Genomic DNA, 62899 nt, shown 5'->3' with positions numbered 1-62899 from the left:
AGCTCTTCTGTTTTATTAAATATTTCTCCAAAATGTAACAGTTCTGAAGCATCTTTTTTTTCTTTCAACTTTGCTTTGTGCCATTCTTCTGTTATTCCTCTTAGAAATTGATAAATAAATTGACAACTGGATGCTACCATCCTCCTTGTCAAATGGGTGTGTCACTTCACCATGTCACAATATTGGACTGTATCAGATTGTGCAGGGACACACCCCAACACACACTTTTTAGTTTATTCATACATTTCTAGGGGGAATAACAGAAGAATGGCACAACGCAGAGTTATGAGAACCGAGGCAGCATCATTATTTCATGGGGAATACAAGTATTTACTAACACCAATGTGCCAAGAGAGCTGACAGGTCCTCTTTAAGTGTATTCTGTTTATTTGCCGTGAACAAAGCCATTGCTGTTGGTTGTACTATAATTTTAATGTTTGGTCCCTTAGTGTGATCAGATTTCTTACAAATGGTGTTGGCTGTGCAGTGCTCCACTGCAAATAGTAGGTTTTCTCCGCATTTCCTACATGTGGGCTGCTAAAAACCAAAACAGTGATTTTTTGTGTATTTCTGTAATTGCTGATTTGACAGGCCATATCTACCGACCACTAGGTGGAACTGTATCCTCTTCCCAAGGGAAGGAGCAGGCTAGAGCCAATCTAGTCCAGTGTGAGTCAGCAGAATAGTCTAGACGCTGATAGGAGCAGACCTAGCTGATCCATGCTCTGGACTGAATCAGCCAGAAGCAAATCAGAGCTGCTGAATAAGCAGAGAGAAAAAGAGGAGAGATATACTTTAGGAGCATGCCAGATGGAAAGTGAAGGTGTAGTGTAGAAGTTCTTTGAAGAATTGCTGTCTGACAAAGACCACTGAGTCTTGCCACATGTCTGGGAGAGTAAGTATTATGGTGCCTAGACACACTTGAGAAACAGATTGGCCATCTGCATCAGAAATATCCACATCCAACAGTGGATTTCGTGGAGGTGTTCTCTAAGTACGCAGCCTGTTCAAAAAAAGGTGCAGAGAGTTTGCCTGCCATTAGTGGGAACTGCTCTGAGGTTGTATTGCATAGAAAAACTCAAGTATTACAATCCATGCCTAGAGGGTTGTACAAAAGCCAGCTAGAAAAGTGCAGTGTAAGGAAAATTGCTGCAGGGAGACAACCATGCCTTATAGCTCAAATTCCAGCCATGAGAACTGTATAAACTGGAAATTGTACGTGTATAACCAGTGGTGTGCCTAGGGTGTTTGGCACCCGGGGAGGGTCCTTTCTTTGGCACCCACCACCAATACTTAAAAAAAATTGTACCCCCTTACAGTAGTATTGCCCTCATTGTACAACCTTCACAGTAGTTTTGTCCAGATATGTGCCACTCATGGTAGTTATGCCCATATTGTGCCGCTTCAATGTAGTCATGCCTTCACTGTACAACTTTCATAGTAGTTATGCCCACATTGTGCCCATTTCAAAGTAGTAATGCCCTATCTGAGCCCCCTTCACAGTTGTAATTCCCTCTTTGTGCTCCTTAAGAGTAGTTATGTCCTCACTGTGCCCCCATAACAGTAATAATGCCCTCTGTGCCCCTTCATAGTAATAATCCCCACTCAGTGCCCCATAACAATTATGCCCACCCACTTTACAAGAGTAATGCTCTCTGTGCCTCCTTCACAGTAGTAATGCTATCTGTGCTCCCTTCATATTAGTAATGCCCATTGTGCAACTTCATAGTAGTAATGCCCATTGTGCCCCCTAATAGTAGTAAAGCCCATTGTGTCCACTTCATAGTAATAATGCCCACTGTGCCTCCTTCACTGTAGTAATGTCCATTGTGCCCACTTCATAGTTATAATGCCCATTGCATCCCATTTAGAGTAGTAATGCCCTTTGTGCCCCCCTAATATTAGTAATGCCCTTTGTAGTAGTATTGCCCTCTGTGCCCCCTTTGTAGTAGTGTAGTGTCCCACTAGGTAGGGGTGGGCACTACACAAGGGTCAATTGGGTCACGTGTTACTCCTACTCCTAAGGGACAATAATATTATATTTGACCATATACTTTAATGTATTTTAGTGTGTTTTTACATGTATTGTTCCCCTGTGACATGCATAGTAGGCCTATTAGGGTGTAGTTAGGCATCCTAGACACTAGAGGGAGATAGGGAGCCCCTAGTATAAATGTTCAGGCCCAGACAGGGAGGGGTTAGTCTGTAGTCAGGAGTCTGTGGAGACAGAAGTGAGAGGGCATCTTAGCCAGAGATATGCTGAGGGCCTCCTCCTGACATGCAGCTAGATAGTCCAGGCTGCTAGTTGCTACCAGGAGGCTAGTGAAGAATTATAGCCTGCCTGTTGATAAAGTGAGCCACAGTTAGCTCAGAAGATTACCCCAGAAGAAGAGATGTACCTCCTGGGAGAAACCTGCAGACACCCTCCAACCAAGCAGTGCCAGTACAACCAGCTCAGATAAGTAAGCTGATGGGCAGAGGTACTATAAAGTGAGAGCAAGGGTCAATACAGGAGGAAGATTTATTACCAAGGATTAAAAGCCAACATTTAGGCATCCGGGCCTTGGGATACAGCCAGCCAGAATAGCTGTGGAGATAGTGCAGCCTGGTCTGTGAAGCATTAATTGTGTACCCTCCAAGTATCTTGCAAGTTAATTACCTGCCATTATTGAATGTAAGCCTGCTTGTGGAACATATGCTAAAAGGGACTGCAACATTATCAACTGTATGTACAAAGTTGGACTGTTTAAAGTAAAGCATCGTTTAGTTCACTATACTACCTGTGTACCTCACTTATTGCTACTGGAAACCGGTGTGCCACCGTTACAGGCACTGGCGTCACGATCCTTAAAGGGACCTTGCCCCAGGCACTCAAAACACCTGCAACATCCAGGGCACCTCATCCACTATCAGGCCTGGTCCCTACATACAGAGTGTGCCCCAGAGGAACTTTGTGTCAGCCTCTCCTTCACTACCGCATGCCTGCCCAGGGTTCTCCTCCAAACAGTGAGTAACCCTTGATTGCCCATAACCGTGACCTCACTTCGCTATACCCTGCAGGTCTGGCGTGCTGCAGTAGTAATGCCCTCTGTGCCCCCTTTGTAGTAATAATGCCCTCTGTGCCCCCTTTGTAGTAGTAATAATGCCCTCTGTGCCCCCTTTGTAGTAGTAATGCCCTCTGTGCCCCACCCATGTGGTAGAAATACCCTCTGTGCCGCCACCATGGTAGAAATGGTTTCTGTTAAATAAAAAAAAATACACAGTACCTACTCACCTTGTTCCGTTCCTGAAGCCCACAGTCCTCTCTCCCCTACAGACACAAATCGCTCTGCAGCACTGTGTGGGCGGAGCTTATGCAGAATTACGGGCTGCAGGCTCCACCCACATAGGCCGGTAGGGCGATCTGTGTCTGCAGGCTGAATGGTGGAGCAGGGAGAAGTCTTCCTGCTTCACCATTCAGTGCGGGAGAGACAGAGCGCAGGGAGCCGAGTGACAGGACAGCAGCTCCCTGTGCTCCTGTAATGAACGCTTCCATCTATATTGATAGAAGTGCTCATTGCTTCTAGGCTCTGGCACGCCCTGAGAGCCGGCACCCGGGGCAAAGCCCCCCCCTCATGGGCACGCCACTGTGTATAACATCTGCCAGTCCATTGCATGCTGAAACTGTGATTAATGTCCTTGAACTTGAATCTTTATAGCTACTAGATTCTGGAGAAGGGTAGTTCACCCAGGGAGTTATTCTGTTGGAATCAGAAAGGAATTTTTTTCCTAAAATGAGGAAAATTGTTTTTCACTTCATGAGTTTTTTTTTTTTGCCTTTTTCTGGATCATCTTTGCAGGATAACAGGCTGAACTGAATGGACAGATGTCTTTTTTCAGCTCATGTTACTACTGTATGTTCAATAGAGAACTGTTTGCTGTTAATACGGCCTGATTATTTACTGCACTGCTACACTGCACCGACATCTGCAGTAAGTGGGTTGCAGTGGCGCTGGAGGGTCTTCATAGCTTAGACAGCAAGGACTGGAGAAAACGAGAACTGTACTGAAACGTTGCTTTAGATGCAGTATGCACCCTCCAGCAGCACTGTATGAAGTGTGGAGATGCAAGGACGAATGTTTCAGTGTAGTATAGTGTGGTGCTCGCCATATATTAGTTGTTTCGAAAACACAATTATCAGCAATAGTTGGCTATATGGCATGTATCACAGTGAGTAAAGCCCATCATGTAAGTGGGTGCAGAGCCGCCACCTCCCCTGACGCCCCTCCTCTACTAGCTACACCATTGGATAAGAGTGTATGTTCATGTCAACAAACCTGTAACGGAACGCCTAGCACCCCGACCGGGTACCTCCATCGATAGATGCTCCTAGTGCTTCCAGAGGACTCCAAGCACTCCCCTTGACACCGTCAGCGCTGCAGACCCCACGAACCGCCGAAGCTTGGTGGAGGTCTCGCCGTCTCCTACCCACCCTGGACCTACGACAAGGCTCCAGGCTCCAGTGGGTGAACCTCTCCTAAATGCAGAGACAGGAACCAGGAACAAGCTCTTACAAGAGCTTATACTCAGGGGAGTATTATGATATAGCAATCCCCAAGAGTGTAGTTATCCCATCCTCCAAACATGAGCCAAAACTTCATGAAGGTATAAAAACAGGAACTCTCTTTATTTGAACACACAAGCATTGATTTATACACATCTTCCAACAAGGTTACCACCCACAGGGTTTTGTAAAAACAGCCAATCACATACATTTACAGTATTCAAACCTTTCCAGCAATTGTACACAAAATCCCCTTCCCTCTGTCTGTAACGCAATCAACAAAATACAATGAGCATTGTCTGAGATGCAATCAACAAAATACAATTACCAAACGTAATGGGCTAACTTAATCACTCACAGACAGAAAGCACACATTTTTCCCCAAAACACAGAAAACACCCCAAAACCCCACATATCCCCATAATGTATACATCCATGGATAGCTCTGATCTGGGTGAACAACATATCCAAAAATCACCCAGATCCGAGCAGGGGTTCCCGAATTCCATGGAAGTCACATTTGGCCGGCCACAAGCATGGCTTTCCTGCCCAAAACAGTTCCACAGATTTAGGCTGTGCGGCCGGTCTGTCTTCTCCTTCAAAGATAGTATGGGCCATAATCCTGGGGCAAGAGGCTAGTAGCCAGGCCCCTCCAAAACCCAGTGGCGAGGTTGGTTTCGCCACAAAACCCATATCCCAAGACCCATGTGAGCTGCTTGAAAACCCTATCCCCTCTAATTTATACTTCTCATAATCTGCAGGATAAAGCGTTAAGTGATCCATGAGCTGGTTTCCCCATCCTTTACTAAGCACTTAGGTGCTTGCTACAGCAGGAGCCTTGTAGGCGCTCATACTGTAAATGGGCCCAGGAGCGAACCTATAGGGGGTGCAAAGGTAGCAGTTACACATGGCCCTGGAGATTAGAGGCCCCTTTGCCACATAAGAAGTCAGGTATTTAAAAAAATAAAGCAAATAGTAGGTGAAGGGCACACCACACTACTGCTATGGGGGAGCTAAAATGTTTCTCCTGTTCTCGACATAGACTTACTGTATTTTCAATCAGCCATCACTAGGGGCCAGGGGAGCTTGGTAAAAAGAAATTATTTACAGCTTCCATTCAAAGCAGTGGTAACTGTATAAATTCCTATGCAATGAGCTCCCCCTAGTGGTGGCTGCAGGCAGACAGTTTGATGTGGGAAAAGAAGCAGGAGATTTATCCATGTATTTATGCCAGTTGCCTGGTATAAATAAATTCAGAAATATGCTGTTCAGAATGAGCAACATATTTATAAAGGGTAACTTTACTATTGCATTTTTATTTTTTTTATTTCATCCAAAAATGTAATTCACCAGAAATCTGGAGAATCACTACTATTTTCCAATTAACACTCATATCTTGATGTCTGCAAAACAGCAGGCTACGTGCGGGTTTTATGCTGGACACAGGGAGGTTTAGATTGGTCACTAGCAGTGGGGGGTATTGTGCCTTTACAGGGCTGTGAAAATGAACCGATGAGCATCAATACCCCAATTATCTCAGATAACAGATTTTTCACTCTAGTTTCTGGGCAGTGGGTGTCTCATGGTGTGGAGTGGTGGGAGGACACATGATGCATATCCGTGCCCTCAGCCTCTAATCAGGGGATGACAGCACTGTGAACACCATGTCAGGAGCCTTGAGGGCAGATACAACACATGAATGATGGTTCTGGACACCCTCTGGTTCAGGGAATGATGATAAGTATTGGGAATGGTCAGGTTTTACTTTCAAAACCTATTCTCCAGCTACTAATTGACACAGGGAAATGCTTAAAATGGTGCAAACCCATCCTATAAAATCACCACCTCCATCCTGTTATCTAATAGTCTGCTAGAATGCTGTTATATAAAGTGGCACAGCCCTAGACAAAGCTTTCAATTCGGTCATACATTTTAGACTAATTTCAAACTAGCAGTTACATTGTCCGGCAGTCTGTTCTAGCAGAGGAACATCCTGCCAGAGTTCATCACATCCGGCATAGCCAGAATGGGGCCTTGTGGGAGTCCGGCCTGTTTCCAGCATTGGTACCAGGATTCGGCTGGACCAAAAAAAACGTTTTTTGGCCAGCCAAATCCCCACACTAATGTCAGAAACAGGTCAGATCCCCGCTGGGTCCCAATATAGTCAATGGGCTCCAGCGGGAAAAGGTAGTATCCAGCTATGCAGAGATATCCTCTGCCCGAACAGCCGCTAGACAATGTGAGCACTAGTGTGAAACTAGCTGTAGATGCAGCGGGCGGCCTTTCCCCAGGGCCCTCTATATCGCGTCCCAGGTTTGGTAGGAATGGCCTAAATGTCTCTTTATGTGTGTCACGGTGCTCCTACTTGGATATGGCTGGACCCCAGGCTTTGGCTCCGAAGCAATAAATAGGGGAAATAATTGAGGGATTTGAAGAAATAACTTAAGTCCAGACCTTGAGATGAAGTTCAAGGGCGGCTTTACTTGAATAAACATTTCTCCAAACAGTTTCAGGCTTTGTCTTGGTTTCAGCAGGCTTTAGCATTAAACTGGCAGGCAAAGTCAACTCTGCTATATATTTCTCTCACTCTGCTGTACTGACAAGCTAACTTGGTGTCTTTGTTTCCTCTTTATGCTGCACTTCACTCTTGTAGTCGGACTTATGTTCAGCCAAAAAGTAGGTTAGAATCCTGGCAGCTCCAACATGGAGTCTCAACCAGAACAAACCAGAACTGCCCCATCTCCTTCTGGTAGCAAGTAGGACTGGCCCACTTCTGCCCAAAGGGGGGGAGGGGGAATGGAAAGGTAAGTTCCATTCTCTCTAAGGATAGCTCTGCCATTTTGCTGCGACCTGCTGGTGAACCAGGCACATTACATGTAATAAACTGTTACATAACAAGTTTATGAATGCACATTGTGGAGGACCTGGAAAGACATACATAAGATGACATTATATTAGCCCATTAGAGATAGTAGCAGGGTGCAGTAGTGGTAACACCACTCTGGGGTGTTACATAGACAGTTACCCTCCCCCATACACATGCATGCTCAGCTTGGCAGTGTGCAGGTGTTCTCGATCTACAGAGGTAGTAAGCTGCTGGCAGACACCAGACTGTGGACAAGCATGTTGAAATCCAACCGTCTGATCCTTTTTAAGTGTTGGCCTATCCTCAGGATACGCCATCCCTAGCTGATCGGCAGGAGTCAGGCACCCCATACCCCTGCTGATCATCTAGAGCTACAGAGTCCATTATAATGGACAGCGCTTGTCTCTACAGCAACGATCCTATTGACTCCAATGGGGGCAGTGCTGCAGTGATAAGCCCTGTCCACTACAGTGTTGATGGTGCAGTGTTGGTGCGGCGTGCTGGACCCCCATAGATCACCTAAAAAAGGCTGAACAACCCCTTTAAACACTAAATGTCACTTATGACTTGTTTACCTTTTCATTTTCACATTTGCTTTAGGAATAATTATATTATCTACATTGTGAGCTCTTGTGGACAGGAATCTCTGTCCTTTTTTGTCATTGTAGTTGTTGTTCGTTACTTCCCTAGTTGTAAAGCGCTGCAGAACATCTTGGCACTGTATAAATAAAGATTATCATTGCTGTTATTAACTGATGGGTGTATCGCTTTCATACCACACAGCATACTAAAAAGTTGACAATGCTGCCATCTACTGGCTAAATCTATACTTACATAATCAGCTACGAAAGCAAACCTTCGGCTCATTTACACGACCGTATGAATGGGTCCGCATCCATTCGGCAATTTTGTGAAAACAGGTGCGGACCCATTCATTTCAATGGGGCCGCGAAAGATGCGGACAGCACACCGTGTGCTGTCCGCTTCCGTTGCTCTGTTCCGTTGCCCTGCAAAAAACATGGAACATGTCCTATTCTGTCCATTTTGCAGACAAGAATAGGCATTTCTATAATAAGCTGCCCGTTCCATTCCACAAATTGCGGAACGCACACAGCTGGTATCTGTGTTTAGCGGATACGCAATATCGGACCGCAAAACACTGCACGGTCGTCTGAATGAGCCATAACTGATGGGAATAACTGATCAAATAACTGAAGTGTGAATTCAGCCTAAGGCCGAATGCACACGGCTGTGTTCCGCGGCCGTGAACGGTCCGTGGTATGCCGGCCTGGATTCCTGTTCAGAGCAGGAGCGCACGGCGTCATTGGTTGCTATGACGCCGTGCGCTTCATGCCGCCGCTGCTGTACAGTAATACACTCGTATTATCTATACCAGTGTATTACTGCAGTGCAGCGGCGGCATGAAGCGCACGGCGTCTTAGCAACCAATGACGCCGTGCGCTCCTGCTGTCAGCAGGAATCCAGCCCGGCATACCACGGACCGTTCATGGCCGCTGAACACAGCCGTGTGCATTCGGCCTAACTGTGTCACAACTGCACTGTGTACCAGCATCCAAAAAGCAGATCCCATAGCTATTTATTCCATTCTGAAATAAATATATATATATATTTAGCGCTATATAAGTGCATAAAATAAATAAACAAGTAAAATAAAATAAAATATAGCAATACTGTCTAATGTTGATATTGCTGCACTGGATTGTTATATGTAACTAAGTCAGGCTATAAACCACAGTATCTATAAACTACAATATCAGCAAACCCACAATAATTCTTTAAATATAAAGATGTCTTATTCTCTAACTACATTTTAAGACATACATGTATGTGTATTATGATCTAACTGCTGTAAGGAATTACTTAAAACCGTGCACAGCACAGAACTTTAGGGTGTGAGACCTACAGTATATGGTCACAAAGCATTTGTAGCGTATGGTGGTGACAGCACTGTATAGCGCTGTTATTTAGGCAGCTGCATGGAAGTGTTACATGACACTGTTTGGTCACCATAATGCATGGTGCTATTGATAAGGCAGTATATGGTATAATCATTTGTGCACTATACAGGGAGTGCAGAATTATTAGGCAAGTTGTATTTTTGAGGATTAATTTTATTATTGAACAACAACCATGTTCTCAATGAACCCAAAAAACTCATTAATATCAAAGCTGAATATTTTTGGAAGTAGTTTTTAGTTTGTTTTTAGTTTTAGCTATTTTAGGGGGATATCTGTGTGTGCAGGTGACTATTACTGTGCAGAATTATTAGGCAACTTAACAAAAAACAAATATAAACCCATTTCAATTATTTATTTTTACCAGTGAAACCAATATAACATCTCAACATTCACAAATATACATTTCTGACATTCAAAAACAAAACAAAAACAAATCAGTGACTAATATAGCCACCTTTCTTTGCAAGGACACTCAAAAGCCTGCCATCCTTGAATTCTGTCAGTGTTTTGATCTGTTCACCATCAACATTGCGTGCAGCATCAACCACAGCCTCCCAGACACTGTTCAGAGAGGTGTACTGTTTTCCCTCCTTGTAAATCTCACATTTGATGATGGACCACAGGTTCTCAATGGGGTTCAGATCAGGTGAACAAGGAGGCCATGTCATTAGATTTTCTTCTTTTATACCCTTTCTTGCCAGCCACGCTGTGGAGTACTTGGACGCGTGTGATGGAGCATTGTCCTGCATGAAAATCATGTTTTTCTTGAAGGATGCAGACTTCTTCCTGTACCACTGCTTGAAGAAGGTGTCTTCCAGAAACTGGCAGTAGGACTGGGAGTTGAGCTTGACTCCATCCTCAACCCGAAAAGGCCCCACAAGCTCATCTTTGATGATACCAGCCCAAACCAGTACTCCACCTCCACCTTGCTGGTGTCTGAGTCGGACTGGAGCTCTCTGCCCTTTACCAATCCAGCCACGGGTCCATCCATCTGGCCCATCAAGACTCACTCTCATTTCATCAGTCCATAAAACCTTAGAAAAATCAGTCTTGAGATATTTCTTGGCCCAGTCTTGACGTTTCAGCTTGTGTGTCTTGTTCAGTGGTGGTCGTCTTTCAGCCTTTCTTACCTTGGCCATGTCTCTGAGTATTGCACACCTTGTGCTTTTGGGCACTCCAGTGATGTTGCAGCTCTGAAATATGGCCAAACTGGTGGCAAGTGGCATCTTGGCAGCTGCACGCTTGACTTTTCTCAGTTCATTTCCACACGTTTTTCCACACGCTTCTTGCGACCCTGTTGACTATTTTGAATGAAACGCTTGATTGTTCGATGATCACGCTTCAGAAGCTTTGCAATTTTAAGAGTGCTGCATCCCTCTGCAAGATATCTCACTATTTTTGACTTTTCTGAGCCTGTCAAGTCCTTCTTTTGACCCATTTTGCCAAAGGAAATATGCACACCTAATATAGGGTGTTGATGTCATTAGACCACACCCCTTCTCATTACAGAGATGCACATCACCTAATATGCTTAATTGGTTGTAGGCTTTCGAGCCTATACAGCTTGGAGTAAGACAACATGCATAAAGAGGATGATGTGGTCAAAATACTCATTTGCCTAATAATTCTGCACGCAGTGTATGACTTTACACCATAGGGGCTTTCCTCAATAGAAAGAACTACATAGAAGACCCTCCTAAATAAGGCCACGCCAGAATATAGATGAGGATTGTAATTAGTGAGCTTTATTATGTAAGAATTAAACAAAAATTTTGAGATTGTAGGCAAGTAAGAGAATACAATATACTGTAGTTGACTCTATGTAGAATATTCTAGCCAGCCAGAACACCCACGTACCGAATAGATCCCTAGAGGGAAAAGGATCATAAGGCAATCCTGCTGTACCTCCATAAGCCGCAAGCCCCAGAGGAGCAGATAATGGGAGTGGATCTGGTTGCAACAGTTATTCAGATAAATCGCAGTGGCAGTCCGGACACTGCTGCTCCCTAGGGCTGGGCAGTGATAGAAAGGCGCACCCTTTCTTCCCAGGGGGCACATCCTGATGTTGAGTTTCCTGCCTGATGGTAGTTGGGGTGAGTTTGGCAGGAGATAAGGCAGGATATGTAGGTGTAGTGGCCGGCAAATGGTGCTGGAGTCAGGAGCCAGGTTAGCTGCAGCAAATGGGAGTTGTGGTACATCCTACGGTATCTAAACTTAATTCCAAACAATTCACAGTTCAAAACTTCTCTGATAGCAATGTATGGATGTAGGCAAAGATAGGGGTTTCTGTACTCCTTTCCTCTATCTTTCCAAAGTCTCTCTCTGCAGAATCTAAGGCTGGCAATAAGGTTCTTGCAATATTATCTGTAATTCCCATCTGAGGGAACAGGATTAAAGGGTTGTCTCACTTCAGCAAATGGCATTTATTTTGTAGAGAAAGTGAATACAGGGCACTTACTAATGTATTGTGATTGTCCATATTGCTTCCTTTGTTGGCCTGATTTGTTTTTCCATCACATTATACACTGCTCATATTCAGGGGTTACAACCACCCTACATTCCAGCAGTGGTGGTCGTGCTTGCATACTATAGGAAAATGTGCTGGCCTAGGCGCACCCCCGCGGTCCTGGCTACCAGAAAGGACAGTGCCTGCCCATAATCTCTGGATATGAGCAGTGTATAATGTGATGGAAAAATGAATGAAGTCAGCAAAGGAGGCAATATGGACAATCGCAATACATTAGTAAGTGCCTTGTATTTACTTTCTCAACATGATAAATGTCATTTGCTGAAGTGAGACAACCCCTTTTAACCTCCTCAGGTCCGCCGTACGCAGGATTGCGTCCTGGCGGCGGCCCTGTTATTCCTCCTGGACGCGCCGGCGCATCCTCTCGCGAGAAGCGATATTTCCTGTGAACGCGCGCACACAGGAGCGCGCGTTCACAGGAACTGGAGGTAAACGAGTGGATCTACAGCCTGCCAGCGGCGATCATTCGCTGGCAGGCTGTAGATGCGATTTTTTTAACCCCAAAAAGGTATATTAGACGCTGTTTTGATAACAGCGTCTGATATACCTGCTACCTGGTCCTCTGGTGGTCCCTTTTGCTTGGATCGACCACCAGAGGACATAAGCAGCTCTGTAAGTAGCACCAAACACCACTACACTACACCCCCCCTGTTACTTATTAACCCATTATTAACCCCTGATCACCCCATATAGACTCCCTGATCACCCCCCTGTCATTGATCACCCCCCTGTAAGGCTCCATTCAGACATCCGTATGTGTTTTGCGGATGCGCGGATCCATGGATCCACGGATCCGCAAAACACATACGGACGTCTGAATGGAGCCTTACAGGGGGGTGATCAATGACAGGGGGGTGATCACCCAATATATAGTCTCCCAGATCACCCCCATGTAAGGCTCCATTCAGACGTCCGTATGTGTTTTGCGGATCTCTCTAAAATGACAACTTTGTTTAAAAAAATTTGGAAAGTTGACTTTTAGAGAGATATTTATCTCACCCAGCATGGGTATATGTAAAAATACACCCCAAAACACATTTCCCTACTTCTTCTGAGTACGGCGATACCACATGTGTGACACTTTTTTGCAGCCTAGGTGGGCAAATGGGCCCAAATTCTAAAGAGCACCTTTAGGATTTCACAGGGCATTTTTTAGGCATTTGGATTCCAGACTTCTTCTCACGCTTTAGGTCCCCTAAAATGCCAGGGCAGTATAAATACCCCACAAGTGACCCCATTTTGGAAAGAAGACACCCCAAGGTATTTCGTGATGGGCATAGTGAGTTCATGGAAGTTTTTATTTTTTGTCACAAGTTAGTGGAATATGAGACTTTGTAAGAAAAAAAAAATCATAATTTTCTGCTAACTTGTGACAAAAAATTTATATAGAAATGTAGTTTTATTTGAAAAATTTTACAACTGAAAGTGAAAAATGTTTTTTTTTTCAAAAATTTCGGTCAATTTCGATTAATAACAAAAAAAGTAAAAATGTCAGCAGCAATGAAATACCACCAAATGAAAGCTCTATTAGTGTGAAGAAAAGAAGGTAAAATTCATTTGGGTGGTAAGTTGTATGACCGAGCAATAAACCGTGAAAGTAGTGTAGTGCAGAATTGTAAAAAGTGGTCTGGTCATTAAGGGTGTTTAAGCTAGGGGAGCTGAGGTGGTTAAGATACGGCTAGCCAGGACAGCGTCAAAGTGTGGAAGAGTGTATTAGCAGTGTCCCTCTCACTGCAGTAAAGTCTTTATCAGACTTAAACAACGAATACCTTACTGACTGACTCCAATGCTCGGCCATGCAGATTTTGGACTTTCTAGTTCTTCCTTTCTCTCTTATTCTGGAGTTCTGTAATGTAGAGATGGCTTCCTTGATGCAAAGCTCCAAGGAGTGGGCACATGTAGCTCCTCTCATTTCCTCAGTTGGCACACACTCTACTCTAAACTAGGGGTGAACCTAAGTCAATCAACTAGTGTACTACAGGAGCAGAGTCAGGATTGTTAACCCTGACTGATCCATACACAGCTATACTGGGTTTCAATACATCAGAACGTTATACAACAAGCAACAATTTGCAAGTACAGGTGTTCAGCACATAGGGTGCTATAATATTGGAATATGAATTGCATTTGTCTTTGCAGTTAATACCTTTTCTACAGCATTGCTCATGGCATGCCCAGAAACATTAACATTAATATCCTTGCTCTCTGTGACACAGACCACTGGATTACAACAGATTCCATAAACCCTATCACCCGCACGCTATCCAGATAACGACTTAAACGTGTCGCTACTCTCTTTCGGACTTGTCAAAGCCAATGGGATTTTATCTACAGACTTGAATTTTTCAGAAGCAGAGGAAAACCTCTAAACAAGATATGAGGTTATTACAGCTGATTATAGGATTTATTGTTGCATAAGGCCTCATGCACACGACCGTTGTTGTGTTCCGTTCCGCAAAATGGGGTTCCGTTGTTCCGTGATCCGTTTCCGTTTTTGTTTCCGTGTGTCTTCCTTTATTTTTGGAGGATCACCAAACATGAAGGAAACTAAAAAAAATCTAAGTCAAGTTTGCTTTGAAAATGATAGGAAAAAAACGGACACGGATGCGGATGACAATCTTGTGTGCCTCCGCGTTTTTTCACGGACCCATTGACTTGAATGGGTCCGCGAACCGTTATCTGCGAAAAAAACAGGACAGGTCATATTTTTTTGACAGACTGAAACCACGGATCACGGACGCGGATGACAAACGGTGCTTTGGCCGAGTTTTCAACTGACCCATTGAAAGTCAATGGGTCCGCAGAAAATCCCAGAAAACGGAACAACGGACACGGAACACAACAACGGTCGTGTGCATGAGGCCTAATGGTGAGCTTTCTCTCTGGCTGAAATACAGACGACTCCTCTATGTTGCTCTCGACTACCTGTCCAGTATCAGATTTACATTTTGGGACCCTGTAGGTACAGCAGGCTTTCTGGTTAGATTGTGATCAAGCAGTGTAAATGTAACAGATAAATGATGTACTCATGGATAAGGATAAATGCACCACAACCAAATACTCTTCTGTCAACACTTACAGCATAACGCTACAAGGGGGTGCTGATAAGTCCTTGGCTTTGACCACAAATAAGTGAGATAGAACTCAGAATTTTCGCTTATACTGCATAGTCCCCTCCGATATCAAAGCACTTCTGACTGCAGTGTTGCAACTTCTTCAACTCATCCAGATAGAATTCTTCAACCCAGGCGTCAGTTGCTGGTGATAGTCTGACAGGTGAATAAGGAAACCCCCAGTCTACTAGAATCATGTCTTGGATGGCTCTATGGTTTCTGGACCACCAGTGGTGACTACTACTGGAGGTCTCCCAGAATGGTCTTTATCGTTGGTGATTAAGTGGTCGGTTTTAAATTTGGCAACCCAATGAAGCATGAGATCATGCCAAAATTTGTTCACAAAGTATTACAAAGATTGATCTTTCAGATAATATAACTTTCATTGATGTGAAAAAAAAAAATTAAGATTGCAAAACCAAGGACTTATCAGCACCCCCTCGTACCTGTTGTGCATAAGAATTAAAAGGAGCCTACTACATCAACTAATACTACATGAACTATAAACCTTGCTTTCATGCAAGTACACCCATAGGCTTGGGCCTCTTCTGCCTAATGGCATTATCCAAGAATGTTCCAACCCTCAGCTTTCCAAAGTCTACTTCAAAATCTACTCACCAATAGTCATCTGGGTGGTGCTACAGTGGTGAATAGTCATGATGTCCTCACTGTTAGTATGCTCATTCCGCCTTGATTGAAGCTCCGCTGGCAGAGCTAGCCTTGACTTTACATGCCAAGTGGGACCTCAAGGCAAAAATAGGCATGCTAACAGTGAGAACACTGTGACTGGCACTTTTCCAAGGCTGCCCAGATGACCATTGGTTAAAGGCAGGCACTGTTTAATAACTTCTTCCTCTACATCATAGTATGACAGAGGATTGAAACATGGGCATGGTTAGAACACTATAAGCAAGCACTATAACAGCATCACATAAACTGTAGTAATAGGTTACCTTTTATGAGGGAATTATAGCTAGGATTCACTCTGGCTGCTACTTTTAAAGCAAACATGTCAAAGGTATTCTACTGTCCTGTATAAGAGCAGTACATGAAAGAGGGAGAGAAGTTGATCTCTGTAATATATAGGTTTTAATGGTTTGGAGCAGAATTTCTGAGTTAAAAGCAGAATAAATCCTGACTAGAGTTGAGCGGACACCTGGATGTTCGGCTTCGACGGGTTCGGGCGAACTTCGGAAAAAAGTTCGACTTCGGGACCCGAACTTGACCCGAACTTGACCCCGAACCCGAACCCCATTGAAGTCAATGGGGACTCGAACTTTTGAGCACTAAAATTGCTGTAAAAATGTCATGGAAAGGGCTAGAGGGCTGCAAATGTCGTCAAAATGTGGTTAATAGCATGGCAAGTGCTCTGCAAACAATTGTGGATAGGGAAATGACTTTAAATAACATAAAATACGTAAAAATAAAAAGTAATAATCCTGATCTAGGAGGACCAGGTCCATATGGAATAGGAGGTTGAGGAGGCGGTGGATGTGGTGGTGTAGGTGAGAGTGGCGGTGGAGGAGGAGGAGGTAGCCTACACTGCTTTTTGGTTTAAAATTTATTTAAATTTTTTAAAATTAGGGTACACCCCAAAACATTGGGAAATATAACCCTCCAGTCGTGCTAAACACACGTTCAGACAATACACCGGGCAGGCCAGCACCTCCAAGGCATAAGGGGCAAGCTCAGGCCATGTGCCCAATTTGGAGACCCAGAAGTTGCAGGGGCTGACCCCTGTCAGTCAGTTCGTGTAGGCGTGTGCATACTTACTGCCCCACCATGTCGCACGTCCCCATGATGTTCACGATCCAATTTGATATCTGCTCTATTAACTTTCGATGTTCTTTTATGCGCCTACCATGGTGATTACGGGTGGCGGGGAATCAGGGTTCCAGGCTGGAGAGGGAGCATGAGAAAAAGAGACCAATTTTAAGGGAGATAAATTTATTTTAAAAATTGGGATCGAGAAGAAATGTGGGAAAGTTATCGAGGCGGAAATGTGGGACAAATTACAGAAACCCAAATGTGGGCCAAAAGAGTCAAGCGGAATTGTGGGAAAAGCTATTGAGGCCCAAATGTTGGCCAAAAGAGTATAGCGAAAATGTGGGACAAAGTATTGAAGCTTAAATGTGGTACAACTTGTTTAAGTTTAAGCATTGAATCAAAGGAGGTCGCGCGCATCAATTAAAGAAGCATTTCAGAAATGTTATTCCCTGTTACCTATGCAGAGCAGGGGTTTATTCACGTCTAAAATTGTATAATGTCAACCCAAGAATGTAACAGAAAAATTACAGAAATTAATTAATCTGTCTTCTTGGTAGAGCAGGGGTCTATGACAGAAAACAATTGTTTATTGTCACCCGAAAATGAAAAAGAAAAATTATTTAAATTTATTAAGCTGTCAACTAGGTAGACACCCAAAAATTGGTGAATTTGACCCTAAAATATAACTGACAAATGTTATATTTTTTTTTTACCGGTCTAATAGTTATAGCAGTGGTACATCACACCAAGAAATTGCTGAATTTCACCAGAAAATGTTAATGACAATTTATTTATATTTTTTAAACAGCCTACTAGGTATAGCAGTAGTACTATACACCCAAAAAATTGGTTAATTTCACCAGAAAATGTTAATGACATTTTATTTTATTTTTTTAACCGGCCCTACTAGGTATAGCAGTGGTACTATACACCCAAAAATTGGTTAGTTTCACCAGAAAATGTTAATGACAAATTATTATTTTTTTGTTAACCGGCCTACTAGGTATAGCAGTGGTACTTCACACCCAAAAATTTGTGAATTTCACCATAAAATGTAACAGACAATTTTTTTTATTGTTTAACCTGTCTACTAGGTATAGCAGTTGTACTTCACACCCAAAACATTTTGAATTTCAACTGAAAATGTGACTGACAAATATATATTTTTTGTTAACCGTCCTACTAGGTATAGCAGTGGTACTATACACCCAAAATTGGTTAATTTCACCGAAAATGTTAATGACAATTTTATTTTATTTTTTTAATCGGCCTACTAGGTATAGCAGTGGTACTATACACCCAAAAATTTGTGAATTTCGCCCGAAAATGTTAATGACAATTTTTTTTTTTTTAACCGGCCTACTAGGTATAGCAGTGGTACTATACACCCAAAAATTGGTTAATTTCACCAGAAAATGTTAATGACAATTTATTTATTTTTTTAACCGGCCTACTAGGTATAGCAGTGGTACTATACGCCCAAAAATTGGTTAATTTTACCAGAAAATGTTAATGAGAATTTTGTTTTTGTTTTTTTAACCTGTCTACTAGGTATAGCAGTGGTACTATACACCCAAAAATGTGTTAATTTCACCAGAAAATGTTAATGACAAAGTAGTAAAATGATATAAAATAAAACACGTACAACAAAAAAAATTGATTTATGAGGTGGAGTTCCATATGGAGTAGGAGTTTGAGGAGGCGGTGAACGTAGCGGAGTAGGTGGAAGCGGCGGTGGAGAAGGACGAGATAGCCAACACAGGTTTTTGGTTTTAATTAAATTTTGTAAAATTAAGGTACACTCCAAAAGAGTGTGAAATATCCAAAATACAAACATGAGCAATTGCGCTGCAGCATAACAATGGCTGCTTAGTGCCGGTATACATGTCTATTCTGCACAAGGTACGGACAAGTCCTATGGGATCCATGCCTGGTTCATTTTAATGAACGTGAGTTTGTCCACATTGGCTACAAGTCATTCAGTACGTGTAGGCGTGTGCACACATACTGCTCCACCATGTTGGTGAAATGCTGCCTCTTGCTAAGACGTTCCATATCAGCTGGTGGTGCTGGTTGTTGTGGCATGCTGACAAAGCTTTTCCACATTTCGGCCATGCTAACCCTGCCTTCTGAGGTGCTGGCGGTGCCCCACCTGCGTTGGCGACCTCTTCCTCGTCCTCTGCCTTCGCCTTGTGCTTCCCACTGTGCCCCCGCTGTCAGGTAGGAATGCCACCAGCAGCGTGTCTACCAGCGTGCGCTTGTACTCGCGCATCTTACGATCACGCTCCAGTGACGGAATTAAGTATGGTACGTTGTCCTTGTAACGGGGATCCAGCAGCATGGCCACCCAGTAATCAGCACAAGTTACTGTAGAATGTGGGCAACTCGGCAGTCGTTGCGGAGACACTGCAGCATGTAATCGCTCATGTGTGCCAGGCTGCCCAGAGGCAACGAAAATCTGTCCTCTGTGGGAGGTGTATAGTTTGTGTCCTCTGTATCCTTCCATCCACGCACCAGTGATGGCCATGAGCTGGTCTGGGTGCCACCCTGCTGTGAACATGGTTCCTCCTCCTCCATCTCCTCATCCTCCACCTCGTCATCCTCCAGAACTGTGCCCTGGCTGGACAATTGTGTACCTTGGATTTGTGGGTGCAGGAACCACCCTCGGAGCAACTTGGGAATGACTGGCCGGAAACCCTACGAAATGATCCCTCTTCCTCCTCCTCCTCCTGTGCCACATCCTCTTCCATCATCGCCAGGAGCGTTTTTTAAAGGAGGCATAGAAGTGGGATAGTAACGCTGAGAACGGCGTTATTGGCACTGGCCATGTTGGTGGAGTACTCGAAACAGCGCAGGAAGGAACACAGGTCTCGCATGGAGGCCCAGTCATTGGTGGTGAAGTGGTGCTGTTCCGCCAAGCGACTCACCCGTGCGTGGTGCAGCTGAAACTCCACTATCGCCTGCTGCTGCTCGCACAGTCTGGCCAGCATGTGCAAGGTGGAGTTCCACCTTGTGGGCACGTCGCATATGAGGGGCGGTGAGGCGGGAGCCGACGAAGTAGTACGATGCTGCGCTGACAGGCGAGCAGCAGCAGGGTGAGAATGCCGAAAGTGCGCACAGACGGCCTGCACTTTATGCAGCAGCTATGACATATCGGGGTAATTTTTAAAGAATCTCTGCACCACCAAATTCAGCACATGCGCCAGGCAAGGGATGTCTATCAAAACCGGCTAGTCCCAGAGCTGCTACGAGATTTCGCCCATTATCGCACACCACCAGGCGGGCTGAGGCCTGACTGGCACAAACCACTCATCTGGTCTGTTATTCAAGGCCGTCCACAGCTCCTGCGTGGTGTGGGGTTTGTCCCCCAAACAGATAAGTTTTAAAACTGCCTGCTGTCGTTTACCCCTGGCTGTGCTGAAGTTGGTGGTGAAGGTGTTACGCTGACCGGATGAGGAGCTGACGAAGGCACGCCAAAACGCGCGTTGGGGTAGTGCCTTCCTGGGTAATTCAGCACACGGTCTGCTCTAGGTGAGCCTGGTCTTCTTGTTACTCCCCTCTGGCTACATGACCTAGGCGTCTTATCACACCTGGTCTTTATGGTTGGTCTGTTTTTACTTCTACCTTAATTGCTTTAAACACACCATTTTTCATTGCCATGTGGGAGTGCTCGCTTTGACCACTGTCTCACCTATTTATACTAGCGTCATTATTCTTCATAGGTTGGGCACTGTACCCAGTATTTTCCTATGATTTATAGATATACTGCATTTTGATCGTGTGCTTCCCCAGGGTGGCGTTTTTTCTTTTCTGTCCTCTGCTTTTATTTTATCCTGTTTATGGCATATATTCATGGGTTTCTTCATTTATGTTATTTTAACCATGCTCTAATAAAATATATTATCTTTTTGGTACTATGAGCTCCTTTTTCTGCTGTTGTACTCGGGAGATTGTGCCGAGTTACCCTTTTAGAGTGTTTCTTTGTGGTCGCATTGGGTGGGCACTGGTCTTCACCCTTCCCTGGGACACTCTGGGTCGCCTCTTTTGTTTTTCCGGATGAGGAGCTGGTAGAGAATGAGGAAGCAGAGTAGGAGGAGGAAGCAACAGGAGGCAAACTGAAGCGCCCTTGCAATCCTCGGTGGTGGAAGGACATGCGCCAAACTGCTATCCGCTCAGGCCCAGCAGCCACTGCATTTACCCAGTGTGCTGTTATGGAGATATAACGGGCCTGACCGTGCTTACTGGTCCACGTATCCGTAGTCAGATGGCATTGCGCAGTGCACACCTGATTTTGTCTCCTACTTAGTTGTGAAGAAAAGGGATGGCTCGCCTTGAAAAGTAGTGGCGGCTGGGCACAACGTACTGTGGGACAGCCACCCCATAAGACCTCTAAAACTATCCGACTCCACCAGACGGAATGACAGCATTTCAAAGGCCAGTAATTTAGAAATGCTGGCATTCAGGGCTAGGGATAGCGGGTGGGTAGGGGGCTACTTCTGCAGTACGCAGCCCTGCAGGGTGAGGCGAATGTGAGGTCACAGGGGTAGTAAATAACCGTAGTGTTGCTCTGGTAATCACAGTTTTTGTTTACCCTGGGCAGGCGTACAGCAGTGATGGAGAGGCTGGCACATGGATCCTCTGGGGCACTCTCTGTATATAGGGACCAGGCCAGGTGGTAGGTGAGGTGCCTGGGTGTTGCAGGTTTAATGTGCCGGTGGCAAGATCCCTTTAGTTCGTGATGCCAGTGCCGGTAACGGTGGCACACCGATTTGTTGCAGTAATAAGTGAGGAACACACGTTGCAGTGAACTTCCTTTTACTGAACAGGTTAACTATTTACAGTCTTTGGTCAGTTCCACATGTAAAAGATGGTGACAGGCAGGCTTTGCATTAAATGCAGGCAATGTTCTTTGCAAGATACTCAGAGGGTTAAACCACTTACAGATCAGGCTGCACTTTTCCTCAGATCCTGTCATGTCTTTATCCCATGGCCCGTATGCCCTATTGCTGGCCTTTATCCTTGGGTTGGAGAAAACTTCCTCTCGTATATGACTCCTTGCTTTAATTATATCCTTCTGCCCTTCAGCTCTCTGTTTTGGCTGGGACAAGCTTGGCTCTGCACTGTACTTTTCTAGGAACTTGGCTTCTCAGGAGGCAGACTCTTCTCCTGGTGGCAGCTAGAAGCCTGGGCTATCTAGCGGCATGTCAGAAGCTGCTCCTTAGCTACTCTCTGGCTAGGTGACTCTTGGCTTCTGAAACACTCTCTCTGACTGACTCTTTCCTGTCTGGGCCTAACTATTTATATAAGGGGTTCCCTAGCTCCCTTACTGTCTAGGAGGAAGAACTACACCCTTAATAGGCCTGGTACAGAGGAGATAACATAAATAACATGACAATTCACATTAAAATGCAATATAAAATACAATAACCATGTTCCACAGGAGGTGGAGAACAATGTGGCCCAATTGACCCTTGTGTAGTGCCCACCCTTATGTTGTGGGACACTACGTACCCCGTTGCTTTGACGTTGCCCGTCCTCGGCGCAACACAAGGGGCCCGCCCAGCTGGAAACTGTAACCTGAAAGACAAAAATGCAAAGCAGGCACACACATCTACATTTGCAGTGAAAATATCAGGCAGCTCCGCTGACAAGTGCGGTGAAAAGGGGCATTGTTCTCTTCACTCAGGATAGTATAGGGAACAGGGGCGCTGACCTGGTACAGCGTATCAGGAATAACCAGGATAGTCCATAATGATAAAATACAGTAGTCCCATAAATAGCATCTCAGAGGCCCACATGCATTGTGGTTTTCTCGGGCACAGTTCTATCTTGAATTAGATTGCACATTAAAAAGTCACAACACAGAACTCTACATTTCAGGAACAACTTTCTCCTGATAAGTCCTGGGTAGATAAAAGGCTGTGCTGTAAAATCCCTGATCAACCTGAAAAGGGGGTTAAAAAGGGTTAAAGGTGCAAAACAACAGCAAAAGCAGGAACAAATTGGACTTGGCACTTTGAAGCAGGCAGGTTGTCCTGGTAAACAATATGGCTTAGAGCACTTGGTATTCTCAGTTGGTTTTCAACTACCACTGGCCGTGGGTTAACTGGCAGCAGCTCTTTGGGCCAAAACATAGGACTCCTGTCCTGAAACAGTTAAGTTCCCTGTATAGGGTCCATCAGTAAGAAACATGGCCTAGCAGGCCTACTTACAGGTATGTATCTAGTTTCACACTGGTCATCAGTTGTGGTACATCTGGCTCTGCTCCGAATCTTGGCTGGAACGGGGATCATGCATGGCTGGGCCACAAAATAGTATTGGCCGGCAATTGCAGAATAAATGGGCCTGTCACTGGTATAGGCTCCGCAAGCCTGGGGGTTAACACTGCAGGAGGCTCCATGGGTCTGGGTGGCGCCGGCTTCAAGCGACGGACCCAACTCTTGAATAACAAAGTTTCTCAGGTGCCGCAACGACGGGCACAGCTACGGAGGTCGCCGAGCTGGTGGCGACTGGGACTTTTATTGCAGGCTCGGGGACATCGGAGTTCGTTGGGGATCACAATCGTCCGGTGGTATCAGTGCCACTCTGGACGCGACAAGTTGGCCGCAGGCCCATGAAGGTGGATCTCTAACCTGGCAAATCTGATCCTCCAGTCTCTCGGGCGATGCTCAGCTGCAGGTCTCCGGCAAAGTCGCAGCAAGGTTCAGGCACTGGGTCCGAACTTTTTCCTCGCCACAGGGCATCAAGGGCCATTGCGCCGAAGGCTTAACAAATCCTCCGCGCGAGCAGGGTACAGCTCGGGCTGCGACCCGCGATGGGCAGCAAGGTGGCCTCTCCGGTCCCGGAGTGTAGGCGGGTGGCTCCTCTCCCTCTCCGATCATCTCAGGCTCCGGGGTCTTGTTCGCAGGTAAGGCCATTCCGGCAGGAGACTCTCCTCTCTGCGACATGCCCAATCCTTCTCTGGTGGACGACAGAGCGGCTCTCAGTATCTCGCCCAAGACCTCCCACTGCTCCAGGAGGCCGCCCCCTAGGTACTCCAACATGGGGAGGCGGAGTCCATACTGGCAGACATGCAAATAAGCTGATAAGGCGGTGGCGCGGACATCCAGACTTTCCCGCTTTTTCAGCAGACGGCGCCAAATTCTTCCCGCCAATACAATACAGGGATGGCGCAGCAGTTATTTCAGTCAGCTTAGGCGGCCATCTTTAAGTATAACGCTGTCCATTCACTGACAGCAAGCGGTGACTTAAGAAGCGGCAAACAGTCCACAACAATACAATTTTCACACCGTGATTTTCACAATTCTTTGGCCCCACAATTTGCAAATAAACATATAGGGCTTTATCACTTTATAGGCAATAATGGCATACAGTTTAAATTCCACTATGGCGTAGGAATATTCCGTATCCTGTTCGTGACGCCAAAATATGTAAGTACGCAGCCCTGCAGGGTGAGGCGAATGTGAGGTCACAGGGGTAGTTAAATAACAGAGGGTTGCTCTTGGTACTCACAGTTTTTGTATACCTGGGCAGGCGTACAGCAGTGATGGAGAGGCTGGCAAATGGATCCTCTGGGGCACTCTCTGTATATAGGGACCAGGCCAGGTGGTAGGTGAGGTGCCCTGGTGTTGCAGGCTTAATGTGCCGGTGGCAAGATCCCTTTAAGTTTGTGACGCCAGTGCCGGTAACGGTGGGCACACCGATTTATTGCAGTAATAAGTGAGGAACACACGTTGCAGTGAACCAAAACTTCCTTTTACTGAACAGGTTAACTATTTACAGTCTTTGGTCAGTTCCACATGTAAAAGATGGTGACAGGCAGGCTTTACATCAAATGTCAGGCAATGTTCTTTGCAAGATACTCAGAGGGTTAAACACTTACAGATCAGGCTGCACTTTTCCTCAGATACTGTCTGTCTTTATCCCAAGGCCGTATGCCCTATTGCTGGCTTTATACTTGGTTGGAAGAAAACTTCCTCTCGTATATGACTAATTGCTTTAATTATATCCTCCTGCCCTTCAGCTCTCTGTTTTGGCTGGGACAAGCTTGGCTCTGCACTGTACTTTTCTAGGAACTTGGTTTCTCAGGAGGCCAGACTCTTCTCCTGGTGGCAAGCTAGAAGCCTGGGCTACGGTTATCTAGCTGCATGTCAGAAGCTGCTCCTTAGCTACTCTCTGGCTAAGGTGACTCTTGGCTTCTGAACACTCTCTCTGACTGACTCTTTCCTGTCTGGGCCTAACTATTTATATAAGGGGTTCCCTAGCTCCCTCTACTGTCTAGAAGGAAGAACTACACCCTTAATAGGCCTGGTACAGAGGAGATAACATAAATAACATGACAATTCACATTAAAATGCAATATAAAATACAATAACCATGTTCCACAGAGGTGGAGAACAATGTGGCCCAATTGACCCTTGTGTAGTGCCCACCCTTACGTTGTGGGACACTACATACCCCGTTGCTTTGACGTTGCCCGTCCTCTGCGCAACACAAGGGGCCCGCCCAGCTGGAAACTGTAACCTGAAAGACAAAAATGCGAAGCAGGCACACACATCTACATTTGCAGTGAAAATATCAGGCAGCTCCGCTGGCAAAGGAACAAGTGCGGTGAAAAGGGGCATCGTTCTCTTCACTCAGGATAGTATAGGGAACAGGGGCGCTGACCTGGTACAGCGTAATCAGGAATAACCAGGATAGTCCATAATGATACAATACAGTAGTCCCATAAAATAGCATCTCAGAGGCCCACATGCATTGTGGTTATCTCTGGGCACAGTTCTATCTTGAATTAAGATTGCACATAAAAAGTCACAACACAGAACTCTACATTTCAGGAAACACTTTCTCCTGATAAGTCCTGGTAGATAAAAGGTGTGCTGTAAAATCCCTGATCAACCTGAAAGGGGGTTAAAAGGGTAAAGGTGCAAACAACAGCAAAAGCAGGAACAAATTGGACTTGGCACTTTGAAGCAGGCAGGATGTCCTGGTAAACAATATGGCATTAGAGCACTTGGTATTCTCAGTGGTTTTTTCAACTACCACTGGGCCGTGGGTAACTGGAGCAGCTCTTTGGGCCAAAACATAGGACTCCTGTCCTGAAACAGTTAAGTTCCCTGTATATGGGTCCATCAGTAAGAAACATGGCCTAGCAGCCTAACTTACAGGTATGTATCTAGTTCACACTGGTCATCAGTTGTGGTACCATCCTGGCTCTGCTCCGAATCTTGGCCTGGAACGGGATCCTTGCATGGCTGGGCCCACAAAATAGTATTGGCCGGCAATTGCCGAATAAATGGGCCTGTCACTGGTATAGGCTCCGCAAGCCTGGGGGTTAACGCTGCAGGAGGCTCTAGGGGTCTGGGGTGGCGCCGGCTTCAAGCGACGGACCCAACTCCTTGCATAACAAAGTTTCTCAGGTGCCGCAACGACGGGCACAGCTACGGAGGTCGCCGAGCTGGTGGCGACGGGGACTTTTATTGCAGGCTCGGGGACATCGGAGTTCGTTGGGGGATCACAATCGTCCGGTGGTATCAGTGCCACTCTGGACGCGACAAGTTGGCGCAGGCCATGAAGGTGGATCTCTAACCTGGCAATCTGATCCTCCAGTCTCTCGGGCGATGCTCAGCTGCAGGTCTCCGGTCAAAGTTGTCAGCAGGTTCAGGCGCTGGGTCCGAACTTTTTCCTCGCCACAGGGCATCAAGGGCCATTGCGCCGAAGGCTTAACAAATCCCTCCGCGCGAGCCAGGGTACAGCTCGGGCTGCGACCGCGATGGGGGAGAGCAAGGTGGCCTCTCTGGTCCCGGAGTGTAGGCGGGTGGCTCCTCCTCCCTCTCCGATCATCTCAGGCTCCGGGGTATTGTTCGCAGGTAAGGCCATTCCGGCAGGAGACTCTCCTCTCTGCGACATGCCCAATCCTTCTCTGGTGACGACAGGGCGGCTCTCAGTATCTCGCCCAAGACCTCCCACTGCTCCAGGAGGCCGCCCCCTAGGTACTCCAACATGGGGGAGGCGGAGTCCATACTGGCAGACATGCAAATAAGCTGATAAGGCGGTGGCGCGGACATCCAGTCTTTCCCGCTTTTTCAGCAGACGGCGCCAAATTCTTCCCGCCAATACAATACAGGGATGGCGCAGCAGTTATTTCAGTCAGCTTAGGCGGCCATCTTTAAGTATAACGCTGTCATTCACTGACAGCAAGCGGTGACTTAAGAAGCGGCAAACAGTCCACAACAATACAATTTTCACACCGTGATTTTCACAATTCTTTGGCCCCACAATTTGCAAATAAACATATAGGGCTTTATCACTTTATAGGCAATAATGGCATACAGTTTAAATTCCACTATGGCGTAGGAATATTCCGTATCCTGTTCGTGACGCCAAAATATGAAGTACGCAGCCCTGCAGGGTGAGGCGAATGTGAGGTCACAGGGGTAGTTAAATAACAGAGGGTTGCTCTTGGTACTCACAGTTTTTGTATACCCTGGGCAGGCGTACAGCAGTGATGGAGAGGCTGGCAAATGGATCCTCTGGGGCACTCTCTGTATATAGGGACCAGGCCAGGTGGTAGGTGAGGTGCCCTGGGTGTTGCAGGCTTAATGTGCCGGTGGCAAGATCCCTTTAAGTTTGTGACGTCAGTGCCGGTAACGGTGGCACACCGATTTGTTGCAGTAATAAGTGAGGAACACACGTTGCAGTGAACCAAAACTTCCTTTTACTGAACAGGTTAACTATTTACAGTCTTTGGTCAGTTCCACATGTAAAAGATGGTGACAGGCAGGCTTTACATCAAATGTCAGGCAATGTTCTTTGCAAGATACTCAGAGGGTTAAACACTTACAGATCAGGCTGCACTTTTCCTCAGATCCTGTCTGTCTTTATCCCAAGGCCCGTATGCCCTATTGCTGGCTTTATCCTTGGTTGGAGAAAACTTCCTCTCGTATATAACTCCTTACTTTAATTATATCCTTCTGCCCTTCAGCTCTCTGTTTTGGCTGGACAAGCTTGGCTCTGCACTGTACTTTTTTAGGACTTGGTTTCTCAGGAGGCAGACTCTTCTCCTGGTGGCAAGCTAGAAGCCCTGGGCTATCTTGCTGCATGTCAGAAGTTGCTCATCAGCTACTCTCTGGCTAAGGTGACTCTTGGCTTCTGAACACTCTCTCTAACTGACTCTTTCCTGTCTGGGCCTAACTATTTATATAAGGGGTTCCCTAGCTCCCTCTACTGTCTAGGTGTCATGCCCTGCTCAGACTATGTGCGGAGGTTCTGCCAGATTAGCAGCACGTGTCTAGTCATTTGTTTGTTTTGGAGTTGTGCTAGCTCCGCCTCCCTTCAGGTGCACTGGGTGGGGTCGTGGGTTTAAATTACTCTCACTCTCAGTGTACCGTGCAGGTTATAGCTTCTGTCAGGCTGTGGAAGCAGCAAGGAGGAATTGGCTGTTCCTGCTCAGATAAGATAAGTGGGTTTCGGATTTTCTTTGGTTTGCTGTCTAGGCTGTTTGAGTGTCGTCTGTCCCCTCCAGGTTCTGAGGGAGCAGGCTGCCCCTTTTCCCCTTTCACCATCTCAGGGATTCTAGGGTATTTTCAGCCCAGGCACGAGGACACATTATTCCAACCTTCAGGGTCTGAATGTGCGCTTAGCAGAATAGGGAAAGCTGTTAGGGATTTGCTAGGAGGTGACCTTATCCCCAGCTTCTCGCCTAGTATCTTGTTTGTTTTTGTTATCTGTGTATCTTATATGCTGTCCGCCGTGGCAATAGGAGGAAGAACTACACCCTTAATAGGCCTGGTACAGAGGAGATAACATAAATAACATGACAATTCACATTAAATGCAATTAAAATACAATAACCATGTTCCGCAGGAGGTGGAGAACAACATGGCCTAATTGACCCTTATGTAGTGCCCACCCTTACGTAGTGGGACACTACACTTCCTTTTCCTCTCCAGCGTTTGGGATATGGAGAGCTGAATGCTTCCGTGGGACATTGTGGAGATGCTTGGTGACCCAGGTGTTGGTGTTGCTGCAGATCTCTGTTTGCGGGGTGCCAGGTGGCACTGTCACTCCACAGGTGGATAAAGAGGCCACGACTGCAGCAGAAGAGGAAGCAGGAGGAGCCAGAAACCTTTCTTGGTTTTTGAGGTGTCTACTCCACTGCAGCTCGTGCTTTGCACTTAAATGCCTGGTCATGCAGGTTTGTGCTCAGGTTGAGAACGTTTATGCTTCGCTTCAGGCTCTGATTGCACTGCGTGCAAACCACTCGTGTCTTGTCGTCAGCACATTGTCTGAAGAACTGCCACGCCAGGAACTCCTTGGAGCTGGCTTTGGTGTACTCGGTCCCTTGTTGCGGTGGGCAGTAGGAGGTGTGCTGTCTAGAGGACGGCCCGCTCCACTTTTGCACCCTGCTCCCTCTTCTGCTGTGCTGGTGGCTCTGTGCGACCACCGCCTCTTCCTCCGAACTACATAGGTCACTCGCATGACCTTGATTACATGTGGGGTCGAGGACCTCATCGTCCTCCACATCATCTTCCACCCAGTTTTCACCCCTGCCTTCCTTGTCGGTCTGCACACTTTCGAAAGCCCCCAGCAGTTGGCACCTGTGTTTCGTCTCATCCCGAGATGTGCTGCGATGGTCCTCCATGTACTCATCTTGAAAGATAGTGGTTGGGCATCGGTGCACTCAATCTCTTCCACTTCTGGGGCAGGGCTAGGTGGATGGCCCTGGGAAACCCTGCTAACAGAGTCATCAAAAAGCAGAAGAGACTGCTTCATGACTTGGGGTTCAGACTGCTTGGCTGATTTGCAAGGGGGTGAGGTGAAAGACTGATGGACATCGGCTGCAGGTGCCAACTGTGGTCTTTCAGCAGGAGACTGGGTGGGAGACAATGTGAAGGAACTGGATCCACTGTCAGCAACCCAATCTACTATCGCCTGTACTTGTTCAGGCCTCACCATTCGTAGAGCAGCATTAGGCCCCGACCAAATACCGCTGCAGGTTTTGTCGCCTACTCGCACCTGAGGAAGGGGTTTCACTTGTGCGTGTAGGTGGCACAGATCGACCACGTCCTCTCCCTGCAACAGGAGCTCCACCAGCAGCACCACGACCTGGGCCACGTCCCTTATTTGACGCTCTCCTCATATTTTTAGAATTAGGATCTTACCCTAAATGGGTGTTTAACCTCCCTCCCGACCGCCTAACGCAGGGATGCGTCCTGCGGGCGGTCGGTTTGTTCCTCCTAGACACATATACGCGTCATCTCGCGAGCCGCGAGATTTCCTGTGAACGCACGCACACAGGAGCGCGCGTTCACAGGATCGGAAGGTAAACGAGCTGATCTACAGCCTGCAAGCGGCGATCATTCACTGGCAGGCTGTAGATCCGATTTTTTTAACCCCTGAAAGGTATATCAGACGGTGTTTTGTTAACATAAATAACATAAAAAATATGACAATTCACATTAAAATGCAATATAAAATACAATAACCATGTTCCACAGGAGGTGGAGAACAACGTGGCCCAATTGACCCTTGTGTAGTGCCCACCCTTACGTAGTGGGACACTACACTTCCTTTTCCTCTCCAGCGTTTGGGATATGGAGAGCTGAACGCTTCCGTGGGACATTGTGGAGGTGCTTGGTGACCCAGGTGTTGGTGTTGCTGCAGATCCTCTGTTTGCGGGGTGCCAGGTGGCACTGTCACTCCACAGGTGGATGAAGAGGCCACGACTGCAGCAGAAGAGGAAGCAGGAGGAGCCAGAAACCTTTCTTGGTTTTTGAGGTGTCTACTCCACTGCAGCTCGTGCTTTGCACTTAAATGCCTGGTCATGCAGGTTGTGCTCAGGTTGAGAACGTTTATGCTTCACTTCAGGCTCTGATTGCAAAGCATGCAAACCACTCGTGTCTTGTCGTCAGCACATTGTCTGAAGAACTGCCACGCCAGGGAACTCCTTGGAGCTGGCTTTGGTGTGCTCGGTCCCTTGCTGCAGTGGGCAGTAGGAGGCGTACTGTCTAGAGGACGGACGCTCCACTTTTGCACCCTGGAACTCGACATGCCCCTCAAGGAATACCTTGGGGTGTCTTCTTTCCAAAATGGGTCACTTGTGGGGTATTTATACTGCCCTGGTATTTTAGGGGCCCTAAAGCGTGAGAAGTAGTTTGGAATCCAAATGCGTAAAAAATGCCCTGTGAAATCCTAAAAGTACTCATTGGAATTTTGGCCCCTTTGCGCACCTAGGCTGCAAAAAGTGTCACACATGTGGTATCGCCGTACTCAGGAGAAGTAGGGCAATGTGTTTTGGGGTGTATTTTTACATATACCCATACTGTGTGTGAGAAATATCTCTGTAAATGACAACTTTTACATTTTTCTTTTAGAAAGTTGTCAATTTACAGAGATATTTCTCTCACCCAGCATGGATATATGTAAAAATACACCCCAAAACACATTGCCCTACTTCTCCTGAGTACGGCGATGTATATGGCTGTATTTCGAATGGCTGCATTTCAAATAACTGAATCAAACCCCTGTATGTAGAGGGAGTATCTCACAGGGCCTGAACCAGTGTAGGCCTGAAGTAAATATTTCTTTGCACAAAATGGCTGCATTTCAAATGGCTGTATTCAAATCCCTGAATCAAACCCCTGTATGTAGATGGAGTATCTCACAGGGCCTGAACCAGTGTAGGCCTGAAGTAAATATATATTTGCACACAATGGCTGTATTTCAAATGGCTGTATTTCAAATCCCTGAATGAAACCCCTGTATGTAGAGGGAATATCTCATAGGGCCTGAACAGTGTAGGCCTGAAGTAAATATTTCTTTGCACAAAATGGCTGTATTTCAAATGCCTGATTCAAACCATGTTATGTTGAGGGGGTATCTCACACAGTCTGAACCAGTGTAGGCCTAAAGTAAATATATCTTTGCACAGAATGGCTGTATTTCAAATGCCTGATTCAAACCCCTGTATGTAGAGGGAGTATCTCACACGGTCTGAACCAGTGTAGACCTGAAGTAAATATATCTTTGCACAAAATGGCTGTATTTCAAATGGTTGTATTTCAAATCCCTGAATCAAGCCCCTGTATGTAGAGGGAAATTCTCACAGGGCCTGAACCAGTGTAGGCCTGAAGTAAATATATATTTGCACAAAATGGCTGTATTTCAAATGCCTGATTCAAACCCCTGTATGTAGAAGGGGTATCTCACACGGTCTGAACCAGTGCAGGCCTGAAGTAAATATATCTTTGCACAAAATGGCTGTATTTCAAATGGCTGTATTTCAAATCCCTGAATCAAACCCCTGTATGTAGAGGGAGTATCTCACAGGGCCTGAACCAGTGTAGGCCTGAAGTAAATATTTCTTTGCCCAAAATGGCTGTATTTCAAATGGCTGTATTTCAAATCCCTAAATCAAACCCCTGTATGTAGAGGGTGTATCTCACAGGGCCTGAACCAGTGTAGGCCTGAATTCAATATTGGTGCACCAAATGGCGGTATTTAAAATCTCTGATTGTAACCCAAATTTATTAAGGGTGTATCTCACAATGACATCTGCCATCAAAGGCTGCCAACTAAATTTTTTGTGCTCAAACGAGTGTTTGTTTAACAACTGAATTTGACAGCAGTATATAAGCCTGTAATTTCACACATGCTGATGCTGCAAGGCCTGAAAAATATTGTTTTTTGTCAAAAAGTGTGTTTTTTCAACCCCAGAAAGGATGGGTGTATTTCTAGCTTAAATTGCACACTGACTAATCAAGATGTTGTAGATTTGCAAAAAAGTGTTTTTTTGGTAACAGAATATGAAAGCTGTATATATTAAACTTGAATTTAACATTTGGAGATCTGGAAAATACAGTTTTTGAAAAAAATTGTGTGTTTTTCAAACCACAGAAAATGATGAGTGTATTTCTAGCTTAAATTGCCACACTGACTAATCCAGATGTTGTAGATTGCCAAAAAAGTGTTTTTTTTGGTAACAGAATATGAAGCTGTATATTTTAAACTTGAATTTAACACTTGCAGAACAGGAAAATACTGTTTTTTTTCAAACCACAGAAAATGATGGTGTATTTCTAGCATAAATTGCACACTGACTAATCCAGATGTCGTAGATTGCCCAAAAAGTCTTTTTTTGGTACCAGAATATGAAAGCTGTATATATTAAACTTGAATTTAACACTTGCAGATCTGGAAAATACTGTTTTTTGGGGAAGGGGGGGGGGGGGGGATTGTGTTTTTCAAACCCCAGAAAATGATGGGTGTATTTCTAGCTTAAATTGCACACTGACTAATCCAGATGTTGTAGATTGCCAAAAAAGTCTTTTTTTGGTATTAGAATATGAAAGCTGTATATATTAAACTTGAATTTAAAGAGGACCTTTCACAACTGTACAAAATAAAAACTAACTAGATCAGTGGGCAGAGCGGCGCCCAGGGGCCCCCCTGCACTTACTAGTATGTCTGGGCGCCGCTCCGTTCGCCCGGTATAGGCTCCGGTGTCTGCGCTCCCTCTGACTGATTTCTTGTATGAGGCGTGTCTTGCTGCAGCGCTGGCCAATCGCAGCGCACAGCTCATAGCCTGGCTATGAGCTGTGCGCTGCGATTGGCCAGCGCTGCAGCAAGGGAAACGCCTCATACAAGAAATCAGTCAGAGGGAGCGCAGACACCGGAGCCTATACCGGGCGAACGGAGCGGCGCCCAGGACATACTAGTAAGTGCAGGGGACCCCTGGGCGCCGCTCTGCCCACTGATCTAGTTATTTTTCATTTTGTACAGTAGTGAAAGGTCCTCTTTAACACTTGCAGATCTGGAAAATACTTTATTTTATTTTTTTTTAATGTGTTTTTCAAACCCCAGAAAATGATGGGTGTATTTCTAGCTTAAATTGCACCACTGACTAATCCAGATGTTGTAGATTGCCAAAAAAGTGGTTTTTTTTTTGTAACAGAATATGAAAGCTGTATCTATTAAACTTGAATTTAATACTTGCAGATCTGAAAAATACTGTTTTTTTTGGGGAAAAAAAAGTGTGTTTTTCAAACCACAGAAAATGATGGGTGTATTTCTAGCTTAAATTGCACACTGACTAATCCAGATGTTGTAGATGCCCAACAGAACAGAATATGAAAACTGTATATACACTCACCTAAAGAATTATTAGGAACACCTGTTCTATTTCTTATTAATGCAATTATCTAGTCAACCAATCACATGGCAGTTGCTTCAATGCATTTAGGGGTGTGGTCTGGTCAAGACAATCTCCTGAACTCCAAACTTAATGCCAGAATGGAAAGAAAGGTGATTTAAGCAATTTTGAGCGTGGCATGGTTGTTGGTGCCAGACGGGCCGGTCTGAGTATTTCACAATCTGCTCAGTTACTGGGATTTTCACGCACAACCATTTCTAGGGTTTACAAGAATGGTGTGAAAAGGGAAAAAAACATCCAGTATGCGGCAGTCCTGTGAGCAAAAATGCCTTGTGGATGCAAGAGGTCAGAGGAGAATGGGCCGACTGATTCAAGCTGATAGAAGAGCAACGTTGACTGAAATAACCACTCGTTACAACCGAGGTATGCAGCAAAGCATTTGTGAAAGCCACAACACGCACGACCTTGAGGCGGATGGGCTAGAACAGCAGAAGACCCACCGGGGTACCACTCATCTCCACTACAAATAGGAAAAAGAGGCTACAATTTGCACAAGCTCACCCAAAATTGGACTGTTGAAGACTGGAAAAATGTTTGCCTGGTCTGATGAGTCTCGATTCTGTTGAGACATTCAAATGGTAGAGTCCGAATTTGGCGTAAACAGAATGAGAACATGTATCCATCTCTGATGGCTACTTCCAGCAGGATAATGCACCATGTCACAAAGTTCAAATCATTTCAAATTGGTTTCTTGAACATGACAATGAGTTCACTGTACTAAAATGGCCCCCACAGTCACCAGATCTCAACCCAATAGAGCATCTTTGGGATGTGGTGGAACGGGAGCTTCATGCCCTGGATGTGCATCCCTCAAATCTCCATCAACTGCAAGATGCTATCCTATCAATATGGGCCAACATTTCTAAAGAATGCTATCAGCACCTTGTTTGAATCAATGCCACGTAGAATTAAGGCAGTTCTGAAGGCAAAAAGGGGGTCCAACACCGTATTAGTATGGTGTTCCTAATAATTCTTTAGGTGAGTGTATACACTTGTAACAGCAGAGTGACGTGCAGCGCTACGGGACTCAAGCTTAATATAGAGCCTGGGTCACATGCTGCTCTGGCCAATCACAGCCATGCCATTAGTAGGCATGGCTGTGATGGCTTCTAAGGTCAGACAGTTGAGAAGCATGGGAGCGTCAGACGTCTTACGCTAGGCTCGGCCCCTCCCCCTGTCCCGGCACACTGGCTGCTCGCCGCTCGATACCAGCTGGACTGCCGGATCGCTCTGAGATGGCGTCTCGTGAGCGCCGTCGCTTGTTCCGGACGTCCTGGACGCTGATCCCCGTCTGCCCCTATTGGAGAGGGGTTTGATCCTGGCCTGTTACATCCGAGGGGGGGGGGTGCCCTGGTTCCCAATCTGCTGCTGCCGCCGCCGTTTGAAGGTATACAGCTGCCGCTGTTGAAGGTCTGCCCGGGTGGTGAGCTTTTGTGACCGGAATGAAAAAAGTGCAGAGGAGGACTGATAGTGGGAGTGTAGTTGGTCTTGCCTCCTCCTGGCCTCCTCCTGTGACTTATGTTCTACTGTTTATCTATTTTCTCACCGCTGCTGCGACTGTGGGTATGATCCCTGAGACTGCTGCTGACTGATTGGCAGTCAGTCAACTGCTGTGGCCGCGACTACTGGCGTGTCGTTCGAGGCCGCCGCTGATTAATTGGCAGCCGCCGCTGGTACCCGCATTGAGATACCTGGCGGGGATTAGATGCGGTCGTTGAGGCTGGATCGCAGTGGAGTAAATTGAACGAGAAAAACGGAGAGTGTTGGGGGTCGGATCCCGGATTCTAAACCTTCAGAGAAGTCGCTTCCTTCTACAGGCTTAAGCTAAACTAACTCCGTCAAACTTCTCTGAATTAACTACGCTTTCCCATATGCCTGGATTTTTAGGCTTTGGACCTTAACTCTTTAAAGAAGCTGCTTCTTTTTTTCTTTTTTCTCTCTCTTCCCTCTCTTGTAGGCTCAAGTCTAATTTTACATCGTTGAACCTTTTTTTTTTTTTTTCCTCCTCTGAACTAACCAGTGTCTTAATATGGACCTAATTTATTGTTTTGTGTTTTGACCTTGTGTCTAATTTGAAAGGGGGTTATATTTGGTCTCATTATTGTGTTTTAGGGGTTTTTCACAGGAGGTTAGTAAGTGATTGTAATTGGTTTTTCTTTGACTCTTATAACAATGTGTTGTTGTAACTAACTGTTTGAAATAACAGGTAGAGGGAAAAGGGAGAGGAGGAGAGGGGGAGAGGGGAAGAAAGGGAAAGGAAAAGAAGAAAGACACCCTTGTTCAAGGGCTTATATATTGAGAGGGATAGGGAAGTTAAAAAAAACTCCAAAATGCCGTCAAAAAAAAGGGAGGAAGAGCGTGGCCCTACGGGAGTACCACCAGGCGATTAGTAACAGGGCTAGAAAGTGGCCTAAACAACAGGGTCTAAATAAGTATTTGGTCCCGAACTCACCTGGGTCTAGATCCCCACAAAAAAGAAAAAACTGCGGACGCCAGACTTCAAGGTCCGACGCATGAGATGACACCCGAAGGGGGAGAGGGGAACCCCGGTGACATATACAGAAACAGACGCAAGAAAGGTGCAGGACATACTTTGCGGATGGAAAATGTAATGGGCAACTTGGTAACACAGCTCGGGGCAGTGCAAACGGATGTTATGGTTATACGAGGTGAGATGGAGAGAAAGTAAGGCAGCGTTTGCATGAGACGGAGAAAAGGATTCCCACCCTAGAGCAATCTGTGCAGAAGTTAGAGAAGGAGGTGGTATTTTTAAAACAGATAAATGGTAAGATGGAACAAAAACTGGGTTGTTCAGGAGGATAGATCAAGAAGATCCAATATGAGATGTGTGGGGATCCCAGAGCGAGCAGAGGGAGATAACTGTACTGAATTTATGGAGAAATGGATAAGGGAAAATAGTAAAGAGGGTACTCTCTCCCCCTTATTCTCTATTGAAAGAGCACACAGGGTCCCCACAAAAAAATAGGGTCCCCAGGGGATTATCCTAGATCGATATTGGTGAAATGTTTACTAACCAAGGATCGCGATGGAATACTATCTGATGCTAGAACTTCAGAAAAATACCAGATACAGGGTGTAAGGATTACATTTTTTCCAGACTATTCATCCAGTACTAACGCACAAAGAAGAGAATTTATAACTGTTAAAAAAAAGATTAAGGGAGGCAGGTCTAAAGTATAGCTTGCTCTTTCTGGCAAAATTAAGGGAGGAATATAAAGGAAGGAGTGTTTTTTTCCAGAATCCGGAAGAAGCTAGCGAATGGACGGATGGGGAGGGCCTTTGAGGCTGGGGGAGGCGGAGGTGAAAGGAGTCTTTATGCTAAGTTATGGAGTCGCCCCAGACTGCTGGTAGCAGAAGGGGGGACTATTTAGATAGGGGGGGTATATACGGGATGCGGGAGGGGGGGACGTGTTTTTTTTTTTTTTTTTTCCTCTCCCTCCCCCTCTGCTAGATGGTTAGGATCCTTTCACTAAATGTGAGAGGGCTCCGAGAGAGGGTTAAAAGATACGCTATCTTGAGTGGATGAAGAGGTTTTTGCCAGCCATCATCTGTCTCCTGGAGACAGATTTGGATAAGGAATCATTAAGGTGGTTGGAGAGGAGATGGATGGTGGAGGGATATCACTCTGTATATACTACCTATTCTAGAGGGGTCTCAATTTTGATAGACAATAAGATTAAATTTGAAGGTGTGGCATGTGAGGCCGATAACTATGGCAGATACCTCTTTTTACATTGTTATGTAGAAGGGATTAAAACTGTAATTGCCAATATATATATTCCACCACCTTATAAACCAGATGTTTTTATCCAATTGTATAGATTTATGTTGAACAAACAGGAATGTTTATTGATTGCGGTAGGCGTTTATACGCGGTTATGGATTCCACTCAGGGATAGAACTTCTGGCAGAGGGGGAGGAGCACAAAATGTAGATTTATGTAAACTAGCCCGGGAATTTAATTGGGTAGATGTTTGGCGTGTGCAGAACCCGGACGAAACCATGTATTCCTGTTATTCAAAAACACACCAAACTTGGTCAAGAATAGATATGATTTTTTGGAAATAAAAGTTTAATGTCCCAAAACAGGATTAGGACAAAGTATATACCATGGCTTTGTCAGATTATAGTGCAATGGTAATTGAACTAGATTTGAATAAAAATAACATCTTGCTGTTGTTCAAGTTTAATTCTCATTGGTTATTATTGATCTCAGATAAAGAGAGTATAATTGAGGAGTAAAAATAATTTTTATGGTAAATAACGGTTCTGCTAATAGACTAATGGTCTGGGACATGGCTAAGGCATTTTTGAGAGGAGTGCTGTTTAAAAGGTAAATCACTGGAAAAAAGTACTAGAGAGAATGGGAATGCATTGGAAGAAAAACTACAAGAAGCAGGAATGTTAAATAATAAAGGGTGGTCCCTTGGGGTATAGTGCAAGGGCACCCCCCAAATAGACTACTCGTAAATAGACAGAAAAAATGTAAAAAAAGGGGTAGTGACGTTTTAAAACCTAACTTTTAATAGGATAGTTATAATCCCACCTGGGAAAAGGACCCCTACCTGACAAACAAAACATAGACACAAAAGAACAGGGGACCTGGTGTGACAGGTACACCCAATGGTCAAATAAACAGGCACGTCCGGGATGGAGCGGGACGTGAGTGCTTGACCAGTAAACGTAAGCAAGCAAGATTGCACTAATACTGAAGACGTGGCTTGTGCCGTGGTCTATAAACATGCCCAGGGAGGCAAGAAAGAAGGGTAGGTCTTACCGGTGGATGGGCAAGAGTGGTCCAGTGCCGGTCCAGTGCCCTTAGGGGAGATGTTCGCACGTGTGAATGTGTCCCTTAGTGCCGGATGATGGTCACTTAGTGCAGGAGGGCCACAGGGAAGAAACTGTCCCTGGTGTTGCCCTACTTGGCCTAAAGCTGCCCTAAGTGCTGCTAATACGGGGTCCAATCCCCGCAAGGGTGGCCCCGTCCGGAACCTAGCCCTAAAAACAGTGACCTAGATAGCCCTGTAAGGACAGGAAAAAAGGCCCTATGGGGCTCAATGGCCTGGGTCAGCTAATGAAAGAGAGGGAGGGGGATATAGGTGCTAATGTGGATAGATGTGTAATATCTCCTACACTAGTATAGATAAATACTCTGTGTCCCTACGCGTTTCGTTGGAGAGTAAAAAGGATGCTATATATGTCCTATGATAAAGGAACTATAGGTAGTTGCCTATGGCAAACCCCACAACTCGTCGGGGGACAGGGGTTAAAGGGTACAGTATACCTCCCCTACTCGCAACCTATCTGTATGATCAGGACAGATATGGGGGAGGGGAGGGAAAGGAATGCAAGAGTACAAGGTGTGGCGCAGACTTGACGGGACTAGATAGTCCTAGATAACCCAGAATCATATGAAATGGAAAAAACACATACACAGTGGTGCAATCAGTCTGGGGCGCGCAATACCTAAAAAATGGTTGCATACTATGGCCACTCAGTCTAATGGCATGTTGAATGGGGTTACTCACTGTTAGGCATGGGGGTCATGTGACTTCTCCTCATAGGATGCGGCACAGCAGTTACAGGTGCCGATCATCTGCCTGGCGTCCTGACAGCGCAAAAGGGCGCGCTGTGGGGTTTAAATGTGAGGTAGGAGGTCATGAACGCATGCGCAGTGGGCGCAGCCGCCGCTCACGTGCCTGGATAGGTGTCACGTGACGCGGACGGGCGCGTCCTTGGATGCGCATGCGCAGATAGTAGAGCTGGCAGCCGCATCACAGTGTGAACTCACCGCGTCACGCCTGCCCATATTAGTCATGTGATGGGGGCGTGACAGTGACGGATCGCTGCAGGAGCTGTCCAGCTGTAAGTATGGGAGTGGCTGCTATATATGATAGTCCAGCCCCTACGACAACATACGTACCGATGCTGGGGGAAGAAAGTAGCAATCCACCCAGCATGGGACCGAGGAGGGGACTTATTTGGCAGTCCATTGACGGGCATAGAAAGAAATAATAACAGCAATATAGGCCAAACAGCGCACGGCTATACATTAGGGTAAGAGACTAACTACAAAGAGTCGCTACCGATTGATAATCAATCAAACAAACAATCAAGCCATCAAACGGGGGGCATAGCTGAAATATATCTTCCACCTGCTAAAATACTGATGACGTATCGCATATCGCAGATCGGCCCCCAGGTGGAGTTGGTCAGTGCCATGAGAAATCAGCCCATGGTATATCTGGCATGTATGGGGTCAAAGATGGAGACCGCGATATGCGAATTAGGCATGGTGGAGATAATTAGGGGTAAAGCTCCAAACACATATGGTCCCAGTGGGAGGGGAGAGAAGGATGCAAGCAGTATGTATACATGGTCCACGCTGCAGGTAGCCAATCTTAAAAAGACTGTGTGCTAATACTGTATATAATATACAGTGAGCTGACCTGGGAGGGGATCACAGGAAGCAGCCATATTGTAATTGGTCGTTCAAGCCGAGGGGTTGGGTGGTCTTAAGTTTAAAAATCCACCAGGACTCCCTCTGGAGGATCTTTTTGTCCCAATCTCCCCCTCGTGGTGGCCTCCTGATGTGTTCTAGGCCTATGAATGTGATGACGGATTGGCGTCCGTCGTGGGCAGAATGAACGTGTCTTGCCACCGGGGTATCCCTGTTGTTGCGGATATCCCCCATGTGTTCTCCTATGCGTACCCGCAGCTCCCTGCGGGTTTTGCCCACATATCTCATGCCGCACTCACAGGTTAGAAGGTAGATAACCCCAGTGGTGCGGCAATTGATGAAATCGCGGATATGATGGACAAAGCCCTCCGGATCCGCTGGCAGGGACTTACACTGTATAATGAATTTACAGAAGGTGCAGCGGCCGCACCTAAAACAACCATGGACTGGACTAGGCAGCCACGTATTTTTCTTAGGGGGATTATAGTGGCTGTGAACGAAGCGGTCTCGCAGATTAGTCCCTCTCCTAAAGGTCACTGACGGGTGGGGGCTAACTGCGTCGACCAGGTCAGGGTCCATCAGAAGGGTGCTCCAGTTCCGTCCAAGAATCTCTTTAATTTTGGCTGCAGCAGTGTCAAATGTACCTATAACTCTTAGTACATTAGGACTCTCCACTTTCTGGTCCCCAGTCGGATGCAGCAGTCTAGTGCGCGTCGTCTGTTGCGCTCGCTGGTAGGCCTGTCTGAGGGTGTTGTCTGGGTATCCCCGTGCCAAGAAGCGTTCTCTCAGTTCGCCTGCCTGCCGTGTGAATTCCTGCTGGTCGGAACAGTTACGTTTGAGCCGCAAGTATTGGCCCACAGGAATACCCCGCTTCAAAGGGACGGGATGGCAGCTGTCCCAGCGAAGCAGGGAATTGGTGGAGCTCTCCTTGCGGTATATGGTGGTCTGTAGGCCCCCTTTAGTGTCTCTCGATATACATAGATCAAGGAAGGGGAGATTGTTCTGTACAATGGATGAAGTAAATCTCAGATTAATGCTGTTGTGATTTAACTCTTCCACCAGCCTACCGAAGTCGTCCTCTGAGCCGCTCCACAAGATGAAGATGTCATCTATGTAGCGGGCCCAGAGGACGATGAACTCCGTGTACCACCCAGGCACGTCACTGAAGACAGTGGTCTCTTCCCACCAGCCCAGGAGCAAGTTGGCATACGATGGCGCGCAGGAGCTGCCCATCGCGGTGCCCCTGAGCTGGTGGTAGATGCTTCCGTCAAAATGGAAGCAATTGCTCGTAAGCACAAAGTTCAAAAGATGGATAACCAGCTCATTGTGCGCCGCGAACTGTAAACCTCTAGCCTTCAGATAATGGGCAGTGGCTGCAAGACCCTTATCGTGGGGGATGGAGGAATACAGGGCCTCAACGTCGATGGAAGCCAAGAACCATCCAGGTTCGAGGTTGAGGTGCTCAAGTTTCGAGAGTAAGTCACCTGTATCCCTCACATACGAAGGGAGGGACTGCACGAAGGGCCCTAATATGCGATCCACATAGATCCCGCAGTTTTGCGGGAGACTACCTACCCCTGACACTATGGGCCGGCCTTTGAGGGGGAAGGTGCCCTTGTGGACCTTGGGTAGGCCATAAAACGTGGCCATTATGGGATGCGCTGGGTAGAGGAATTCGAATTCCTCACTGCTAATGAGTCTATCTGTTTTAGCTTTAGATAGAATCTCCCTTAGCTCCTGCTGAAGTCTGGGGGTCGGATCAGATGTTAATATCTCGTAGCCTTGTTTGTCTCTGAGAAGCGTGAGGCACATGTCTCGGTAGGCCGAGGTGTCCAGTATGACCACATTACCCCCTTTGTCGGAGGGCTTGATCACGATATTACTGTCCTTTGACAACTCTAAGATGGCTTGTCTTTCCTTCCAGTTACAGTTAGATCTCATATGATTAGGAGTAATCTTGGACAGCTCAGCGGTAGTCTGTCTGAGAAAAACGTCCACACAGGAAATGTCCCCCACCGGAGGCATTTTGGTGCTCCTGTTTTTTAGATTAGTGAAGGGACCAGTGCCATCTGGGCAGTCTGGAACGCTGTCCAGGTTGAACAGAAAATGCACATCACTCAGGATCTCCACCGGCACGCCCAGCTCACGGCTCTCCTTCTTGTCTTTGAGCTTGAAGTATTTGTGCCACTTCAACTTACGGGCGAACAGGTGGAGATCCTTTGTCCAGCGGAAAAGATCAAATTGCGTGGTAGGGACAAAAGACAAGCCTCGTCTGAGTACCTTATACTCTGTCTCTGTTAAGGGACGGGATGAGAGGTTAATGACTAGTTTGTCTTCAGTATGCCCTACTAGTTGGGTGGAGGGTTGATGTTGCGGTTTCGGAGTGGGTAGTGCATAGTTTGTTCTAAAAAAGAGGCAGATGATGAGGGCTGCGGAGCAGAGGGTTGTTGGTTGATAGGTGCGCATGGTACTTGGTCGTATGACTGGTAGGTGTTATAGCGACCGCCCCGACCTCCCCGACGTCTAGATCTACCACGCCCACGTCCTCTAGTTCTAGGGTATCTATCCCTCTCACTATCTGAGACGTCGGTGTCAGTGGAAGACACGTCCGTTCTTTGAGAATAGTCTGGGGTAGTGAGGAATAAATAGGCCTTGTTCTCCTTGAATTCCTGGGAATCCCTAGCGAACTGCCTGTGTTTTCGTTCCTTCAGATGGTATTGGTACCTTTCTATTGTGTTCTGCAACTGGTTCTCTTTGATGCTAAAATCGGCCTCTTGTTTAAATTTTTTGGTGGTCTCGTTTTGATCCGCTAAATTACCCTCTGCTCTTGTTAGTAATGCCCTTTCTTCATCTAGCAGTAGCTGCATAAACCGCAGGGAACTGGCGGTGGCCTCCTTCTCCCACTTCTTTAGTAACCCTGGATTTTTGATCCGGCTGGATAGATTAAGTGATATGCGAAGGCCTCGGGGAACTATCCCTTGTTTGATATAGTTTTCTAATGCCTGTACCTCCCACCATGAACTGATGTGTTCCTTGTATATTCGGGTAAGTTCTGTAAACGCCCCGTTCAGGGTGGGAGTGTACTTTTTTTGGGTAAAGGCCTGTTCTGAAAAAACAGTTTGGGCTTCAGTGAGCCACGAATCTCTATCTAAGCCCGTGGTCAGGAAACCTGCCATGTCCCCTAATGGGTACCAGAAAAATAATAAAGGGTGGTCCCTTGGGGTATAGTGCAAGGGCACCCCCCAAAATAGACTACTCGTAAATAGACAGAAAAAATGTAAAAAAAGGGGTAGTGACGTTTTAAAACCTAACTTTTAATAGGATAGTTATAAATCCCACCTGGGAAAAGGACCCCTACCTGACAAACAAAACATAGACACAAAAGAACAGGGGACCTGGTGTGACAGGTACACCCAATGGTCAAAAAAACAGGCACGTCCCGGGATGGAGCGGGACGTGAGTGTTTGTTGTCGTAGGGGCTGGACTATCATATATAGCAGCCACTCCCATACTTACAGCTGGACAGCTCCTGCAGCGATCCGTCACTGTCACGCCCCCATCACATGACTAATATGGGCAGGCGTGACGCGGTGAGTTCACACTGTGATGCGGCTGCCAGCTCTACTATCTGCGCATGCGCATCCAAGGACGCGCCCGTCCGCGTCACGTGACACCTATCCAGGCACGTGAGCGGCGGCTGCGCCGACTGCGCATGCGTTCATGACCTCCTACCTCACATTTAAACCCCTCAGCGCGCCCTTTTGCGCTGTCAGACGCCAGGCAGATGATCGGCACCTGTATCTGCTGTGCCGCATCCTATGAGGAGAAGTCACATGACCCCCATGCCTAACAGTGAGTAACCCCATTCAACATGCCATTAGACTGAGTGCCATAGTATGCAACCATTTTTAGGTATTGCGCGCCCCAGACTGATTGCACCACTGTGTATGTGTTTTTTCCATTTCATAGGATTCTGGGTTATCTAGGACTATCTAGTCCCGTCAAGTCTGCGCCACCTTGGTACTCTTGCATTCCTTCCCTCCCCTCCCCCATATCTGTCCTGATCATACAGATAGGTTGCGAGTAGGGGAGGTATACTGTACCCTTTACCCCTGTCCCCCGACGAGTTGTGGGGTTTGCCATAGGCAACTACCTATAGTTCCTTTATCATAGGACATATATAGCATCCTTTTACTCTCCAACGAAACGCGTAGGGACACAGAGTATTTATCTATACTAGTGTAGGAGATATTACACATCTATCCACATTAGCACCTATATCCCCCTCCCTCTCTTTCATTGGCTGACCCAGGCCATTGGAGCCCCATAGGGCCTTTTTTTTCCTGTCCTTACAGGGCTATCTAGGGTCACTGTTTTTAGGGCTAGGTTCCGGACGGGGCCACCCCTTGCGGGGATTGGACCCCGTATTAGCAGGCACTTTAGGGCAGCTTTAGGCCAAGTAGGGCAACACCAGGGACAGTTTCTTCCCTGTGGCCCTCCTGCACTAAGTGACCATCATCCGGCACTAAGGGACGCATTCACACGTGCGAACATCTCCCCTAAGGGCACTGGACCGGCTGGTCCTCTTGCCCATCCACCGGTAAGACCTACCCTTTCTTTCTTGCCTCCCTGGCATGTTTATAGACCACGGCACAAGCCACGGTCTTCAGTATTAGTGCTATCTTGCTTGCTTACGTTTACTGGTCAAGCACTCACGTCCCGCTCCATCCCGGGACGTGCCTGTTTATTTGACCATTGGGTGTACCTGTCACACCAGGTCCCCTGTTCTTTTGTGTCTATGTTTTGTTTGTCAGGTAGGGGTCCTTTTCCCAGGTGGGATTTATAACTATCCTATTAAAAGTTAGGTTTTAAAACGTCACTACCCCTTTTTTTACATTTTTTCTGTCTATTTACAAGAAGCAGGAATGGCATGTATAAGGTATCCCCCCAATTTTAAGAAAAGAGTCTGGGAGGAAGAACAAGAAAAGTAAAAAATACACCAATTAGAAAAAAGTAGGAAAGAATTGCTCTTTCAAGGGATCCGGTTAGCTTCGGAGGGTGAAAAGGTCGGTAAAATTTTAGCAAATATAGTGAGAAATCAAAAAGGGAAATCATGGATCGGCTCAATTAAAGATAAAACGGGCAAATTATTCAGTACACCAGAAGGTATTAAAAAAGTGTTCTTGGAATATTTCCTAGAGCTTTATAAGTCTAGGGCACAATATTCAAAACAAGAGTTAGATTTATACCTAGACAAGATTGCTTTTAGTAAGATATCCCAGGCCCAAAAAGAATACTTAGAAAAAGAAATATCGGTGGCAGAAATAAATTTAGCTCTGGGGAAGGTAAAAGCCGAAAAAACACCAGGGGGTGATGGGCTCCCTTTTGAAATATATAAAACCTTCTCCCAGGTTTTAGTACCAGAGTTAAAAACAACATTGGATGAGGCTCGAAAACTAGGTGATTTACCGAACTCCATGAAGGAGGCAATTATTACATTAATTCCAAAAAAGGGAAAAGAACAATTAGATCCCGGGTCATATAGGCCAATATCCCTTCTGAATACGGGCGTCAAAATTTTGGCAAAGGTCTTGGCTGATAGGCTGTCAAAGGTTATTAAAGTAGTAATAAATAAAGATCAGACAGGTTTTATACCGGGTAGAACAATATACCCAAATATAAGAAGGTTGTTCCTTAACATCGAAGCCAATAGATTAGATGCAGGGGAGAAAGCGATACTTTCACTGGACGCCCAAAAGGCATTTGACTGTATTGAATGGGAGTACCTTTGGGCAGTATTAAAAAGGGTTGGTATAGGGGAGGGATTTATAAGGTGGATTCAGTTAATATATCTTAACCCAAGGGCTAGAGTGGTCGTGGATGGGAGCTTGTCCCTGCCGTTTGCCCTATATCGCGGCACTAGGCAGGGATGCCCTCTCTCCCCACTGTTATTTGCTATCGCAATTGAGCCTCTGGCAAGCATAACAAGAAATGATAGGGAGATTAAAGGGTTTCAATATGTGGGTGGAGAAGAAAAACTGTTAATGTATGCGGACGATATCTTACTTTTTTTGCACAATACTGGGGATCAGTTTAATAGAGTGACAGAAATAATAGATAATTTTTTTTTTTTCTGGTCTAAATATTAATTGGGGGAAATCACATATGTTACTATTAGGAGATAGACAATTACAGGGAGACTCACGGGTGCACGTCCTCGAAAAACACGAGAATTTTAAATATCTTGGTATACAAATTTCCGGTCACATAGAAGAATATGAAAAATTAAATGTCCTCCCCTTAATAAAAGAACTTAGAACCAAAATACATATATGGAAAAGATTACCAATGTCAATACAAGGTCGGGTAAATTTAATAAAAATGGTCTTTCTCCCAAAAATACTTTATGTTTTGCAAAATGCTCCAGTGAGAATATCGCAGAACATTTTTAAGCTACTCGATAGCCTAATGGGGGATTTTATCTGGAAGGGAGCTATCCCTCGAATAAAGAAAGAAGTTCTTCAGCTTCCAGTGCGGGAGGGAGGATTAGCGGTTCCCAATTTGTTTTTTTACTATCTAATAACACAATATGGGAACATAAAGGGTAGTTTAAATAGTTTGGTGGGTAGTCAAGAAATAAATAGATGGGGATGGAAAGAGGAGTGGAACTACTTAGAGGTGTTGGAATCAGTTTTTTTGGGGAAAAAAAATATTGGTAATAGAACATTAAACTTAGTAGAATATGTATGGGGGGAAATTAAAAAAATATTACAGATTAAAGGGTTTTTGCATTACACACCGATTTGGAAAAATCTTAATTTAAAGGAACTGGAAACGATCAGGACTTATATAGACTGGGGAAAAAAAGGAATGAAATACTTAGTGGAATTTGGGATTCCCCATAGAGATATGTATAAATATTTTCAGCTTAGGAATGCGCTGCGGACAGTGGAGCAGGATGATAAGTATAGAAGGGAAAAATCAGACATGCTGGATAAATTTACTAGCGGAGGGGAAGGAGGAGGAATAACCGCAAGGAGATATGGGATCTTGTTGGAGGGAAAGAAAAAAAGGATTACAATGCTTGCCGTGAAAAAATGGGAGAAAGAACTAGAATCTTTTACGGAAGAGAAATGGAGAGATGCCCTTAGAAATTATGCGAGGGTCTCGGATTTTTCATAGTGCACAGATTACATCGATCTCCATGGATGTTGAAAAGAATGGGTGTGAGAGCCTCAGATAAGTGTCCAAAATGTTGGGAGGAGAAAGCCGATTTAATACACTGTTTCTGGAGATGCCCCAAACTCATTAGATATTGGACAGAAATAGCAGAAATCGTATTTTTGCTTTTGAAGGTTCAGTTGCCCAATGATCCAGTAATCTGTATTTTAGGGGCAACTGAACATTTGAAGTTAAACAAAAAGATACGATTGGTTTTGAATAAAGTATTATTCCAAGCCAGACTTCTTATACTTAGGAAATGGATAAAGGCAGATTCACCGACAGTGGGACAGTGGAGAAAAGCAATAGATAACTTAATTAAAGAAGAACGTGTGATGGAGAGTCATACTAAAAAATCACAAAATCTTGACGAAGTATGGAAAAAATGGTTACTCTAGGGCTGGATGTGTTTATGTTTTTTTTTCCTCTTATGGGGTATAAAATAAAGATAAATTGTAATTATTAATTGTTAATATTGACTTTTTTTACTGCCAGATTAATGTGCTTTCTTTTGGATGTTTTTTATGAAATTAAAATAAAGACTAATTTAAAAAAAAAAAAAAAAAAAAAAAAAGGTCAGACAGTAAACCACTTGTTGATTGGCTGCTGTGCAGCCTTTCAAAAAGCGCCAAGAAAGTGCCGAACCCCGAACTTTTACGGAAATGTTCGGGTTCGGGGTCCAAAAATCCTAAAGTTCGGTACGAACCCGAACTTTACAGTTTGGGTTCGCTCAACCCTAATCCTGACAGAACTCTTAGGAGAAACAGTAAGAGTCCTGATTACCCCCCACACACAATGATTGACAGCCTTTTCTATGTAAAAACACATACGGATACAGGGAGTGCTGTCAATCATTTTATGTGGGTGGAGTAATCAGGACTCTCATTGTCTCACCTAGTAGTCCTGTCAGGATTTACCCCATTGTTTCTCAGAAATCCTGCTTGTAAATATAAATCACAAAGGTCATCTTCTCTCCCTCTATCATACTTGGTACTCAGATAGGGCGGCAGAAATCACCTAATAGGCTCACTTTAAGGGGACACTATACAATCTGGCTGTTGCAGCCAATAATGATAATAGTTGCAGAGTATGAACAGGACCTGCTAATACTATAATTCCTCCTGTCAGTTATTATGTATATAGGTTTGTTATTGCCAAGTGAACTCTGTCTGATCTTCTGTGAAAAGAGAGGTGAATGGATCACCCTTCATGTTATTAGAGGAATTCTACAGTAGTTATGTATACATCTTGTATGATGAGGAGCATTATAATGGTAGCACTTAATGTGCGATGACAGCATCCTCGGCTTTGCCTGGGAACTTGTTATATTGAAACAGAAGTATTTGCACACAAGGTGAAAGAATAAAACTGTCACTCAGAATAAGCTTTACTTGGAAGGATACGGCTAGAAATTAATCATAAATGTTGCAGCAGAAGTCCTGTAGAAGGATGGAGTTGTCATAAACCAGTGGATGGGAACCCACTGTGCCACGTGTCTAACCTCCTCTAAGGGTGTTGTCTTAGTGAACCCCTCGATCTTCACAGTACCCCTGATGGTGGGGATAGACTTTTCCGAGGGGAACACCAGGTCGCTACCTTTTGGGGATGATAACCACACGAGGTAGCTGGTCCAGGCAGACCAGGAGGTACCTGAGAAAGGTACCAGAGGTACAGGAGTCGTCAGCAGGCTGAGTCGATACCAGGAGCAATAGTGCAGGACCAAAGTATGAGGCAGAGGCGAAGTCAGACAGGCAATAGGTCAGGGTAGGCGGCACAGGTATAGGTCAGGCAATCAGGGTCGGTAGCAGGAGAGTCAAGGGAAGCAGGCAGGGATCAAACAGGTAGCAGAGTCCAGGAATACAAGTACAAGTCAGGAACACAGAAACACAAACAGATATCAGGAACCTTAGCAGGACACAAGGACCTTGACACTTAGGCATCTGCAGGGGCGTAGCTAAAGACTTATGGGCCCTGGTGCAAGAGTTCAGCTTGGGCCCCCTCCTCTCAGTGCTTTGTGGTCAGGGGCAGAGGAGCACATAGCCTTTGTGCTACCTGAGGAAAAAATTGAAATGGCACCCCCCTCTTCCCATGCGAAGATCTTGACCTAACCCCTTCCCTCCAGCCAGAAGTGTAACTGGACCAGCATGCACTTTCTATAATACTGGCATCTTCTTATGCATCACAATGGTCTTTTGGCCCCCTCAGGCTCCTGGGCCCAGTAGCGACTTCTACCTCTGCACCCCCTATAGCTACTCCCCTGGGCATCTGGGAAGGGGGCTGAGCCACTTACAGTACATACAGTTGCAAGAAAAAGTATGTGAACTTTGGAATGATATGGATTTCTGCACAAATTGGTCATAAAATGTGATCTGATCTTCATCTAAGTCACAACAATAGACAATCACAGTCTGCTTAAACTAATAACACACCAAGAATTAAATGTTACCATGTTTTTATTGAACACACCATGTAAAAATTCACAGTGCAGGTGGAAAAAGTATGTGAACCCCTAGACTAATGACATCTCCAAGAGATAATTGGAGTGAGGTGTCAGCCAACTGGAGTCCAATCAATGAGATAAGATTGGAGGTGTTGGTTACAGCTGCCCTATATAAAACACACACCAGTTCTGGGTTTGCTTTTCACAAGAAGCATTGCCTGATGTCAATGATGCCTCACAGAAAAGAGCTCTCAGAAGACCTACGATTAAGAATTTTTGACTTGCATAAAGCTGGAAATGGTTATAAAAGTATCTCCAAATGCCTTGCTGTTCATCAGTCCACGGTAAGACAAATTGTCTATAAATGGAGAAAGTTCAGCACTGCTGCTACTCTCCCTAGGAGTGGCCGTCCTGTAAAGATGACTGCAAGGGAACAGCGCAGACTGCTCAATGAGGTAAAAAATAATCCTAGAGTGTCAGCTAAAGACTTACAGAAGTCTCTGGCATATGCTAACATCTTCTTGGCAATAACCAAAGACAATTATCTCTCCCAACTGGTTCAGGACCCGACTAGAGGGACGGCCATACTGGACTTAGTATTAACCAATAGACCGGACAGAACAACAGACGTGCAGGTTGGGGGACACCTGGGAAATAGTGACCATAAAGTAATAACCTTCCAATTATCATTCAAAAGAGCGTTTCTACAGGGAGGAACAAAAATACCAAACTTCAAAAAAGCTAAATTTAGCCAACTAAGAGAGGCCATAGGCCTAACTAAATGGGATAAAGTCCTCACAAATAAAAATACAGCCACAAAATGGGATATCTTTAAAAGCATCCTAAAAGCTCATTGTGAGAGGTACATACCGTATGGGAATAAAAGGTTAAGGAACAAAAAGAAACCAATGTGGATAAACAGAACTGTAAAGAAAGCAATAAATGACAAAAAGAAAGCATATAAAACACTAAAACAGGAGGGTAGCACGGAAGCACTGAAAAACTATAAGGAAAAAAATAGAACATGTAAAAAACAAATAAAAGCGGCCAAACTGGAGACCGAGAGATTAATTGCCAAAGAGAGTAAAACTAACCCTAAAATGTTCTTCAATTATATAAATGTTAAAAAGTATAAATCTGAAGGTGTCGGTCCTTTAAAGAGTAATGAGGGGGGATTCGCAGAGAGCGACGGGGAGAAAGCAAAGCTGTTAAATATTTTTTTCTCCAATGTATTCACTGAGGAAAATAAACTGTCAGATGAAATGCTGAATGTTGAAATAAATTCCCCATTAAAAGTCTCCTGTCTGACCCAGGAAGAAGTACAACAGCGACTTAAAAAGATCAAAATAGACAAATCGCCAGGACCGGATGGCATACACCCCCGTATCCTAAGGGAATTAAGTAATGTCATAGCCAGACCCTTATTTCTGATATTTGCGGACTCTATACTGACAGGGAATGTCCCACAGGATTGGCGCATGGCAAATGTGGTGCCAATATTCAAAAAGGGTCCAAAAACAGAGCCTGGAAACTATAGGCCGGTAAGTTTAACATCTGTTGTGGGTAAACTGTTTGAAGGTTTTCTGAGAGATGCTATCTTAGAGCATCTTAACGGAAATAAGCAAATAACGCCATATCAGCATGGCTTCGTGAGGGATCGGTCATGTCAAACTAATTTAATCAGTTTCTATGAGGAAGTAAGTTCTAGACTTGACAGCGGCGAATCAATGGATGTCGTGTATCTGGACTTCTCCAAAGCATTTGACACTGTACCACATAAAAGGTTAGTATATAAAATGAGAATGCTCGGACTGGGAGAAAACGTCTGTAAGTGGGTAAGTAACTGGCTCAATGATAGAAAACAGAGGGTGGTTATTAACGGTACATACTCAGATTGGGTCACTGTCACTAGTGGAGTACCTTAGGGGTCAGTATTGGGCCCTATTCTCTTCAATATATTTATTAATGATCTTGTAGAAGGCTTGCATAGTAAAATATCAATTTTCGCAGATGACACTAAACTGTGTAAAGTAATTAACACTGAAGAGGACAGTATACTGCTGCAGAGGGATCTGGATAGATTGCAGGCTTGGGCAGATAAGTGGCAGATGAGGTTTAACACTGACAAATGTAAAGTTATGCACATGGGAAGGAATAATGCAAGTCACCCGTACATACAGTTGCAGGAAAAAGTATGTGAACCCTTTGGAATGATATGGAATTCTGCACAAATTGGTCATAAAATGTGATCTGATCTTCATCTAAGTCACAACAATAGACAATCACAGTCTGCTTAAACTAATAACACACAAAGAATTAAATGTTACCATGTTTTTATTGAACACACCATGTAAATATTCACAGTGCAGGTGGAAAAAGTATGTGAACCCTTGGATTTAATAACTGGTTGAACCTCCTTTGGCAGCAATAACTTCAACCAAACGTTTCCTGTAGTTGCAGATCAGACGTGCGCAACGGTCAGGAGTAATTCTTGACCATTCCTCTTTACAGAACTGTTTCAGTTCAGCAATATTCTTGGGATGTCTGGTGTGAAACGCTTTCTTGAGGTCATGCCACAGCATCTCAATCGGGTTGAGGTCAGGACTCTGACTGGGCCACTCCAGAAGGCGTATTTTCTTCTGTTTAAGCTATTCTGTTGTTGATTTACTTCTATTCTTTGGGTCGTTGTCCTGTAGCAACACCCATCTTCTGTTGAGCTTCAGCTGGTGGACAGATGGCCTTAAGTTCTCCTGCAAAATGTCTTGAGAAACTTGGGAATTCATTTTTCCTTTGATGATAGCAATCCGTCCAGGCCCTGACGCAGCAAAGCAGCCCCAAACCATTAAGCCCCCACCACCATACTTCACAGTTGGAATGAGGTTTTGATGTTGGTGCACTGTGCCTCTTTTTCTCCACACATAGTGTTGTGTGTTTCTTCCAAACAACTCAACTTTGGTTTCATCTGTCCACAGAATATTTTGCCAGTACTGCTGTGGAACATCCAGGTGCTCTTGTGCAAACTGTAAAAGTGCAGCAATGTTTTTTGGACAGCAGTGGCGTCCTCTGTGGTATCCTCCCATGAAATCCATTCTTGTTTAGTGTTTTACGTATCGTAGATTCGCTAACAGGAATGTTAGCATATGCCAGAGACTTTTGTAAGTCTTTAGCTGACACTCTAGGATTCTTCTTCACCTCATTGAGCAGTCTGCGCTGTGCTCTTGCAGTCATCTTTACAGGACGGCCACTCCTAGGGAGAGTAGCAGCAGTGCTGAACTTTTTTCATTTATAGACAGTTTGTCTAACCTTGGACTGATGAACAGCAAGGCTTTTGGAGATACTTTTTCCAGCTTTATGCAAGTCAACAATTCTTAATCGTAGGTCTTCTGAGAGCTCTTTTGTGCGAGGCATCATTCACATCAGGCAATGCTTCTTGTGAAAAGCAAACCCAGAACTGGTTTGTGTTTTTTATAGGGCAGGGCAGCTGTAACCAACACCTCCAATCTCATCTCATTGATTGGACTCCAGTTGGCTGACACCTCACTCCAATTAGCTCTTGGAGATGTCATTAGTCTAGGGATTCACATACTTTTTCCACCTGCACTGTGAATGCTTACATGGTGTGTTTAATAAAAACATGGTAACATTTAATTCTTTGTGTGTTATTAGTTTAAGCAGACTGTGATTGTCTATTGTTGTAACTTAGATGAAGATCAGATCACATTTTATGACCAATTTGTGCAGAAATCCATATAATTCCAAAGGGTTCACATACTTTTTCTTGCAACTGTACTAAATGGTAAAACACTTGGTAACACTGACATGGAAAAGGATCTAGGAATTTTAATAAACAGCAAACTAAGCTGCAAAAAACAGTGACAGGCAGCTGCTGCCAAGGCCAATAAGATAATGGGTTGCATCAAAAGGGGCATAGATGCCCGTGATGAGAACATATTCCTACTACTTTACAAATCATTAGTCAGACCACACATGGAGTACTGTGTACAGTTCTGGGCTCCAGTGAACAAGGCAGACATAGCAGAGTTGGAGAGGGTCCAGAGGAGGGCAACTAAAGTAATAACTGGAATGGGGCAACTACAGTACCCTGAAAGATTATCAAAATTAGGGTTATTCACGTTAGAAAAAAGACGACTGAGGGGAGATCTAATTACTATGTATAAATATATCAGGGGTCAGTACAGAGATCTATCCCATCATCTATTTATCCCCAGTACTGTGACTATGACTAGGGGACATCCTCTGCGTCTGGAGGAAAGAAGGTTTGTACACAAACATAGAAAAGGATTCTTTACGGTAAGAGCAGTGAGACTATGGAACTCTCTGCCTGAGGAGGTGGTGATGGTGAGTACAATAAAGGAATTCAAGAGGGGCCTGGATGTATTTCTGGAGTGTAATAATATTACAGGATATAGCTACTAAAGAGGGGTCGTTGATCCAGGGAGATATTCTGATTGCCTCATTGGAGTCGGGAAGGAATTTTTTATTCCCCTAAAGTGAGGAAAATTGGCTTCAACCTCACAGGGTTTTTTTGCCTTCCTCTGGATCAACTTGCAGGATAACAGGCCAAACTGGATGGACAAATGTCTTTTTTCGGCCTTATGTACTATGTTACTATGTTACTATCCCTGTTAGTGAATCTATGATATGTAAAACACTAAACAATAAAGGATTTCATGGGAGGATACCACAGAGGAAGCCACTGATGTACAAAATAAACATTGCTGCACGTTTACAGTTTGCACAAGAGCACCTGGATGTTCCACAGCAGTACTGTGGACATCCAGGTGGACAGATGAAACCAAAGTTGAGTTGTTTGGAAGAAACACACAACACTATGTGTGGATGAAAATAGGCACAGCACACCAACATCAAAACCTCATCCCAACTGTGAAGTATGGTGGTGGGGGCATCATGGTTTGGGGCTGCTTTGCTGCATCAGGGCCTGGACAGATTGCTATCATCGAAGGAAAAATGAATTCCCAAGTTTATCAAGAGATTTTGTAGGAGAACTTAAGGTCATCTGTCCACCAGCTGAAGGTCAACAGAACATGGGTGTTGCAACAGGACAACGACCCAAAGCATAGAAGTAAATCAACAACAGAATGGTATAAACAGAAGAAAATACGCCTTCTGGAGTGGCCCAGTCAGAGTTCTGACCTCAACCCGATTGAGATGCTGTGGCATTACCTCAAGAAAGCGATTCACACCAGACATTCCAAGAATATTGCTGAACTGAAACAGTTCTGTAAAGAGGAATGCTCAAGAATTACTCCTGACCGTTGTGCACGTCTGATCTGCAACTACAGGAAACGTTTGGTTGAAGCTACTGCTGCCAAAGGAGGTTCAACCAGTTAAAAAATCCAAGGGTTCACATACTTTTTCGACCTGCACTGTGAATATTTACATGGTGTGTTCAATAAAAACATGGTAACATTTAATTCTTTGTGTGTTATTAGTTTAAGCAAACTGTGATTGTCTATTGTTGTGACTTAGATGAAGATCAGATCACATTTTATGACCAATTTGTGCAGAAATCCATATCATTCCAAAGGGTACTTTTTCTTGCAACTGTATGTGCAGTAGGGCTAGGATTGGTTGGCGAGGTCACATGATCCAACCCATAAAACACAGGAAGTGATGCGCACCGGCCCTTAAGGAAATGCTGCATGAAACAAGGAAGGAAACCCTGGCAGCAGATCATCACTGAACACTGCGCCCGGGACCGTGGCACTAAGCAGGGGAACAGCGGTGCACAGCAGCCGCCGTTACAGTAACCTTCCCCCCCTTACGCCCCCTCTTCTTGAGTCCACGACCAGACAGAAACCTTTTTATCAAGTTCGGAGCATAAATGTTCTCCTCTGGTTCCCAAGACCTCTCCTCAGGACCAAAGCCCTTCCAGCCCACAAGATAGTAGGTCTTCTTACCACGCTTCTTGATGTCCAGAATATCTTTGACCTCAAATATCTCGTCAGCATCTTCAGATACCGGAGTTGAAGTAGAAGGCACCGTCAAGAAGCGATTAAGAACTACTGGTTTTAGTAAGAAACTTATATGTCACTTCGTTGATCCTCCTTAATACTTCAAAGTGTCCAAGGAACCTAGGAGCGTACTTGAAACTGGGAACTCTTAAGTGGATGTTTTTAGAGGAGAGCCATACCTTATCTCCAGACGAGAACTGAGGCGGTTTTCTTCTTCTCTTGTCTGCATTTGTTTTCATGCGAGTCACCGCTTTGTTGATGCAGTCCTTGGTGTCACGCCAAATCTTCAAAAAATCCCTAAAAGAGGAATCCGCAGCTGGTACCCCAGAAGATGCAGGAACAGGGAGAGGAGTATGAGGGTGTTGTCCATAAACGACAAAGAATGGAGAGGATCCAGTAGACTCACTAGAGTGGTTGTTATAGGACAATTCAGCCCAAGGTAGCAATTGTACCCAGTCGTCGTGTTTGGCTGAAACAAAATGCCGGAGATAGTTCTCTACTTGCCCGTTGGTCTGGGGATGTTAACCGGAAGAGAAGTCCAGCTCAATTTCGAGCAGCCGGCAAAGAGCTCTCCAGAGCTTAGAGGTAAACTGGACTCCACGATCGGAAACAATATGCCAAGGTAGACCATGGAAGCGGAATATGTGTCTCAAGAACAGTTTAGAAAGTTCAGCAGCTGAAGGTAGTCCAGCCTAAGGAACGAAGTGCGCCATCTTGGAGGGCCGATCCACAACCACCCAGATAGCTGTACATCCGGCAGAAGAGGGCAGATCTGTAACAAAGTCCATGGCAATGTGTTGCCATGGGGCATCAGGAACAGAAAGAAGTAACAACAGCCCAGGTGATTTGGTCTTGGAGACTTTATTCTGAGCACAGATGGTGCAGGCAGACACATATTTACGCACATCCTTAGACAGTGTGGGCCACCAATAGTGGCAAGACAAAAGTTCTGTGGTCTTGCGGATCCCTGGGTGACCAGCCAGTTTGGAGTTGTGCCCCCAAGCTAGAATACGTTTTCTCTTGGCGGACGGCACGAATGTCTTCCCGGGAGGGATGTATTTTACCAGGACAAGAGCCACTGTGATCAAGCGAGCAGGATCTACAATGTACTGGGGTTCCTCCTGCTGGTTGGAGAAGTCAAATGAGAGAGACAGAGCATCTGCCTTGATGTTCTTCTCAGCCAGGCGAAAGTGAAGATCAAAATGGGAGAAGAAGAGTGCCTATCTGGCTTGGCGAGGGTTCAGACGAAGAGCCGTCTGCTGATATGTAAGGTTCTTGTGGTCGGTGAAGATTATCACTGGATGCGGGGTCCCCTCCAACAGATAACGCCACTCCTCCAAGGCAAGTTTTATGGCCAGAAGCTGTCCGTCTCCTATGCAGTAATTCCTCTCAGCAGGGAAGAAGAGCTTGGAGAAAAATCTACATGTAAACATCTTGCCCTTGGAACCTTTTTGTAGTAAAAGAGCACTGTATCCTATGGAGGAGATGTCCACTTCTAAAAAGAATTGACAGGAGACATCGGGATGACGCATGTACGTTTGTAAAAGCAAACGTACATGCTTCCGGTGAAGGGTCCAATCTGGAGAATAGATTAGTACAAACCGGATTCCAAAAAAGTTGGGACACTAAACAAATTGTGAATAAAAACTGAATGCAATGATGTGGAGATGGCAAATGTCAATATTTTATTTGTAATAGAACGTAGATGACAGATCAAACGTTTAATCCGAGTAAATGTATCATTTTAAAGGAAAAATACGTTGATTCCAATTTTCACGGTGTCAACAAATCCCAAAAAAGTTGGGACAAGTAGCAATAAGAGGCTGGAAAAAGTAAATTTGAGCATAACGAATAGCTGGAAGATCAATTAACATTAACACTAATTAGGTCAATTGGCAACATGATTGGGTATAAAAAGAGCTTCTCAGAGTGGCAGTGTCTCTCAGAAGCCAAGATGGGCAGAGGATCACCAATTCCCACAATGTTGCGCAGAAAGATAGTGGCGCAATATCAGAAAGGTGTTACCCAGCGAAAAATTGCAAAGACTTTGCATCTATCATCATCAACTGTGCATAACATCATCCGAAGATTCAGAGAATCTGGAACAATCTCTGTGCGTAAGGGTCAAGGCCGTAAAAACATACTGGATGCCCGTGATCTCCGGGCCCTTAAACGACACTGCACCACAAACAGGAATGCTACTGTAAAGGAAATCACAGAATGGGCTCAGGAATACTTCCAGAAACCATTGTCAGTGAACACAATACACCGTGCCATCTGCCGTTGCCAGCTGAAACTCTATAGTGCAAAGAAGAAGCCATTTCTAAGCAAGATCCACAAGCTCAGGCGTTTTCACTGGGCCAGGGATCATTTAAAATGGAGTGTGGCAAAATGGAAGACTGTTCTGTGGTCAGATGAGTCACGATTCGAAGTTCTTTTTGGAAATCTGGGACGCCATGTCATCCGGACCAAAGAGGACAAGGACAACCCAAGTTGTTATCAACGCTCAGTTCAGAAGCCTGCATCTCTGATGGTATGGGGTTGCATGAGTGCGAGTGGCATGGGCAGCTTGCATGTCTGGAAAGGCACCATCAATGCAGAAAAATATATTCAGGTTCTAGAACAACATATGCTCCCATCCAGACGTCATCTCTTTCAGGGAAGACCCTGCATTTTTCAACAAGATAATGCCAGACCACATTCTGCATCAATCACAACATCATGGCTGCGTAGGAGAAGGATCCGGGTACTGAAATGGCCAGTCTGCAGTCCAGATCTTTCACCTATAGAGAACATTTGGCGCATCATAAAGAGGAAGGTGCAACAAAGAAGGCCCAAGACGATTGAACAGTTAGAGGCCTGTATTAGACAAGAATGGGAGAGCATTCCTATTTCTAAACTTGAGAAACTGGTCTCCTCGGTCCCCAGACGTCTGTTGAGTGTTGTAAGAAGAAGGGGAGATGCCACACAGTGGTGAAAATGGCCTTGTCCCAACTTTTTGGGGATTTGTTGACATCATGAAATTCTGATTCAACATATTTTTCCCTTAAAATGGTACATTTTCTCAGTTTAAACTTTTGTTCCGTGATTTATGTTCTATTCAGAATAAAATATTCGAAGTTGGCACCTCCACATCATTGCATTCAGTTTTTATTCACGATTTGTATAGTGTCCCAACTTTTTTGGAATCCGGTTTGTATATCGTCCAGGTACACTATCACACAGATATAGAGCAGGTCCCGGAAGATATCGTTTACCAACTCCTGGAATACTGCGGGAGCATTGCACAGACCGAAGGGCATGACGAGATACTCATAGTGTCCATCACGAGTGTTGAAAGCAGTCCTCCAATCATCACCCTTTCGAATACAGATAAGGTTGTATGCGCCACACAGGTCGAATATTGTGAAGACCTTAGCTCCCCAGATCCTGTCAAAGAGTTTGGAAATTACCGGAAGAGGGTATTGATTCTTGACTGTGACCTTATGCAGCCCTTGCTAGTTGATACAGGGCCGTAAGGATCCATCTTTTTTCTGCACAAAGAAGAACCCAGCACCAGCTGGTGAAGTAGATATCCTGATAAACCCCCTCTCGAGATTCTCCTTGATGTAATCAGACATCGCTTGGGTCTCAGGAAGTGAGAGTGGGTAGACTTGACAACGAGGAGGAGTGGCACCAGGCAGAAGGTCAATTGGACAATCATAAGGACGATGAGGAGGCAGGGGCTTAGCCTCTTGCTTACTGAAGACATCCGTAAAACTGGCATACTGCTGCGGAAGTCCAGGCAGGTCTACAGGTACAGTAGGCGAGGAAGCAGGTCAGACCTCTGATAAGCAGGTGGACTGGCAGGATGATCTCCAACACAGAATCTGACAGGAGTGCCAGTCTAGAACGAGTGTGCTGATGCAGCCAGGAAAGACCAAGGATAACCGGATTGACAGACGCTGGCAGCACATAGAAGGAGATCATCTCTGAATGTAGAACCCCTATTTGCAACTTAAGGGGCATAATAACAGAAAGCACAGGTTCAGGAAGTGGCAGTCCATTTTGGAAGCCACTGACAGAGGCCTTTCTAGATGGATGGTAGGAAGCCAGTTCTGATGGACCAGAGCTTGCTGAATGAAGTTACCGGCTGACCCAGAGTCCAAGAATGCAGGCATAGACAGTGTGACTCCCGTGTGAGAGTGATGTCACCAGAACTGAAAGTTTCAGAGAGGACTTCTCCTTGTCTAGGACCACCTCTCCAACTGACCCTAGACATTGGGGTTTCCCAGCTTTTGTGGACAATTACGCACAAAGTGGACCTTGCCTCCAAAATACAGACACAGGTTCTCTGCTTTGCGGTGTAAACGTTCCTGGTCAGACAATAGAAGGGGCTCTATTTGCATGGGTTCTTCAGATGGGATGGACACTAGAGGAAGAACCGGCCTCTGGAAGGATGGAGCCAAACAGGGTGGTCTTCTGGTGCCTGCGACCTCCCGAGATTACTTGAAATGAATATCTATCTTTGATCAGGTCATTCAGAGTAGACGGACGGTCGTGACCAGCTAATTCACCCTTTATCTGGTCAGAACCGTCCTCCCAGAACACCGTCAGTTGAGCCTCATTGTTCCATATGTGGTGATGTGTACAGTATAAGTGCTGGGAGGTGTGTATGTACCACCCAGATATCTCAGCAGAAAGATGCCGTGGTTTTGAGCAAAGTGTAGTTTGCTGAGACAGTTTTGTCTAGATGTTATTCTGAGCTGGATTTCATGTGCACTGGGGGATAGGTTTGGTGGTGGGATCTGCCAGTCCACACCCTTCCACTACATGTATTGCCTTTTGTTGGAGGTGATCGCTGGTGAGGCCTGCAGCTGAAATCAAGGAGGGATAAAACAACCCTCTGTGTATGACATGGAGGGAGAAAGGCTGAGGAAGCCTGAGAGACTCTGTGTGGTCTCAGCCAGCAGGGCTGAGGGGCCACCAGGCTTTGTAAAGCCTGAAGTTTGGGGGGCCAAGCGACACCTATGGAAAGAGGGTCGCACGGTCAGTCGGGAGGATTTCTGGACCATCAACCCCCCAGGGTGCTAGAGTGGTCACAGCCTGGAGGCTACTGGACCATATATGGCTGAGCAAGCCGGATCTAATCCCGTGTGTGAACGGCGCTCTATAGATGAAGTAGAGACAACACGTGTATTAGGTGGAGCCCAGACGGTCAGGTGTTTATTTTCCATGTTTATGTGTGTGATGGTGCTGAAGTGCTGAAATAAAGCACCTTTTGGACCTGAACTCCGTTGTCAGAGGAGAAGTCTGTAAATGCGACCCCCTGAGAGAGAGCGATCCCTTACACATGCAAGTTCGGCAGCCAGGGTAAGAAACTGGATGGCGTACTGACCCACAGACGAGGAACCCTGTCATAGATGCAGCAGAGCTGATGCAGCAGAGGATGTGTTGCCGGGCTTTTCAAAGACCAGCTGGAAGGTAGCCAGGAAAGACTGCAGATTAGTGGTCTCTGGACCTCCATGTCCCCAAATAGGATTTGCCCAAGCAAGGGCCTCATCAGACAGCAGGACACAATGAAGGAAGCCTTGGACCGCACAGTGGGAAACTTCTGCCCATGCAACTCAAAGTGGATCAGACACTGGTTCAGGAATCCACAACAGGTTTTTGGATCTGCACCATAGCGTGATGGCAGAGGGAGTTGCACACCATTGGCACACAAATCCAGTTTCACTGATGTGGGAATTGCAGGAGTAGCAGCGACTGGCGACCCTGCAGTAGCCTAGGAAGAGATGGCATCCAGACGAGCAGCAACATTTTGCATGAACTGCATCATGACATCCTGACGTTCACGCTGACACCTCACTTCATGTAACAATTCCTGACCGACAGGCTTAGGGTGACCAGCGGGGACCATGGCCTCAGTGTACTGTCACAAACCAGCAGGTGTAAACCCATTGAGCCATGTGTCCTACCTCCTCTAAGGGCATTGTCTAAGTGAACCCATCAATCTTCACAGTACCCCTGATGGTGGGGATAGACTTTCACGAGGGGAACACCAGGTCGCTACCTCTTGAGAAGGATAAGCACACGAGGCAGCTGGTCCAGGCAGACCAGGAGTTACCTGAGAAAGGTACCAGAGGTACAGGCGTCGTCAGAAGGCTGAGTCGTTACCAGGAGCAACAGTACAGGACCGAAGGATGAGGCAGAGGAGAAGTAAGACAGGCAATAGGTCAGGGCAGGCGGCACATGTACAGGTCAAGCAATCCGGATCGGCAACAGGAGAGTCAAGGCAAGAAGGCAGAGATCAAACAGGTAGCCCAGGAATACAAGTACAAGTCAGGGGCACAAATGGATATCAGGAACCTTAGCAGGACACAAGGACCTTGACACTGAGGCATCTGGGAAGAGGGCTGAGACACTTATATATGTGCAGGAGGGCTAGGATTGGTTGGCGAGGTCACAAGATCCAACCCATAAAACACAGGAAGTGATGCGCGCTCGCCCTTAAGGAAATGCTGCATGAAACAAGCAGCAAGCATGCTGTGGCCAGGGCTGAAAGGAAACCCTGGCAGCAGATCACTGCTGAACACGGTGTCAATAATAAAGGGTAGCTGCTGGGCCAGGACAGGAAACAGGGAGCAGGTCACCTCCTAATGCATCCCTAAATCTGACCCTGACTCCTAGCTGTGTGAGCCAACCCTGATGGTAGGAGGGCTCATACTCCGGAACCTAGGGTCCCTACTAGCCCTCAGGATAGCCCTGGAACTAG

The 62899-nt window shown here is 45.5% G+C and overlaps 1 long non-coding RNA gene across 1 annotated transcript; it reads left to right on the top strand.

The window, feature by feature from the left end:
- Positions 1-25773: 25773 nt before the first annotated feature.
- On the top strand, positions 25774-47347 carry LOC120977589. Its single transcript, XR_005773926.1, has 3 exons — positions 25774-25784; positions 41963-41967; positions 45834-47347. It is a non-coding gene; the product is annotated as an uncharacterized LOC120977589 (long non-coding RNA).
- Positions 47348-62899: the final 15552 nt, after the last annotated feature.

The sequence above is a fragment of the Bufo bufo genome, chromosome 8, assembly GCF_905171765.1.
Source record: "Bufo bufo chromosome 8, aBufBuf1.1, whole genome shotgun sequence".
NCBI classification, from domain to species: Eukaryota; Metazoa; Chordata; class Amphibia; order Anura; family Bufonidae; genus Bufo; species Bufo bufo.
The sequence above is the reverse complement of the archived record's forward strand: the minus strand, read 5'-3'. Positions and strand labels throughout refer to the sequence as shown.